The 60,948-nt window shown below is 53.2% G+C and overlaps 9 protein-coding genes across 9 annotated transcripts; 4 read left to right on the top strand and 5 right to left on the bottom strand.

The window, feature by feature from the left end:
- Positions 1-6,425: 6,425 nt before the first annotated feature.
- On the bottom strand, positions 6,426-7,822 carry HRG_06685 (polyprotein; the record flags this gene model as incomplete). Its single annotated transcript, XM_044865156.1, has 6 exons — positions 6,426-6,954; positions 7,010-7,055; positions 7,166-7,225; positions 7,289-7,372; positions 7,424-7,442; positions 7,598-7,822. 6 exons carry the CDS (start codon positions 7,820-7,822, stop codon positions 6,426-6,428), a joined length of 963 nt encoding a protein of 320 aa, XP_044720096.1.
- A 2,475-nt stretch (positions 7,823-10,297) lies between these two features.
- On the bottom strand, positions 10,298-10,768 carry HRG_06684 (reverse transcriptase (RNA-dependent DNA polymerase) domain-containing protein; the record flags this gene model as incomplete). Its single annotated transcript, XM_044865155.1, has 2 exons — positions 10,298-10,528; positions 10,703-10,768. The coding sequence occupies 2 exons, from the start codon at positions 10,766-10,768 to the stop codon at positions 10,298-10,300; spliced, it is 297 nt and encodes a 98-aa protein (XP_044720095.1).
- An 8,422-nt stretch (positions 10,769-19,190) lies between these two features.
- On the bottom strand, positions 19,191-20,054 carry HRG_06683 (tc5 transposase DNA-binding domain-containing protein; the record flags this gene model as incomplete). Its single annotated transcript, XM_044865154.1, has 4 exons — positions 19,191-19,201; positions 19,252-19,543; positions 19,636-19,660; positions 19,708-20,054. The coding sequence occupies 4 exons, from the start codon at positions 20,052-20,054 to the stop codon at positions 19,191-19,193; spliced, it is 675 nt and encodes a 224-aa protein (XP_044720094.1).
- A 63-nt stretch (positions 20,055-20,117) lies between these two features.
- On the top strand, positions 20,118-20,646 carry HRG_06682 (uncharacterized protein; the record flags this gene model as incomplete). The annotated part of the gene is made up of 2 exons (XM_044865153.1): positions 20,118-20,130; positions 20,192-20,646. The coding sequence occupies 2 exons, from the start codon at positions 20,118-20,120 to the stop codon at positions 20,644-20,646; spliced, it is 468 nt and encodes a 155-aa protein (XP_044720093.1).
- Positions 20,647-21,686: 1,040 nt separating this feature from the next.
- Positions 21,687-25,683, bottom strand: HRG_06681 (PIF1-like helicase domain-containing protein; the record flags this gene model as incomplete). Its single annotated transcript, XM_044865152.1, has 13 exons — positions 21,687-21,772; positions 21,826-22,186; positions 22,272-22,367; positions 22,422-22,877; positions 23,053-23,227; positions 23,281-23,568; positions 23,886-24,222; positions 24,406-24,504; positions 24,567-24,749; positions 24,804-24,826; positions 24,881-24,971; positions 25,053-25,449; positions 25,636-25,683. 13 exons carry the CDS (start codon positions 25,681-25,683, stop codon positions 21,687-21,689), a joined length of 2,640 nt encoding a protein of 879 aa, XP_044720092.1.
- Positions 25,684-31,820: 6,137 nt separating this feature from the next.
- HRG_06680 (uncharacterized protein) lies at positions 31,821-32,928 on the top strand (the record flags this gene model as incomplete). The annotated part of the gene is made up of 3 exons (XM_044865151.1): positions 31,821-32,200; positions 32,278-32,522; positions 32,591-32,928. The coding sequence occupies 3 exons, from the start codon at positions 31,821-31,823 to the stop codon at positions 32,926-32,928; spliced, it is 963 nt and encodes a 320-aa protein (XP_044720091.1).
- An 8,891-nt stretch (positions 32,929-41,819) lies between these two features.
- Positions 41,820-44,078, top strand: HRG_06679 (nitrate assimilation regulatory protein nirA; the record flags this gene model as incomplete). Its single annotated transcript, XM_044865150.1, has 8 exons — positions 41,820-41,867; positions 41,977-42,265; positions 42,412-42,721; positions 42,769-42,960; positions 43,058-43,197; positions 43,268-43,505; positions 43,610-43,790; positions 43,881-44,078. 8 exons carry the CDS (start codon positions 41,820-41,822, stop codon positions 44,076-44,078), a joined length of 1,596 nt encoding a protein of 531 aa, XP_044720090.1.
- A 2,778-nt stretch (positions 44,079-46,856) lies between these two features.
- Positions 46,857-50,378, bottom strand: HRG_06678 (reverse transcriptase (RNA-dependent DNA polymerase) domain-containing protein; the record flags this gene model as incomplete). The annotated part of the gene is made up of 9 exons (XM_044865149.1): positions 46,857-46,869; positions 46,929-47,031; positions 47,074-47,800; positions 48,059-48,151; positions 48,194-48,358; positions 48,448-49,185; positions 49,259-49,645; positions 49,712-49,759; positions 50,205-50,378. The coding sequence occupies 9 exons, from the start codon at positions 50,376-50,378 to the stop codon at positions 46,857-46,859; spliced, it is 2,448 nt and encodes an 815-aa protein (XP_044720089.1).
- Positions 50,379-55,501: 5,123 nt separating this feature from the next.
- HRG_06677 (reverse transcriptase (RNA-dependent DNA polymerase) domain-containing protein) lies at positions 55,502-60,201 on the top strand (the record flags this gene model as incomplete). The annotated part of the gene is made up of 9 exons (XM_044865148.1): positions 55,502-55,517; positions 55,616-56,938; positions 57,189-57,433; positions 57,500-57,745; positions 57,807-58,367; positions 58,417-59,013; positions 59,093-59,131; positions 59,186-59,796; positions 59,862-60,201. 9 exons carry the CDS (start codon positions 55,502-55,504, stop codon positions 60,199-60,201), a joined length of 3,978 nt encoding a protein of 1,325 aa, XP_044720088.1.
- Positions 60,202-60,948: the final 747 nt, after the last annotated feature.

The following is a 60,948-nucleotide window of genomic DNA, read 5'->3' as shown; positions in this document are numbered from 1 at the left end:
ATCGTCTTGCAGGGCAGGCTCTTGAGCACAAAATATGGTGATGCCTTGACGGACTTTTGTTCTAAGGGCCCACTCAACCATGCTATGCCACGAATTCCAACGAGTGTCATTGTCGCGCCGTAGCCGTAGACCGTCAGTGAGACCAGTGAATGTCTGAAGTCGCTGGGGAGTCCAGGTGATGTAGACCACGATATTATGCAATTTGCCTATCGCCCTCGCTTTCTCCATTGCTTAACTTCGTCGTCGGACGGTCCGTGGTAGGAATCTGCTGTGGGTGGTCGCTTTCCTATGAGGAACTCCATCACGGCCAGGTTAATGATGTGGCCGAAACAGCGAAGTCGGTGAGGAAGAGGATCGTAGAAAACTTCGAACTCGTGCTCCAAGTCGTCGGAGACTTTGTCGATCATGGTATTCATGTTGGTGGCATTATCCATCATAAAGTATCCAACTTTTGTCGCTATTCCATATTCTCGTATGAACTCCATGATGGCTTCTGCCATGTTCTCGCCGCTGTGCTGTCCTTCCAATTCTTTTATCCTCACCACCAGGGACTGCAGACCATGATCTTCGGTAACGAATTGAACTGTAAACCCTATTACGCCCAAACAATTCGGCGATGTCCAATTGTCTGGAACAATGTGGATTGACGAGAGAGCATTCTGCAGAGCTCGCTTTACAAACTCCTTTTTGTTGTCGTAGCCCCATTGTAAGTCATTTTTAACCGTGTCGCCGGACCTCGGTGTCACAAGTAACTGGAAAGATGCCATGCATGTGAGGGTTATTTTGAGTCAAATTGGCCTTGACCACTGCCCAAGTCAAGGGGACAAAGGTCCCAGTTATATACACAAGAATGGTGCCCTGTAGGTTGGGACGCCTCCTCGGCTGGGGCGGAATATCGCTTGACACTCGGGAGGAGATCATCGGCGGCCGGACGGATATACCGGATAAAGTCGCGAAAGGCCGGCTGCTCAACATGAGCAAATGAGAGGCTGCAGGCTACTGTATAACGGCAGTACAGTTCGCGGAGAGTCGCTTGGTCTAGGCATCTACCTCTGCGGTCGCCTTGCGTTTCTTGGTGGAGACCAAAGTTCCATTGGCCAGGAATGCGGTGATGTCTCCGAGGCGACTTTGCGTCACTTCCGCCTGGTCTCCTGCCGCCCAGAAATAATGATATTGTGCTCCTTTCGCAAATGATTGACGATGGCGGACGACCCACCACAGTAATTGTATTTCTTCGCTCTTTTCTTGTCGAAGCAGGGCTGGCAATGCCACCATTTCGTTCCATTGGAATCAACCCAAGCTGCCGGAATACTCCTACCTTCTTCTCTTCGACAATACTGCCAAATAGGAGACGTCTTTCGGCGGTAGACGCTAAGGACAGGCGAAGAGGATGGTGCCGGCGACGGGAAGCCGCTGTCCCACTAATAAGGTCAGAATCATCTATATAGGTGCCAGCCTCGGAGTGATCCACGATGGAGGACATGATCCTCTAGGGAATGCACTAGACCATAAGAGTGGCGATCATGGGAATCTGGCGGAGAGCAGGATTGGTGGGATAAACCGGATTGTTTGTGGCAGCTCCGGTCAGATCATTCTGTGGTGGACAACTTCCTTTTTGACCACCCTAGGAAGTCCTAGTGATTTGGTTTGGACCACAGAATCCAATTAATTTGAGTTTGCCGGCCAATGATCGGTCATATCCCTTTAGCGTCGGCGCACGACGAAACTTTACATCGTCGCGAATTGTTCCGTACGTGCTCGCTTCGCGCTCGTCTCGCGCTCATCTCGTGCCAGCCAAGCGACACGCCCCAGTGTTCCTAACGTCGGCATCCAATTTGCGTACGCAACGGCGGTGGAGATCCTCAGTTGAGCCTCGACGAGAAGAGCATCAGAAGGCTTGCGGTGCATCGACCTATGAAGCTAATGATTGGTGTAGCTGGGGCCGTAGAAGTGTGGCCGAGGCTCAATCTGCGCTTTGGACTGTAACCCGACTGACAAACTTGAACAAATTGGCAGGGCAACATCCGGTATAATGGGTTTTCTCGACCAGAAACGATAACTTAGCAACATGTTTTGATAGCATAATAAAGTCAATAACAGGCGGAAGCTCTTAGCAAAGCTTGTGTTTAGACGCTTACCAGTATGCTTAATTACAACGGAAAGAAGCGAATGTATTGGCATCTCAACTGCTTCGCATAAATATTGACGAGCCAGCCTGCCTCCTACCCTAGAGATGACAGATAGGTTAGAGGCTACCTGGCACCCCGCCTTTGTACGGTGACATAACGGGTATATCATAACTCCCCGACCGGGGTTCCGCCACTTGGATAATACGCACTTCGTCTTACAGGTTATACATGTTTTCGTTGGAAATCAATCCGAAACCCTATTTCAAGGTAGTAAAATCCGGGTTGCTGGTAATCATGGGGCGCACTAATAGTGCAACTATTAGTCTGGACCCTTGCACTGAACTACCCGTTCAGTTTGGGCAAGCTACACTGAACCACCAGTGTGGTGTGAGAAACGCACACTACACTAATAGTGCGGCACTAATAGTGTAAACCACAGTGTGCACTAATAGTCCTCTTAATGGTCCACACTATTAGGAGCGCTGACTACGAGCTCACAGAAGATTCACCTGTCTTTCGGCCGCGACAGTCTTCAATCCTTCTCTCAAGTGGACGTACATGGAAAAGACCTGGGAAGACAGGCAAGAGTGGATTGAAAGAGCGAAGGCTCGCGTTGAGCAGTTGTGGAGAGATGAATACAAACCGGCCTTGCAGTGCTGCATTACCAGACCAATTCCTGAACAAAGGCCAGATGCAAAACGGCCAAACGGATACAAAATATGGATGAAAGAGCAGAAGGCTACGATTTTCAGCATGGATGATGACGAGTATGATGTGTACTGTCGCGAACCTGTAATCATGGTATCGGATCCGCTCAAATGGTGGCTAGATCCAGCGCAGCGGCGACGATTTCCCGGCCTATCCTTGATGGCTATAGACATTCTGTCAATCGCGCCGATGTCGGCGGAAACGGAGCGACTCTTCTCTAAGGCTAAGTTATCAGTGACCGATCAGCGAGGTTCTATCAACGTCGAAACACTCAATCTTCTGGAATGCCTCAGGTCTTGGGATAATAGCGCACTGATACTTCCGACAGAGGGAAGTTCCCAACCAACGAAATGGAGACCAGCTTCTTACGAGTGCATTTCAAGTGTCGATACATGGACAGCAGTCACGACACCATCGAACGCGTCAGCTCTGAAGCCTAAGGTTCAGGTCTCGAGGACGAAGTCAGCATCGGCTTGGTAGAACGTGATGCATTGAAGCAATGAGGGATTCATGGGCACATGGACGGCCTAAGGCGGAAATAACGTCTTGACTTCAATCGTGTGCGCCAAGCCTGTATTTTATATATCGCACTGATAGTGTAAACTGCAGTTCGCAGTGCAGTGCAGTTTGTCGCTGACGAACGGACGGACAGTTTGGTTTGGCCATCTGGTCTGCACTGGCAGTTTGGTTTGACCATGTGGGCTGGCACTGCCAGTTCAGTGCGCCCAGGCCGAGTGCACTGGCAGTTTGGTCCAGTGGCGTCACACGCACTGAAGGGGCCGTTTGGGGTGTTCACACGCACTACTTGCACTATTAGGAGCCCTGATGGTAGGCACCTATGTGCCTACAGATACGCATGCGCACAAGCTGTAGGCTGAGTCACAGTCACGACAGGTAGGGTAACCGGTGATGACTTCAATTGTAACTAACTAGGGAAGAGGAAGCTATTCACAAGAAACGGAATGTGCACTGGTAATGGGGCATGCAGCCGGGGCTGCGTGCCCTGATCGCGGGTAGGGTGTCACGTGGGAGTCGTGCATGAACCGTGATGGTATCCCGATTGCACGGGTTACTCAGCAGGTTAGTATTCCAACACAGGCAGTCTTTTCTTTTCGTGATGGAATCCGAAGGCTGCCGTGCCTGCCCTTCATTCCGGTCTCAATGAAGGGAGGCTCGTCATCATGGAGTCGTTTGTCGTTAGGTGGTGTCTGCGGTCACGGGTCGTTGTACATATCCTTCCACTCGAATCGTCAGCCTGTTCGTCTCAATCAACCGTTCCAAAGCACGGTTGGGTGCTGCTGGTCATCGCATCAGCCGGGTTGTCATCCCCATTGATCCAACGGATCTCTGCCATCTCGCGCTGCTCGTAGGACTGCCTTAGCGCCATGATATCAATCATGAGTCGCTTCTCTTTCGTGGTCCCGAGCTTTACGAGGCATTCGTATACCATGCCCCACCCCCCTTTCGGTAACACCCACCTTTCGGTAGCGCATTAGAAAATATCCCCACCAAAAACCATCAATTTCACTTACACCGATTCCAGCCAGCTTTGAAGATATTCACAAGCCGTCACTTGGAGTAGATAGAGGATTGATTGAATTCTACTTTTCGATGGTTGAATGTTTGTACAGGGGTCTGTGGCCTGTGCGTACCTTGCACGCGAAATTACCATCCAACCCCCTAATCTCCTTCCGCCTCCTGACGATGATTCTTCTCGTTATTCCTCCACCACAAGACCAAAATGACCTTAAAGCGGCCTCGGAGTATTTATACGGAGGATATTATGGCTAATGCGATAATTGATGTCACAAAAAACGGCTTGTCGCAGTACCGCGCCGCCCAAAAGTATGACATACCTCAGCAGTCTATTTCCGACAGACTCAAAGGCCAGGTAGCCCTGGCTGATCAGATCCAGCCTCGTCAACTCTTGAGTAAGTCTCAGGAAGCTCGCTTGGTTTCTTGGATCCTCCGCCAAGAGTCTCTCGGCTATGCTCCTCCCACAGTCAGATCCGCGCATGTGTGGAGGCTCTTATGAAGCAACTGAACAACGAGCGGACAGTGGGGTGCAACTGGGTCTCTAAATTCATCAATCGCCATCCGGACATCAAGAACAAGCGTGGGAGACGTCAGGAAGCTAACCGATTTAATGCTTTTACGCCTCGGGCGGTTCACTGGTTCTTCGATATCAGGAAAAGGAGTATGGATGGATTAAACCAGAAAATACCGTGAATGTTGACGAAGGCGGTATTATGTCTGGCTTTGGTGAGTATTTGGCTTGTCTTTCATTACTTTTACTAACCAGACTCTTTTGCCAGGTTTGGATAGTCTTGTGGTTGGGAGTGCAGACCCAAAACGGAAGGCTCTTCTGAAAGGGCCACAGTCCCGCAACTGGACCTCATTTATTGAAGCTATCACCGCGGACGGCCGTGTCCTTACCCTGGCATTATCTTTAAGGGCAAAGAACTTCAGAAACAGTGGTTCTTGACGGAATTCGGCAAAATAGCCAACTGGCATTACATAACGTCGCCCAACGGATGGACGGACAACCATATCGCTATTGAGTGGCTTGAGAGGGTCTATTTGCCCCAGACGCGACCAGCCGATGCCTCAGATGCTAGACTGATCATATTAGATGGACATGGAAGTCATGCAACGGTGCGTTTCTTTATCCACCTCTGTAGGAATTACTGTTAACCGGGACCAGGATGCATGGATGGCCACATGCTTTTTGAACAACGTTTATTGCTGTTACCTTCCTGCCCACTGCTCTCATGGCCTCCAGCCGTTAGATAACGGGGTATTCAATGCCTCCAAGGCAGCTTACCGGAAAGAACTTCAGAAATTGACCTGTTTGACCGATTCTGCGCCTGTTCATAAGGTCAATTTTATACGGGCATATGCTAAAGCGCGCGAGGTTGGAATGACGGCAAAGAATATATTGTCCGGCTGGAGGGTCACTGGGAATTGGCCGATCTCACGATCCAAGGCATTGCGGCATCCAGAAATTCACGCGGACATTGTAGAGACGTCTCCAAAGTCCGCGCCATTTTGGTTCTGATGATACGCCAAGAAACAGCCGCCAGATTCGCGATTTCGGAAAGAACAAGACTCCTGGCACCCGGAGACGATACGCCGTGATAGCTAGAGGCTTTGAAGCCCAAGAACAGACGCTTGCCGAGCACAGCAACAGAATCGCGAAGCTAGAGGAAGAAGTGGCCCGGCTGCAGAGAGGCAAGAAGAGGAGAGCAATTCCGAACCCGAACAGACGGTTCATGACTCTCAGTGAAGCTTTGGTGGCTGAGGAAGCCATTCCCAAATTAAAAGCCAAGAGATAGCCGTTGTGCTGAATTCTGACACAGAGGAGGAGGCGGTCTCAGAGGTGGAGACAGCTTCAGTGATCGAAGTCAAGGTGGCACCGAAGCCCTTCCAGTCACCACCAGATCGGGGCGAATGGGAAAAAGCGCCGGTACATATAAGAGCGTCCATTTCTCTACGGAATGATATTTTTTTGTGTTTATAATGTTAAGTTCTGATCATATTTCATGTAGTTCAAATGGTAGACTTTTGGTGGAGAATTTTTCAATTGCGCTACCGAAAGGTGGGTGTTACCGAAAGGGGGGTGGGGCATGGTAGCGAGTATGAGTCGGTGCAGACAATGAGGGGAGTCGGGGGTAGGTCCAGCTGCTTGACAATAGCCTGCAGGGTGGTCGCGATGACAATGGCCATATCGAAACCTTGGACCATGCCGTAGATCTCCGAGGCTAGCACGCTCCGGGTCACTCGCTTGCTCTTCGTAGATGACCAGTGCAGGACATTGCCTCTGATCGTGAAATCAGCAGGGCTCTGTTCCTCGTTGGCGAGCACAATAACAAAGCCCAGTTGTGAGCTTAGGTCTTTGTTGTTCGCGAACGAACCGTCCGTGAATACCATTAGCTTCGCAGTCGAAAAGGCCAAGGGAACATAGCGGAGTCCTCGTTGCAGGTTGTCGGTCTGCCATTGTATCCGCTTGTTCAGGGTCTTGTAGTCCGGGGCTTCCGGCTGCTGCACTTGTGCTGCGACTGAGTAGTCGAACGTGGCCTCGGGCTGGCAGATTGATGCGATATATGCCGCGCGCGCGCTGTTGGGCGTATTGCTGGGCGCGATCCGTGGAGGAGAGAAAGATGGTGGCTAACTTCTGGCCTTGGCCCTTCTGCTGGATGATAAGGTCGTCTTTTTGGGCTAGAAGTGTGCAACCATTAAACTCGAGGGGAGTCGCGGCCGATAGCTGGCTCCTTGGTTTCGAGCGGAGCTTAGCCTTCTGGATCTCTTTTTCTTCTGCGGCCGCGAACTCAGGGGAGGCGAGGAGGAGGTGTCATCCGTCTGCATAGCGACCATGCCGAAGCCGGCGGCTTGATCATTGGAGATCAACAAGCAGGGGTCAAAGGTGGAATGTGTCATACCGAGGCGCTCACGATGATGCCTATAATATGTCACGAACCAATGGAGACCTGACTCTGCTATGCCATACAGGGGAAGGATGACGTGGATGATGGTGTCTGGGGGATAGCGGGGCACTAATTCCGCTGGGAGGCGTGCGAGTATCGTACGATTCAGGGGGGTTTTGGACTGAATATACGCTTGTGTGATATCACGCAGGAAGACGGAGGCTTCACCTGCGAGGGAGGGGGCAATTGAGAGGAGTAGCCGCTGTGCTGCCGTTGCACGGTCGGCGACTGGGTAAGGATATTCTCTTTATCACGATCGTTATAGCCTTGAATGACGAGACGGGATTTCTCGTAGGGCCTTGTGGTTGGTCCGAGTCCTTTAACTTCGCGGACCATGCGTGCTTTAAAGAGTCTTTGGCCTTTGTGGGCCACGGGGTCGAAACGAATGAACTCAAACACACCCTGTGCGATTAGGTTGTTAATCTCTTGGGTATCGGACTGTTCAAGGGGCACCTGGTGTGGTGATGTGGCCTTCGCGGCGCAATTGAACAGCGTGATCATAGTGATTAACTTCCTTCTTTGACAGGTTGGCTACGCCGGTCTTGGGCTTGTTCTTGGAGCCTTTGGGGCGTCCTCGTCGGCGTTGTTCAGGTAGGAGCACAGGGGCAGGGCATCATCTTGATCGGGGTTAGGGGTGCATTGGGGTCGACTCGTCGGGGATTTGGCTGCGAGTCGTCGTGGGGTTGTGATGAGGGGCCTGAGGATCACGGTGGTATTTCTTGACCGCTGTGATCCTGAAGTTGCGGGGCCATTGACATGATTGATTGTTATTTCGTGGCCGTTATTGCCGATAACGATCCACGGGCCGGTCCAGCCGTCAGCCTCTCCACACGAGGACCTCGCTCTGCAGGGGAAGCTCTGCAGCGCGCTCTACATTTGGTCCATTCCTCGTGTTGAGGGCATCTCTAACCTGACGGGCAGCGGCAGCACGGTGCAGGGCTGCCATGGCTTTCCGAATAGCCTCTGCGCGCTTGATCATAGGGGGAGAGGGCGGTGAATCGTGGTTGATTCGTGGGTATGCGCCGAAGACGAGGAGGGTAGGGACAAGGCCATCCGGGCCGGCTGTGTCATTGACTGCCTTTACAGCCATTTGGAGGAGGGCATCTGGGCTTCGACTCACCCAACTCTGCTTGGAGGATATCGTAGGCGCGGCGGAGGGGCCGTGTGCCTTTTCTACCTTTCCAATCGAGTTGTGGGCTTCGATAGGCACCTGCCTGCAAGTGATACCCATCAGCGATGCCTCTTTGGAACTCCTCTGCTGCAAAGTTAGTGCCGGCATCGTGGCGCATAAAGTCCGGGGGGCCTTGGTAGGTGTCTATCCACAGCATCCGTAGCGTTTCCCAGGTGTCTCGGGCGGTCATCGAGGGGAGGAACCTGGCGCCTTGGAACGCTGTGGCTTCGTCGATCACGTGTAGCACAGGCTTTCCGCCTATTTGGACTACATCCGCGGTTATCTCGAAATTGAACTCGCGGTCGTCTCTAAGGGTAAACCTGAAGCGTTGGGGGTGTCACGAATAGTAGGGCCAAATAGGCATAAAGTTAGTATTTCAGAATCGTCCGGTGCTGCTCCATTTTCCCTTCTGTTCTCTGTGTCTGTTCCTTCCTTCCTCGCCCTTTTATTCCTGGCCACAATCTCGATCTTCTCCGTCTGCCTCACACCTCCGTCAATCGTGGCTGCGCCCCCACTTTTTCCTAGGACACCGTCCTGACGGCCGGGCTGACTGTCTCAGCCGACGCATCAGAAAGCAGGCCTGACGTCCTGGCTGACTGTCTCAGCAGGAGCATCAGCAAGCAGGAACCTCTAGAGGTCCTACGAGCGGCTTCGCAACACACCCCTTAGTGACGGCCAACCAGGACGTTGCTAGAGATGCGGAATGTCGTGCACGACTCATCTCTCGCCCTGGGCCTCTTTATGGCTATCACGGGATGTATCACATCTCGTAATTCTTCAAGCTTGGCCTCTACTCAATCGTTCCTTTATCTCCTCAAGCCCAACCATTCGTTGGAACTCGAGGAGCTTCTGCCTCGGCAATGCCTTCGTCAAGCCATCTGCTCGCATATGTGTCGTAGGCACCCAATTGACCCGAATTCGAGCATCTTGAACCTCTTGTCGTAGCCAATGCTGATGAATGTCTACGTGCCTCAGTCTCGTCGAGAGCTTCGTACTCTCCTCTTTGAGAAGTCTGATCGTCTGGGCATTGTCGCATTCCACTACCAACGGAGAGGGAATTCGGATGTCCAGGGAATTCAACAGACGGCTCAGGAAGATCGCCTCCTTTGACGCCTCTGAGAGAGCAAGCAACTCAGCCTCCGTGCTTGACGTCGTGACTGTCGCTTGCTTTGACGCTCCACGCCACTGATCCTCCAAATAGGGTCATGACGTAGCCTTGTGAGCTCTTCCTGTCGACTGAATTGTCTGCGAACGATGCGTCACTCGAACAGAGGAACAGCTCCGCTTCCTTCGATCCTCCTCCGAGACGTAACGCGTACGATCTCGTTGCAAAGAGGAAGAGGATAACTCTGTCTGCTGCTTTCTGGTGCTTCTCATCGGGATTGTGGTTATGTCTTGCCAGTCGGGATACGGCAAACGCAATATCTGGTCGCGTTGAAATTGCTGAGAAGAGCACGGAACCAACCTTCTGGAGATACTGATGTTTTTCCCTTTCATTTGCTTGGCTTGTAGCTGGCAGGAGCTCTTCGTCAGAGATCATTGGCGTGTCTGGGAGCTTGAGAGACTCAGGGGCGTTGTCGTTGTTTAACAGGAACTTATACGCGATCTTGTCGATATAGGCGTCTTGCGTCAGCCAAAGCGTCTTCCTTTGACGATCGCGGAGGATACGAATCCCCAAGAACCAGCGAGGTTCTCCAAGCCGAGTTAGGTTGATCTTTTTCTGTAGTCCCCGAGTAGCTTCTTCGACGACCCTTCGTCCTCCTTCCGGAATGCCCAGATGATGTCATCAACGTAGAAGAAGACGGTCACCGCTCCTTCACCATGACACACGGCTCCTGGGGAACTTTTCTGAATCCCAGTTCCTCTAGAGACGACGTAAGCATCTGTTGCCAGAGGAGCGGCGAGCGGCGTAGTCCGTAGAGAGCTTTTCTCAGGCGTAGGACTTTCCCCCTCTTCTGGAACCCCGGTGGCATCCTCATGAAGATAACTTCTTCGTCGTCGAGGGGGGCATGAACAAAAGCATTGACTGCATCCATCTGTTCCAATTCGAGGTCGTGTTCCGCGGCAATGGCCATTAGCGTACGAAACGACATTCCTGCGAGGGTAGTCGCTCGAGTAGGCAGGTCCCCTTTCTTGCTGATTGCCACAGACAACGAGGCGAGCTTTGCACTTTGGAGATTGCCGTGCTTATCAGTCTTATAGATGAATACCCACTTGCAACCGAGGACCTGCTTTCCAGCAGCCTTCGTCCAGAAGACCTCGTCAAACGAGCCCATTTCCGCATGTGAGGCCAGGTGGTCTCTCTGAGCCTGGGTGAATTCCTCTCTATACGGGTGTTTTTCTAGTTGCTTCTGCGTCTGTGGAGGCTCGGGTAGGTCTCTCTTGTGGACTTTTGCGCTTTTCGGTCTGAACAACCTTCCTGCTGTGAAGGCTCCGTGCACCCCGTCCTCAATTGGCACCGGGACGAAGTCGGCAAAACGGTCGATGTATGACTGATCCAGCTCTGGTTGATCAAATGGTTCCAGAGCTTTCAAACGCGATTCTTTCATCAGGCCTTCAAGGTCGGCTTGAAATGCCGCTCCTCCAAGAGAGCAACCCACCCCTCAGGGTGAGCCTCCTCTTCAGGATCATCCTGAACCCGGACTCTCTTCTGAGCTTGCAACGGCTCCAGATCGACTTGGAAAGGGGCTTTTACCACCACCCCCTTAGGGTCAGCGTATGGAAAGTGAACCGAAAAGACTCCATGTGGTTCTTCTTCCTCCGGGTCAGAAGCTGGTGGCGTTAGGTATGCATCTTCCAGCTCCCGCGCTCTCCGTAGTCTTTTTCCTGCTCTTCGCTTTGTTGTTGTCCCTGCTCCTCGTCTTCGTTATCTTCAGCCATTCTGATGTCATCATCCTCGAAGTCCTCGATATCAGTGTCTTCATCGGTCTCTTCGTCAAGGATGGCCTGATTCGCCGTCTGGCCTTCCGGGATTTCAATCTGTTGGATCATCTCTCCGATGCTCGCAGGCAGCGGCATCCGCTCGCCTCCTCCTTCGAAGAACGTATACTCGTCAAAGACAACATCTCTCGTTGCAATGACCTTCTTCAAGAGAGGGACCCAAATTAGGAAGATATTTGTAGACTTATAACCGATGAGGTATCCGATGTGAGCTCGGGTCGAGCTTCCACCTCTTCCTCAATCCAAGCTGTGCATTTGCTGTCATTGCGTAGGCTCGGCAGCCGTACGCACGAAGATGTGAGAGCTGATTTTTCTTCCTGTGAACAAGTCAATGGGAGACTTCCAGTCGGCTTCTCCTTCGTTAGCGTTTTCAGCGGCGAATCGAGGCTCTCTTGGCGTTCGGTTTCGGAGGTAGCAGGCTGCTTCGATGATCTCTTTCCATAGTGAATGCGGTAGTCGAGAGGCAATCCTCATGACTCTCGCTCTCGGTAGAGATCCTCCTGACCTCTCGGCTCCACCATTCTGGTCCTGAGTGTTGGAAGCTGACATCGCCTTTGTCATCCCTTTCTTCCTCATCCAGGCTGAGATTTTCTTCGTGAAGAGCTCGCCGTCAGAGCGCACGACATTCGTCTTAAATCCAAAGCGAGCGAGCATAAAGGAGGAAAAGTCTTTCAAGACAGCTCCGTGTTCCTTTGCCTTGTAGGTCTTCATGAAGTAGGGAAAGACCATTCCAGAGAAGGCGTCTGTGATAAACATCACACGGACGTAGTTCTCGTGGTCTCTCGCAAGGTCGGTCCAGTCTATCCAGATCTCGTAGCACGGCTTGTCTCTTTCCTCGTCAGGTGGACGGCGGGAGACTTGCCTTCTGACCTTCCCCTGAGCACAGTACTCGCATTCGACGGTTTTCGGCCCCTTAATCCGGACCCCTTTGTAGGCCTAGCTTGTGCAAAGCCATTGGACCAGGGTGACCAAGACGGGCGTGCCAAAGCTTGCCGTCTCCTTGAGAGGCAGGTCGAGGATCTCTTGAGCCGGCTCTTCGAGCTTTCCTTGTCTCCTTCTTCGATGCCTGGAACGCACTGTTGAAATCCGGGAATTCGGTTTCCACGGGCTGGTATTCAACAACAAACTGCTGATATTTCCTCTCGGTGATCCTGATAGTCTGGCCCTTTCGGACTAGCCTCATAGGCTCAGACAGCGTATCCCAAAAGATCTGATCGTCGTCGATAAGAGTCTGCAAAGAAACCAGGCTCGATGAGAAACCGGGACAGTAGGCAACCTTCTTTAATCGGAGTGTTCGGTGGGAGCCGTCAGGCATCGTCGTTGCGACATTGACTCGCCCGAATCCTTCGATTCGAACGAGAGAGTCACCGGCGACGATAAAGTCATTCTTGGCCTTTTAAACGATCGGAACCGACTGAGCTTGTTGTTGATATGAAGAGATGCGCCGCAATCAAGGAGGGTTGAATTTAAGCGGATATTCCGATCCCCTTAGGCCAGGGACTCAGCTGAGAACACGAAAGCTGGGTTTGCTGAGCCCACAAGCCTTCCCTCATCCTTGGTTGCTATTTCTGCATTTTCTTTCGAATATCTTCAATTCTCCTTTTCAGGACAGGATCGTCAGCGACTCTCTCGTGTCATCTTGAGATACCTTTCAGGGGCGGATTATAGCCCTCTGGTCTGGCTTCTTCGATAACCTGCCAGCAAACCTCGAGCTCGTGTCCCTTGCGTCTGCAGGCAAGGCAGGGATCTCTTTGGAATATGGCTCCCTTCCAAGGGCTCTCTGTCCAGCTTCTTCTTCTTCGCTGGCGGTACTTCGTCCGCATCGTCTGCGTCTGCTGCTGCTTTGTCCGCATGAAATGCGCCTCTTTGATAGCACCTCGGGTTTTTCTGCTTCTCTGCTTTCGGCCAGATGCTTCACATCTCGCACGACTCTCTCAACAGTCCATTGACTCTCCGTCGGAGCTTGGGCTGCAAGAACGGCGGCGACTGCGGCCGTTGCTGCAGCGGCCATCGCGGCTACTGCAGCTGCTGCCGGATTGTGAACAACGGGGTTAACAGGAGCAGCAGCAGGAGGACCATATCGGTCGAAGTCGAACAGTTTCCTGGGTAGCCTCTGATTTTGCGTCGAGTATCCTGCTTCCTTGTTCGTACTGGTAGCCTAGGAGTTATCCAGAGGCCTAATCAATGTGGCAACGTCTCTAAGCCACTGGCCCGTTTGGGCCTCCATTAGCTTATACTTATCGGCGTCAGACATTATGTCTTCCCATTTGTCGATCCAGGAGTCTAGATCCTTTGCGTTAAATCTCTTTAGGTGGGTCGAATACTTGGTCCTTGTGAGATTCATCATATATCCCGCTTCAGGGGCCGTCGACGCTTCTAGACGTTTAAACCACTGACGAATTGGAAGGTCTTCGTCGAAGGCGTTCTGCTTCGAGGATACCACTGATTCCTGCATCGCTATGCGAGCGTTGGTAACCAGTTTAGTCTCATCTTTATACTCTTCCTCCTGATATCATAGTCCCGCATCGCGTCGTTATAATCTCTCTTCTGAACGGCAGAGAGGTCAGCGAGTCTAACAGCATCAGGGCGTAGTGGCGGAATTCAGGTCGCTCAGGAGGTTCGAGGGGGTCCTCGTTGGTAAAGATCAGGCTATGGATCGTCTTGTCAGTTCGATTCCTGAGCTCCCTTCTCCATTTGTCCCAGTTGCTTGGTCCTGAGAGGATCGCTCGTGCAGGGGCGGCAGAAGACTTCGACATCTCGTTGATTTGAGAGTGGTTTTCGGTCGGAATGGAAGTTACAGGAACGTAGTTCCTCCCGGCTCATGACTGTCACGAATAGTAGGGCCAAATAGGCATAAAGTTAGTATTTCAGAATCGTCCGGTGCTGCTCCATTTTCCTTCTGTTCTCTGTGTCTGTTCCTTCCTTCCTCGCCCTTTTATTCCTGGCCACAATCTCGATCTTCTCCGTCTGCCTCACACCTCCGTCAATCGTCGGGGTGGCTGCGCCCCACTTTTCCTAGGACACCGTCCTGACGGCCGGGCTGACTGTCTCAGCCGACGCATCAGAAAGCAGGCCTGACGTCCTGGCTGACTGTCTCAGCAGGAGCATCAGCAAGCAGGGAACCTCTAGAGGTCCTACGAGCGGCTTCGCAACAGGGGGGAGGTGCCGTTGATTTGACAGTGGTGGCACATCCTCGTGATCTCACGGATTGACTGCTCATCAATATCATCATGCCCGGCACATCTAAGCAGTCGGTGGAGTCTAGCTGTGGCCGGGTGACCGAATCGTCGGTGAAGTCGTCGCAATTCGCGTTCGGTCAGGAATACTCGCAGTCTCTTCTTTACCTAGATGGAACCATGCGTGGCCCCATTTACGTACTGCGGGAACGCGAATGTCATCGCGGACGACTTCGTTGGTCTGATTGTTGAAAACAAGCTCAGCCGGTCCATATCGGCTAGGAGAGGAGGAACGGGGTCTTAGTGGGAAGAACGTGGAAATCAACGGGCCCGAATGCCGTGCGAATCGCGGTCGCACCGACAGACACAATCCGGGGTCCATCTCCAAAGGAGATGCCTGTCTGGCCTGCGCGGGTGGTATCGAGGGTAGCGCAGTGGTCTTCGCGCTGCCAGGCATGGAATTGGTCTAGGCCAGCGGTTGACACGTCGGAAGCACCTGTGTCGAGCATGATGCCCTGATAACGCGTTGTGTAACGGTCATCGACAAGGAATTGTTGTGCCGGGGCCTTTTGAGGAGCGCTATAGGCATCTTCCTTAGTCAGACGGTGTAGAACAGCGTAATCTGCGAGGAATGATTGCGTGAAGAACAGCGAGCCAATCGCTGGGTCTTCATCGTCAATTTCATCGGCAGTATCATAGTCAGGGACAGGGTCTCGTCAAGTTCATGACCTTCGAATTCGGCGAGGAACATGGCGAAGTCCGGGTCGTTTCGGAGGCATTGTGGGCATTAAGGAAATACATCCGTGATTGTTTCCGTTCTTCTATGGTATGCTTGGTAGACCAACAGCCAGCTTTGCCGCAGATGAAGCACACCTTCTTTCTCTGCGGCTGTCGTTTGGGGTTCGCGCTGTTATTGTTGCGGAAGGGGGGTCTATTCTGTTGATACTTGCGGTCGGTATACCATTGGGTGCTACCGTTGTCCGTGATCGCAAGTTCAATAGAGGCGCGGAGGTCGGCAAAGAGTTGTTCGCAATGGGCGGGGCTTTGTACAAGGCTTGCTTGAGCTCAGGCGTTCCACGGCAAGCGCGGATGACTGCGTTGCGGAGGTTGCTTTCGCCAGCTATTTCCGGCCCAATCGCTCGTTGACACAATTGGAGCTTGTCAAGCATTATATCAAGCACAGCGTGGAGGTCCTTGTCACTGTGCTTGCTACGGACACTGTTGAAGGTGATAGTTGACCAGTCCGTATGGTAATGCTCCAGATTCACGTTGGTATCGAAATGTTGCTTGTTGTCGGTAAGCGGCGGCGAACGTGAGGTCTGGGTCAAGATAAAGGTCATAGTAGGTCTTTGCTCGACCTGTAAGGGCGCGGGGAGAAAGGCGTGTAGCTGACTCGGGGACTTCAACCGAACGGCAGGTGGTTAGGAAGTTCTGATCTTATCGTCAAGGAGATCGTAAGGTTGACCTGAGTAGGTATCTTCCTTATTCCAAATCTTGACGAAGAGGGCGAGAGTCTGGACATTGGTCAGGGTGTTCGGCACGTCTCGTGGTGGCAATGTGCGGTATGGGGTGTATTGTGGCGGATCTGACTTGGCTCTTGGGGGAATCGCCACTGAATTGGGGTAGGTAATAGGGGGAGCTGGTGTTACCTGGGGAGCTATCCTTGTGCGGTGAGGGAAGGTGTAGCTCGTCGGAGCGTTTGTAAAAGCGGTTGGGGTGACGGATTGAGTGGCCTGCTGGACAGGTTGTACAGGCGGTTGAATAGGTGGTGAGAGGGGCAAAGGGGTCGCTGCGGGGGCGGGGTGTGCTCCCTCGTCGATGGGGGGGGCCGGGGGATCCTGGGGTTCCCAATATTCTTCGGTGACGAGGAAGCGAGAAGATAGTCATGTCGGCATCTTCTCAAGGGGCCAGTGATCACTTCCTTCGTACGAAGATAGTTGACGAATGCAGCTCGAATCGTTGGCTCAATCCTTCCGAAGAGTGCACTATTCCATCCTTCGAAGTGCTCTTGGAACATAATAAGAGTGTCGATTCTTCCTACATTGGCTCTCTCATAGTCGGTCCACGCACGGGCGAGATGTGTAATTAAGTGGCGTGGTGAGGGGTCTTCCTCTAGGTTCACAGGGGTATGCCAGAGGGATAGGTCAATGTCTGACATGTCGATCGGTATGCCAGTGTATTTATCCAGCCATCCTTGCACTCTCTCCTGGCTTGGGGGATCGCGAGTAATAGAGATAGTAGGGACGGGGGTATTACTACTGCCTCCCGGGGCACTGCTGCTAGGTCCTGCAGACATAGTGTCGGAGGTGAATTGTAGTAATCAATTGTACTGATTAAAGCACAATCGCGAGGGAGTCGGAATACGTTGCTGACGCAGCTAAGCTATGTCTTTTCCTTTCCTTCGAACGGTCGGTGAGTTGCTCGGCGGAACGGCAGTTAGGAATAGCAATAGGTTAGCCGTAGGTTCTGCTTCTTTCTTCCGAACGGCACAGTGAGTTGAAGGCGGATCGGAATAAGGAGTGTCTCCTGCTCTTAGCACAAACTTGTCGTCTTCGAACGGTCGGTGAGTTGCTCGGCGGAACGATTCACGGAGTTTGTCTCTTCTACCCGTAGAGGAAAAGTATCACTTTCTCCGAACGGCACGGTGAATTGCAGGCGGATCAGATCGGCGACTCTTCGATTGCTGCTCTGTGGCTCCTTCGGGACCTGGAACCACTGATCAGTGATGGTAGGCACCTATGTGCCTACAGATACGCATGCGCACAAGCTGTAGGCTGAGTCACAGTCACGACAGGTAGGGTAACCGGTGATGACTTCAATTGTAACTAACTAGGAAGAGGAAGCTATTCACAAGAAACGGAATGTGCACCGGTAATGGGGCATGCAGCCGGGGCTGCGTGCCCTGATCGCGGGGTAGGGTGTCACGTGGGAGTCGTGCATGAACCGTGATGGTATCCCGATTGCACGGGTTACTCAGCAGGTTAGTATTCCAACAAGCCCTGCTGATGTATGCGATGCTCGGCACTAGGAGCGATATCTGCTTCTCCGTTGGCGCCTGCTGCAGACACCTTGCCAACCCAACGTCTCAGCACCAGACAGCTGTGAAACGCATCATGAGATATCTTAAGGGCACCATTGACTAACGTACCTCACTGAGTCATGCAACGCACCACGTCATGCAACAAATTGCCCGACCGGCAAGCCAGAGCGAAAATTAATCCTGCAACCGACACAACCATTTAAAATACTATTAAACATTACAATTATGTGAAACACTTCATACAGAGTCTATCTATATGATGGTTTTCTTAGGAAATATGAGCAGGCGGTCTTGTGGTCCGCCCAGACCTGAGAGACTGAGAAACCGGCCTCCATACTTCCCTGCGCTTCCGTCGAACGGGAGGTATGTCTTTACCCCTAAAGCTCCGGGACTGTGGTCTCGAGCCACTGAAGCTTCAGAACCAATCTTTACCCTTTCTTCCTCCGAGTTGTTGCGTGGTTGAATGCCCGTCGCGCAAACCCGCTTCCAACGCCCTCGTTTTCTCACCGCTACCATGTCTTTTGTGCCCTCTTACACCAGGCTTTGACGTAGCAGCTACCTCAAACTTGACTTCCCGAATAGCCTGGCGTTCAGCCTCGCGTGCAGACCTCTGCTTTTAATTTTGCTGCGGCCTCCCGTTTCTCAGCTCGCTTTGCCTCGCGCTCCGCAGCACGCTCTGTCTTCTCTCGAGAACGCTGCTCTCGCAAGGCCTGACGCATTGCAGCCCGCTGTTTTCTTCTCGGCAGATTCTCGAGCTTTTCTTCACGTGATATGGCTACCTGGAGTCGACGATCTTCAATGGCTTGCTTGCGCTGCTCGTCGGCCTGTGCCTTGTCCGTCTGACGTCGCCGCGCCAGTTCCACCTTGGCTGGACTGAAAAGACCGGCTGGCCACCACTTTCTTCTGATTGAAAAGGCCCAAGGCCTTTCTGCGTTTCCTTTATGTGCAAGTTTGAGCGCTTCCTGTAGATCTCGATTTTCGTGTTGTACGAGCTCATATTGTGTCGCCAGTTTCTCTGATGCTCGGGAGAGCGCTGTGACTCGGGAGTCCATCGGCCCTTCCTTGCGGAGACGGCGGGTAATGCGCCGAATAGCCCGAAGAGAGCCTGGAGTCTTCATCGCCCTTTCCTCAGATGCAGTTTGTGGGGGTGTCACATCACTGCTGTGGCTAATCTTGGACAATACTTTGCCGGGGTCGAGTGGATGGATTCCTGTGGCCCGCCAACCAGCCTCGATATTTTTGGCCGTAAATGCCTGGTTCCACGCATCACGAAAGAGTGGCCAAAAGTTCCGTTTGGTAAGGCGAATTAAACCCCATCCAATGGACATCAGCTGGTCGGAACCTTGAGCATAATAGGTGGAGAGTGCGGAAAACAGGCCAACATCGAGTGGTTGAAGCCGATGAGTTGAGTGCGATGGCAACACAGCAATGAGAATTCGATTCCGATCGGCATAGTCAATGAATTTCAGGTTAATGTGACTATTGTGACCGTCTAAAATTAAGAGACGGTAGGCACGACCAGCCTTTTGCTTCGTATGGCAGTCAAATATGCGCTGAAGCCAGTGTAAACCCAGTGCGTCACAGCTCCAGCCGTTTTCCGTACTGGCGAAGAAGGCTACTTCGCTGGAATGGTCAAACTCGCCAAGTATCTTGGAAGTCTTTTGACTCCCTTTGTAAATGAGGGCCGGTGGCAGGTACGAATAATCTGCACATATGGCAGCGATCAGCGTGATGAACTCCCGGTTCCCGTCTTGGCTTGCCCCGACCAGTTTTCCGCGCCTGAGGGCTTCGGGGACAACTCGCTTGGTGGAGCGAGAGACCAATTTGGAATCCTTCTCGTCAAAATTATAAACATTTGAGGGACTGATGTTGTACTTTTCGATCTTTTCGCGGAGCTAGTTGATTCGGTCAGAAATGGCGACTTTACGGCATTTGACCGAGTATTGTCGGCAGTATACCCTTGAAATGACGATAAAAGCAGTCTTACTAGATTGAAGAAGTTTTGGAAATGCCTGAATTATCAGCAGCCTTCCGCTGATGATCTATGGTGCGCAAATACAAGCTCGAAAGACGGTCATGGTGTCGCTTGCGGAAGCGGCTCACCCAGTTGACACCAAGCTCTGTCCCTGCGATTTCCTCGGCGATATTCTTCAACATCTGAGGGGTAGGCGGGATACCACGGTCGGTCAGCTTATTGACGTGCCCAATAAGAATCTCCTCCTGCGCGCTGGTGAGTTTCTGTCGCGAGTAAGAGTTCGCGTCGTGATTTGAGGCTGTTTTGCCTTTGAAGCGGCGCCACAGCGTGGATTTGTCGATATTGTATTTCCTCGCGGTCTCTGCATATTTAGGGCGATCTTGGGATTGCAGTTCTATAATTGCCTCTGCAATACGAGTGTTGTGGTCCATATCGCGTCAATCTGAAGAAGACGCGTCAGGTGTTGAAAATTGTTGCATGACCTAGTGCGTTGCATGACGCAGTGGGGTACGTTATGTGCTAGTCTTAGAGGGACCACTGCAGCCGATCCAAGGCTACACTGACGCAGACTTCGCGGCGGACCTGCACACCCGACGATCGACGTCAGGCTTCTTCTACAGCCTCGGCTCAGCAGCCATCAGCTGGACCTCCAAGAGGCAGCCCTGTGTCACGCTCTCATCCACAGAGGCCGAATACGTGGCTCTGACCCAGTCAGCCCAGGAGGCCATCTGGCTGCGTTCCCTAATGAAGGACCTAAGCCACCCACAGGCTGTGCCAACAGCCATACACGAGGACAACAAGGGCGCTATAGATCTGGCCAACAACCCTCAGCACCACTCTCGCACTAAGCATATCTCTCTTAAGTGGCACTTCATCCGAGAGAAGGTTGCAGAAGGGACCGTCAGCCTTATCAAGATCGAAGGCACCAAGCAGCCTGCTGATGGGCTCACCAAGGCCCTGCGGCCCCTGCCACGAGATGCCTTCCTCCGTTTCCGGGACTCTCTAGGCGTCAAGTCCGATTAGAAGCACCACACTGCTCAGCCTCTAATCGAGTGGGAGTGTCACAGGCATCTTCGGCCCTCCTTAGGCACTCAAGCCTCTACACACTGACGGAGCTCTGAGGCCACTCCGCGAGATCAATCTGGCCTCCTTGGCGAAGACCCTTCTGCAAGAAGGCAGCCACACTGACGGAGCTCTGAGGCCACTCCGCGAGATCAATCTGGCCCTCCATTGGCGAAGACCCTTCTGCAAGAAGGCAGCCACACTGACGGAGCTCTGATGGCCACTCCGCGAGATCAATCTGGTCATCCTCCGCAGTCCACGCGTTGCAAGCAACGAACCCGTAGGCGCGCTATTTCCCTGTGTTTTTTACCCACGAAGGTGATTTTGGGTTTTAGCGAGGGCCTAGACGGGACTATCGTTGCCGCTGCACGGCACCTTGACTGTCTGACAGAGCCGCCCTTCAAGCGAGTTTGAGGTGGGTCATCCGGACCCCTGAAAGGCGCTCCCAGGGGGTTCTGTCAGCCGCTTGGAAGTGGCATATTAAGGAGGTCACACCTAAAGTGGCGCACTCTTTCCCAATATTTTTCACCCATAAAGAGGTGTTTTTTGGGTTTTAGCGAGGGCCCTAGGAAACAGCACACTGCTGCACAGCACCTTCGCCTGTCTGTCAGAGCCGTCCTCAGAGCGAGTGGGAGTGTTGAAGTGGGTCATCAGAAACCCTGAACCCCTGAAAGGCTCTCTGAGGAGCCTCTGACACTAGCTTGGAAGTGATATAAAATACTTCGAACACCCGTTAAGTTGCCAAGGCAAGGGGCTCAACGGCTGAATATCCAGCCCGAAGGGTAAATATCGTATACCTGCAATTCACTTTCCTAGGGGGAGACCCCCTAGAACCCCCATTGCCTGCCGCGGGCAACCAGCTGTTTAAATCGCCCCAAACCTGCACTAAGGGAATTGATAGTTAGGAGTCTCTGCTGCTTCCTAACAGGCCCAACCTAACTGTAAACTATATACTATATATCGAACCTCCCTTTTCCCTGCAGCCGAGAGGAACATGTCGTTTAGTCAAGGTAGCGTGGTGTATATGGTGCGTCGGTCAGCTGTTGACCCTGACGCCGTTGTTGGTCAGCGAGGCGCATCTTCATCCCTGCCTTATAGTTAGTCGTGAACGCGGTACGTAGGAAACGCAGACGTGTAAACCTTCCGTCGGCGTGTGGTTATAGAGGCTCTGACGATCGAAAGGCGCCTCGAGGAGTAAGCCTTGCAGCGACGTAACCCGTGAGACAGCAACATAGCTAATCCCGGCCTGGAAGTCGCGTGTAGCGAGATCAGTAACTATTTGATCCTTCGTTAGGCTCTGGCATTTATGAACAGTGATGGCAAACGCCACAATCAGGGGAAACTGCGTGCGAGCGCAGGTCTCGTTGCCCACAAGGAAGTCTCGCCTGACTGGGAGGATGGGTGAGATTTTCCTGCCCTCGTTAGTTGTTAGATATGGCGGTCCGTCGTAGCTATCAAAGTCCACCATAATAACGGCCGGGGATCTTCCATGGTTCGGCGCCTGCGTTCCAGGCGATATCGTATACAGTACCCTGGGCACCGTTAACTAGGCCAGCTGGCTGCCATAGGTTAGTAGTGAGCATTACCCTGGCGCCCTTAGCAATGGGGAACTTGTTAGATAGATTGCCAGCATTGTCGCTTGGTGCCTGCCCCGCGCCCTTGCCCTGATTCTTTGCCTCCACCTGTATTGCCGGAGAGTTTAGATGAACCATATGCTCGTAATTGTATTCGTTGACCCGCGCCCTTGTAGAATACACCCGCAAAGCGGCCTTGAAGCTGTCAACCTCGCTCTGCGTTAGCCTGGCCTGTACCCGACTGCTAAGGAGGTTCCAGGACGGTATGGATAACTTGACTTCACGCAGTTCCTGCAACGCCTGACGGAACTGGGCCTGATCATCACCAGCCTGGCGCTGTACCGTGGTCAGGAAGACGGTGCGATCAAATAACCGGTAGGCCACATGCCCTCTCCTTTCCAACGCAGACAGGCTGGTGCTAGTCGAATACAGGGGCTTTTGCCGGACTGGTGGTAACTGGAAGAAATCGCCCACAAGCAAGACGCTCATACCACCAAAGAACTCGAGGCTACGCTGTGGAAAGGCCTGTCGCAGACGGGAATCGATCCGCGCGAGCTGCTCAATCCCCAGCATGCTCTTTTCATCGATCACGAGGTATTTGACGTGCCGTAGGCGGGACTGAAGGGCGGCTGCGTCGGCTGGGGGAAGGTCGGTAAAACACCACCTACTGGGAGGCGTAGCAATGAATGAATGGTGCTGCCCTGTATCTGGTTACTCGCAACGCCTGTTGAGCTACGCGGCAAATAGGGCTAGGATTCGGTAGAGCGGCCGCCTGAAGATGGGAGGAAAGCACCTTGATAAGGAACGACTTGCCGGTGCCACCACCACCATCAACGTGGACAAGGATTTGAGTAGGATTTTTCGCCTGGAAGTGACCCATGAATGTGTCGTACACGAGCCGTTGTTGCGGATTCAGCGTATTACGCCAGTGAGGGCCAAGGACCTCCACATCGTTGGCCATGGGGTGGCTAGCGATAAGGTCTTTCCAGTAGCCGTCTCGAAGTTCCGGATATGTACCCACATGCCGTGTCCAGTCGTAATTGACGTCGATATCACGGCGGCCAAGAAGGTCAAGATCTTCCTGGGTAAGGGGGTTCCCAGGTAAAAGGGCGGCGAGGCGAATCCAGTCTTCATCATCAAATTCTTCCTCCACAGGCAGAGCCTCGTATTGATCATCTTGAGGCTGTGATCGAGCCTCTTTTGGCCGACCATAATGGTCATCACCATGACTGTGGTGCTGCCAACAATAGGAGAAGGCCTCAGCGTGAGAACCAAAAAGCTGGCCGTCAAATGTGAGGAGATCATCAACCTGCCGATGTGGGTGATTTAATGTTAGCTTTGCACGACAGTAATCAAGCCACTGTTGGCCTTCTGGATCAGCCTGATAGCGAGGAAAGTAAACCAGCACACGAGGCCTGCCGTTAACGTTGCCTGGCTGCCATTGCTTCCACTTGGAAGGGTCCCTAGGGCGGAAATTCCAGCACTTCAGGAAGGAGACGTAGTTTAGGTCCGCTAGGGCTTCCGGGCGTTGACAGTACTTTTCGAAAACGTTGGGGCCTCGTCAACCTCATCGCCGTCAATACGGAGGAGCGGGAATGCCTGTCAGGATTACGACAGTCAACGTACAGGCAGGTTCGTGAGCCTTCCTGTAACGGCAGGCCGAGGAGCAAGTGGCTGACCTCCTGCTTAGAGTAATCCCGCTCAGCAACCAGCTGATTGAGGAGCTTTGACGTGAAGGAAATCAGGGGGTTGTGGTCCTTGACCCGGGACATCAAAGCCTTCCCAATCTGGGCAAAAGACTCGCTCTTCTTTTCCGACTTGGAGCAGTATTTGGCCGCGTAATCGATTACCTGCTGGAGGCTCGTGCAGGGCGAAACGTCTGTATTGGCTAGCCACGCAACGGTAAGCAAGCGGTTGTAGTGGTTAATCTGGCCATCGTTCCTCTCGCCCTGAAGTTCCAGTGCTTAGAATGAGGAACCTTGTCAGGAGGCTAGCAGGCGCTGTCCGTGAGGAAATCCAAAGCGGCACTCAACCTGCTTGGTATGCTTATTGAGCTGCATACAGTAGTTGTTGCAGCGGTGGCGTTGCACGCGGTTGACCACCATTGATAGGAACTGAACCGTAAGGGGCTGCTCCAATAGATTGCCGATCAGGGGATTCCCTTCCCCAGGCGCCTGTATTCGCTGAGGCTCTGGGTTGACAGCAGATACGTGATATCCCCAGATGCGGGCGAATTGCTCCCGGACTGATCGTTGTCAGGATCTAAGTCTGGGTGGCCACTTAGCCAATATAGGCCGTGGTGGTGACTGGAACCCCTGCCCTGCCACTCGTAACGGCCCCAAAAGTCCGTTAGGTTGAACTTCTGCTTCAGGACAATAGTCCTAAACAGCGTATAACGCTTATGGAAGTGGTAAGCGGCGATGTGGGCGTTGTCTCGCAGTAGTTGCCGGGACAGGACCATGCGCGCCGCCTCAGGAGCTGCTTTCCACTCTTGGAATCGAGGCATGTGACGATATAGGGACTCCCAGTGGTAATCGGCCGCACTTGCAGTAACGAAAAGGCCAGGTCTGCCCAGATTGTAGGCATATGCTTCCAATTCCTTTCTTTGCTTATACCAATACGGCCGGGTGCCCCTGATTACCGCGGCTTGGCGCGTGATCGACTGGATCAGGTCCTGAGCCTCTGGCTCGTCAGGCTCAGCCATCGCTTCCTCTAGGTCAGCGCGTGTAAGGGGTTGACGGCGGCTGTCGCGTTGCTTGACGAAGTAGTCACTTCGCTTTCGGACCTGCGCACGTAACAGCGTGTTGAGGGCGACGAAAGGCCACGTCTTATGGCGGGCAAAACGTCCGTCATGCCATCTCATCGCATGGCCAAGGTAGTCCTGGTACGTGATGCTCCGTAGGCGAGGCTCCACGAAGTCGGCCTTGCCGTCAGGGTAGAGGGTAGGGAACGCGAGCGTTAGCAGCGGCTGGGAACGGTTGAATTCGTCGATAGGGGTCCTGCGAATGGAAGGCAGTGGCATCTGGTGGTGAGTCTGCGCGCTACGCGGCATATACTCCAGATCAGTCATGCCCTCAGGGTTAGGGGTCCCATCAAGAAATCGGGACTGCAGAGCGTTCAATTCGGTATCAGTGACCTGCAAATTCGGGATCGCTGATGCATCGGCATCGCTAGGGTCCTCTTCCACAACCTCCTCAACGGGGCCTTGGGGGACCTCGCCATCAGGTATGTCAGCCACTTGGCTGGCAATGGAAGCAACTATGCTGCCATCAAGAGGAATCCGTTGCAGGCGATTCTGGCTCACAACGATATCGCGATAGCCCGGGTGGTGGCGGTGTAGGTAATGCAGCCAGGCCGACAGGAATGAGCGACGTACCCGGAAATCGCGAGCAAACTGTTGCCGGAAGCGAGGGTCGCCCTCCATATTAGGAGGCCGCAGGAGGACGATATCTAGCTCTTCAGGTAGGACTGGGAGCTCTTCAAAGAGCCTGCCAACATTGCGAAGGAAGTGGACAACGTGACCGCGATATTTGTATTGAGCGCCACGCACCTGCAAGACTTTCACATGTACGTGAACCCTAGCGATGAGCATCTCCTCGACCATCGTTAGATCAGGTAGATTGGCGGGACTTCCCAAAGTCAAGGTTATTCGCAGCGCTAAAGAAGTAGGGCTCGTCGAGGGCTTTCTTCCTGTCTCGACCAATGCAGCGACTGCAGATTTTCGAGCTATTTCGCTTCATATCGAACCAACGCTCCCGGCAGCGAATGCAACTATGCATCTTGTCGTCATTCAGGGCAGTATAGAACCCCCACACAAGCGCCTGATCCTCCTCACCAAGGGCGGGCAAGTCAAGGTCCCCTGTAAAAGGTGGATCGACCATCTGATCAAACTGTCGCTCTTGGGGCTGTGTGCCTTGGCGTGTATAATGGCCGCGGCGATGACCCTGTGGCAATAATGAAGGAGTGGTCGGAAGCGATTCCTGTGGTATAGGAGTGCCTTGCACAACGGGAGCTGTAGGAGGAGTGTCTTGTATCGGCGTGCCCAGAACTACTGTTGGCAGGCCAGGGGTAGGAGGAATAGGGGAAGGTCCCTCTACAACGCTTGGGGTAGATGGCCTCAGCGGAGGTCTAGGCAGTCCCAGCGCAGGCGCCAGGCCACGAAATAAAGCAGGCGTGGCAGGAGGTTGTAGGCCGTTCACAGACGCAGGCGTTGGCGCAGTTCGCCTTGGAGGCGTCAGGTTAGCTAGCGAATCCGTCCTCTTCGTGGCTTTGCGTGGCGATGGCCTCGAGGCAATATTCCGCATCGAGGCAACGGCGGCTCGGGATTCGGTTTCCCGTTCCTTTCGGCGTGCCCTACAGCTAGCACACTCTCCTGTAAACTTCGTAGGGTCCTTGACGCTTCGAAACTCGACTTCGGGCAGGTCCTGCTTGCAGGTACGGCAGTTGCGGACTGCCTGGGGTGTATCGTTCTCCATCTGACCGTATATATATCCACCTCTTACCCACATAGACTGCTAGATATGGCTCGGGCAGGGAGGCTTTGCGAGGGCTTGGTGGTGCTTTGGGGAATCTGGAGAGGTAGGTCGGCTGCCGTGATATGGGTGTCAAACGACATTCCGCCCCAGTCGAGGAGGTGTCCCGACCCACATGGGCACCGTTCTTGTGTATATAACTGGGACCTTCGTCCCCTTGACTTGGGCAGTGGTCAAGGCCAATAGACTCTCTATAACCGTTATATGCATGGCATCTCTCATTTCCTTTTGACAATGGGAACCTAGATACCGTTAGCAACCCGATGGGTTTGATAGATTCGACGGAAAGGGAAAGTAGAAGCGTGCGTAGAAACTAACAAATTGGCTGCATTGAAGAAAAGAAGAACTGAAAGCTCTCGGCGAGCTCTCCGAGAGCTCGCTAGTTACCTAGACAACGCTCAGGGGTTTGTAGTGGGCCTTCATTTGGTGGCGTTATCAGCCGACCAATTCGTGCACGAGTTGAGGACAGGGGAGGCCAAGTAGCCAATCAGAAGAGGTTTTATGCTCTTCTTTCTGACTGAGTAGAACGCCCTTCGGGCTGAATTAAGGTGGCATTTCTCTGTATTTACTCACAGATTTCTTCAACCTTCAATGAACACTTCATCCGCTACACAGCCTTCAACACTAAGCTATGCCTTTTGACCAATCGAAGTTGTTGGTCTGCAAGGTAGCAAATCGAATGTATCGCTTGGTATCTCCACGGTCAACCTGCATCGCGCGAAATCTATGTGTGTGGCTAAAGCAGTCACCTTGTTCTCAACCAGACTTCCTAATCAGGAGAATATCCTTTCTTTTAGTATGAGACAAGGAGAACTTACGTTCCTCGAGCTTCAGCCTTCTAGTTGACGCCCATTTTCGCGCGGTGGTGATAGAGGAACTTTTGCGGTGGAAGTGTTCCAATCGTTCTTACGAGGAATGTCGGAGTGTTAGGCTATTAGGTGTTATCAAGGACCACCTGAAAGATCATTATAAGGCCATGTATCAGGACCTATAGTGACCTCACGTGTATGGCTAATTTGGTGCCCATGGAAGTTACCCAACGGCATAAATAGGACCGTTGGGCCGCACCTTCTAGATCTTCATAACAACTTGTGTACTTGGCTCCTACCTCTTCCAATGTGTATTGGCGTAATCGTCGTTAAACATTAATTCTGTCTTTCGCTTGAACGGCCGTCGGGCCACCTAAAAATCCACACCTAGATAAAAGGCGTGCATGATCGAGCGTCCAGCGTCCTTTGCAACAAACCAATTGTCAAGGACAACCACGTGGGCGGCATCGTATCGGCTCTCAGTCGCGGGAAGTGCATCGATCGTCAATGTGACTAGAACACAACGTAACTAAAGAACGAGCATTCTTGAAAAACGTCAATTTGCTCCTCGAATGTTTGCCTGCTCATTACTTCTTACGGCATGATGGAGGTCAATTGGGCTATCGTGGTGCCTTTAACAGTTACCTAGGGGAGGCACGCAGCTATCTTACTTTTTCCCAGCAAGCTAGCGAGCAACCAGTCTGCCATGAAGGGCTGGCCGCGAGAATCCTCCCGAAGCTTCAGGATACACGCTCCTCAGATCTATTCCAGCCGCGCGACAAAGCAATCATGGTCTACCCTTGAAAGTTCACACTCTATTGTATTTCCATTAGCACCACCTGATCCACCTTGAGTAAGTACGTGCCGAACCTGAGCAGGGACTGAGCTACCCTGAGCAGGGGCTGAGCTACCCTGATCTGCCCTGAGCTGCCTGAGCCGCCTGAGCCTGTCCTGAGCTGCCCTGAGCTGCCCTGGGTTGCCCGCTCCGGCGTGTGGAGCATCGAATAAGCCACTGCCAAGCGGTTGAACGAACATTGTACAGCCGCTGCATTTTTCGCTGCCGCAATACTTGTGATATCCTGGCTTACACGCGTCGCCAAGTTGTAGCGTATTTAGGAATCTGGTGTACCAGTCTACGCTTCACAGTCTTCGATGCTGCGCGAAATACATATCGTGTAATTTTTCCGGCCCTTCCATAATCTGCAGATACTCCTCTCATGCTCTTTGAACTCTTAAAATAACAAAAATTCGAGATGCGAAATTACAGTATCACGCATCGAGGAGAAAATTAACTTACCAGTTGGCAGTTGCTTGCCGTAGGTACATCTCAAGGCTTTGACCGTACCGTAATTGCGTTCTGGCGAAAGGTTTCTACCGCCCTGTCAAGATCAAGACGCTCATTCACGGTGCTGCCTAAAGGCAGCAAGCAGTTCGTAATGCCATATTAGTGATGGATTCGAACCTTCTAGGTGACATCGTCATCTATGCTGTGTGATGGGTTCTAATAGTGTAAATTACAGCTATGTAGTCCTCGTGCGTTTTACATTCGAGCTGAGGAAAGAAGAAGGAAAGGAAAATAGAAGGACAGAAATCCTCCAACAAAATAGACTAAGCCGTTACTGGAGCAACAGTGCTTAGACCGACAAGGCACTGCCTTGTCCAGCAGGGCCTAGCCCGTTACATGCTGCCTAGGTGGCGACATCGCCACTCAGCCCAAAATTCCAAGTATAAGAAGCCAACTTTTCACCATCACTTAGATAGAGAATCAAGAGTCTTTCGTTGCCCGATACAGGGGATCTTCTTCCCGATCGTTGTTCAGTCATCCACACCAACCGTGCCCCTTGTTGTGTGACCCCTGTCTCTTACGATCTGTGACTGACTGACTCACTCTGTTCCGTCCCGCAGGTCCTAACGGCCATCAGGTGCACAGCCTCCGATGCAGCTTGGCGTCACTTGACCAATCATACGCGCAGCCCAGAGTTATTGATGTTCTAAGCTCCAGTTCTCATTGGTCAAAATCGCTTCTACTAAGAGGACAAGATGACGCCATCCAGACGTGCGCCGTCTCTCGAAACATGCATGAAGTTTGTGCAAAAGCCCCTCCCTGCCCGGCTGAATTCTGCCTCCTCCTGGTAAAAGACCAGCTCAAACGGAAATAATACCGTAGTGTACACTATGTAAGCCAGTCAGGACAATAAAGGATAGGGCTGATATTTGAAGATTTTGAAGTCGAATCGGCCTCGGGACCCTTGAATTGAATGAAGCCGAATCGGGTAAGGTCTTCAAATTCGATGAATCAAAAATCAGGAGTCTTTATTCAATTCATTCATCAAAATCTTGAATGAATGGCGATATGGTCGAAATATACGGTGAAAAAAAGGATCACCCCGCTTCGCAGCTGCCAGCCAAGGGGCATACAGGGGAGGAATGGGCTAATGCCCAAAGCCACCCACCAAGGGCCTCCTTTTCTTTCTGAGCAGTGTCAGAAACAGCGGTTCTGCGGCTCGTCCGAATGAGGAAGGTGGCAACGATAGTGGGCACACAGAAGAGGTCAATTGGAGCTATATGCACGGCTGTGTGTGTGTAAAGGCGATGTGTGTGTTGCCCCTTCCGGCTAGGAATGTGCCCCTTTGGGCCCGCAGAAATCTCGGCTGAATGCCCCACGTGACCTGGCAGGTGACCCATGCCGCCCTTCCTGCTGCGCCGTTCCAACAAGCAGACACACACGTACACATCAAGAAACAAGCTGCTTTGACCCCATCATACCTGTTGGCAGGGCTCGAGCATGAGACAAACTGGGAACGTCGTTCAACCGGTGTGTCGTATTATGCTATGAGGATTGTCTTCTATCTAGGAGGAGAGGCCAGCGTGGAAGATATAGCCACGCAAGCCTCAGCCGCACACGTGACCCTAAGGCCACATGCTGACCGTGTGATCTAGATACAATTGACGAGCATGATTCCCACAATACCAATAGATTCCACAATGCACTTTCCCCATTAGGCACGCCACAGAACCACCGTTCTGACAGGAGCAAGGGTTCGCCCGCGCGGACATGGTAACTTCGAAATCGGCCGCCCATGCGATGACGCACTGCGTATTTAAAAGTCTGTTGTGCGTGTTTCAGTTGGATTCCGCCCACACTCCACTGGGAAAATCCCAGTGGGTTGGAAGTGGGGTAGTTAGGGCGTCCATATATGTTGGTATAACGACCCTAACAGTGCCTGATACGCCCACCGTTTCAGCAGTCTTGCCACCCTATACGGAGTATCAAAAAAACCATGAAGCTTATGAACAGTGCCATTTTATAATGCACACCATTTAAATGTAGTATCACTCGAATGTTCTGGATTTTCTGGTTCGGGTGATATAACTCTCGATATCTGTGCTTAACATTTGCTCAAGAAATGCCACATCATCCTGAAGGCAATAAATAGATCGGTCATTTGCTACTTGCAAAACTACATCTCAAGCACAGATTAAGCTCGGCAGCCCAAATTTTTGAAATATAATACAAGACTTATACCGTTAAACAGCCTCCGGCAAACTGATTAGAAAAACGCGTTCAGATCCCTCAACGTCTCAATACTGCGCGAACAATTGGACGTGACACGAATTGCGTCATCTCGCGATTTGGAGACTGTTAGGGACTTATCTACTCATCGAGCCCAATATGACTGCTACTTGCTTGTCCACACAAACTAGCCCGATCAGAAAGTACCGAAACATCTGCATGATAAGGATATGTTGTGCCAACTAGCCGCGTTTAGACGCGTTATTCGCGCTCAATTGACCACCTGTTAATTCTACTGTCGGAAAGACACGGTCGTCAGCCCATCCACCTTTTGCCTGCATTGGGCAACGGTCTTCGCGACAACTGCCACGACATTATTTTACGACGATCTCGCCTAATTCCTGCTTCGATGTTTCCGACAGCGGCTTCGGGTCGGCCCCCGAATCAACGTCCTGCCCGACGACCTATCCCACCCGTTCAACCTCGACTCCGTTATACTTTATTGTGGGTTATTTGGTGTCGTCCCGACTACCTGTCTCACGTCCATTCTCGAGCCTTTTAGCCTAGACCAGGTAAAACTTCATTACTGTCCAACCGATAGCTAATTATAACATGATACATAGTATGGCCCCTGCTGAATCGAAAACAGCTGCCGCAGCGAATTTCTTTGCTCCTAGGACCCGGCGTAAATTGCCAACGCAGAGTTATGCCCGCATTGAACGCCCTCAATTCAACCTCAGAATCCCGCGCGCGCGCCCTGATCCTAGCACAACTCCGGCTCCTTCGTCCTCCTCCGACTGGCAAAGATACGATTGTCTGCGCGCCCCCGGGCCATCCTGACTGTGAGTCAGATGATGACATGCCTGACGCGGATACATCAGAGCCGCCATTGAACAGTACCGGTAGTCACATGACGCTCGCAGAGAAAGCCAGACTTATCAAGAAGTGGGCCGACAACAAACAGAAGCATGTTCGCAAGAAGAGAGACAAGAATAGCCACGTTTATTGGTACATGCAGAGGGAAGCCATAGACAGAAGCTTTTACTCGGAGTACAAGGATGGACCGAAAATATTCCAAGAGTTCCGGTGGACTTGTATAGAGTGCCTTCAAAATCCTTCTACTCTTCGGAAGATATTCCAGGTCCTTGAATCGAACCGCCGAGGGTTACCTCTGGCATGGGAGACCATTTAAAATCCCACAGTATTACGAAGGAGTCTCACCACGGTCGAATCAATGGATACGGCCGCGCCATTGGTGGAGGAGATTATACAGAGGTAGATGCATGGAGCGGTCGACCCAGGCAAAGAGCAAGGCTCACGGCAAAGGAGTCTATCCGCCAGTGGTTTGTAAAACACCGACAACCCTTCTCTGTTGTTGAGAACTTGAGACTCCTGCTTTCCAAGAGATGTTCTTGGCTCACAATACAACCTGTGTGTACAGGAGCCGTATAACCTTACGCAATCACATCTACACAGACTTTGTGGAACGCAGAGAGAAGCTGAAGATCGAGCTTCAGTACAATTGTGCTACCATCTCGCTCACCCTTGATATCTGGACAGCACCGAATCGGGTGCCTATTTTCGCCATTATTACGCACTGGATTACGCCGGAGTTTGAGGAGAGAGAGGAGGTTATTGAGTTTATCGAGCTCAAAAAATCTCACACTGGCAAACACGAGATAGTTGAGAAGACACTTGAGGAGCTCAGGCTCAAGCCAAAGCTTCTCGCCATTACGGGAGACAACGCCGCCAACAACGGCACGCTCTATTATTTGAAGACCAGACCACATTCCAATTTCCGGGCAAGCTGGTAGATGGTGTGAATATACCCTCATTGTTTGTGTATATGCTAATCTGCGTTCAGGCGAGAATCCTCCTCCTCAACCCCCTGCTCCGGCGGAAGTTCCCACCGAGGCTACTACCGAGGCTCCCGCCGAACCTCCTACCCCCCAAACCTCCTGCCTCCCAAGCCGATAAGTCTGCGATATCAACCCCCTGTCCAGATACAATGGAGGCTTCGGAGGATTGAGGCTCTACAAGTGTGTAACTGTGTACAATCGCGGATTCGAACGCGTTGGACCGATATATTTTGAGGATTCGGCAGAGCTTTTGAAAGTGCTTATTTTCGGTCCATTTGCCTAGGACGGGCGGATCAGTATTTATGTAAGTTAATTTTTGTAATATTCGAGATTATCGAGAGACTTCCCAGAAGGCTATAAAACCATATACTACTTACCCGTTGATCTTGGTGTGGGGCCACAGCAGCCCAACTAAGTGTCTTCGCCACTTAGTTGGCCCAAAAAATCCGGCACAGCCCAAAAAATCCGGCACAGCAGCCCACCTCCAAAACGTCAACCCTATGCATCTCAACCGCGTTTTCTCGCGCAACTTGACTTTATTTACGTATCTTTTTGCCGGAATACATTATGACAGATAACATGGCTACCCTGGAGGCAGCAAAAGCCGTTCTGGCGTCTCGTCGCGACCCCAGAGCCGATGTTCGTCGCTCAACAACACCAAAAAGAACGCCTCTTTCCGTGCGAGATGCGGCCATCCGTTACAATGTGAAGAGCTCATCCGTACAGAGAGCCATTAATTTCATAAGAAACCCTTTCCCGTGCTCCAGGGCGTCCATTGGCGCTGACGGAGGACGAAGACGACGCCCTGGTTGCGTATGTACAGTGGATGGAACGCACCGGCATGCCCGCCACGAGAGAGCAACTTGAAGCTGTTGCAAATGCAATAAGAATGCGTCGAGATCCCAATGCCCGCCCGGTCTCGTCAAGTTGGCTTGACAATTGGCGTGGAAGTCATCCTGCGATCGCGAAGACGTATCTCAAAGCAGTTGAACGAGCCCGGAAGTCCTTTGAAGCCCACGGGTAGAAGAAGTCGAATTTTTCTACTCAAAGCTTCGAGAAATCATCACCAGCTACCGTATTGGCAGTTCAGAGATCTGGAATGAAGACGAGGCCGGAATACGCATTGGGTGCCTGCGAGAACGCATCCAAGTTCTCATCACGCGCACCACTAGAGTCAAGAGCACCCGGCCCCGAGTTTTAGACCCAGCAAACCGAGAATCCTGCACGGTAATTGCCTCAGTTAACGCAGTGGGGGACTCTCTTCCACCCTGGCTTGTTTTCCAACATTACCCTACCACCAACTGGGCCGGCATCGACATCATGACAGGCGTACGGTTTGCCCAGTCGCCAACTGGCTTTTCCAACGCAGAGATACACCTTGAGTGGGCAAGGCATTTCAACTGCTGGTCTTGGGCATCGTCAGCGCAAGCAAAACAGTCAGGAAATTCGCTGGAAGAGTGGTTCGGCTGTGACGAGCATCTTCGGCGCCCCAACATGGGGATGAGTCGCGTGGAGGCGCCGCCAAACCAACGGCCTGACGACGAGAAGATCTACCGATTGCTTGTTGTGGATGGCTTTACAGGGCATACCACCCTTGACTTTGCTGAGTATTGTATCAAGTTTGATATCATCATTGCTATTTTCCTCCACATTCCACCCACCTCATGCAGCCGCTTGATGTTGGGGTATTCCAGCCACTAAAGTCAGCACATCAGAAAGCGCTTCGGAAGTCGCTCGCAGAAGGCAACATATCATTTTCGCGGGTCAACTTCCTCACAGCTTTCAGGACGTATATGAGGCTGGCTTCACGCGGCATAACATTATGGCGGCATTTGAAAAAACAGGCCTCTTTCCTGTCGACCCAGCGCCGGTGATCACCAAGATCCTCCACGAGCAGCTACGACAACAGCAGCCGATCAATCCTGCATACGCCTCGCTCCTACCCTCGGAGACGCGTTTCCAAGTCGCCGCGGATGCCCTCAATGATATCCGGCAACGGTATGGGCCCTCATGAGCTCGCCATCACGAGAAAACTTGCGGGTTCTTGCGAAAGTGAACACCGAGTCTATCGCGATGGCGTCACATTCCCAGGGCATAGTCAGCGATAAGAATAGCCGAACCCAGGCGTATGCGAATCGAATGAAGAGAGGCAAGATTGTCAGGCCGCGCGGAGAGTTTATCACGAGCTCCAGCATGGCCGACATCACCCGGGAGTATGAGGAGCTCCAGGCAAAGCAAACCCGGCTTCAAACGCGCCAGGAGATAAGGATGCATCTTAAACGAGTTCGTGGAGAGATGCAGAAGATCCGAGAAGACTATAAAGTCGGGAAGAAGCAGTTAGTCAATGGCAGAGTCAAGACATTGAACTTTAAGCCCTGGCTAGAGTTTACGGACGAGACGGTGAGTTCTACACTCTGGAGCAAAGTTGGGATACCCTCATGCGGGAGCTCAAAGAGCCATCCAAGGAATCCTTTTCTATGATACCACGAAGAGAAATAACTCCGCCAGAGATGTCAGGGCGCGCGCAGCGACCCGACCTCGCCCACTTACAGATATGTCGTCGTTGCCCGGCAGTGACGATACCGTCTATTTCACAGGCCTCGATCTTGACAAACATAGTGAGGATGGCGCCGACGATGAAGACGAGGACAATTTACTCGACACGCAAGAGAATATACCCTCATCGCCGCCGTTAGCAGCGGTTGAAGCGGTAGTCGATACACCATGCCCTCGACCGCGCACCCGATCGTCCAACAAGATACAGCAGACGCTCCAGGAACACAGGTATGGATAAAATAGCTCTCAGAGACGCACAACAGGCGAAATTACTACATAATACGTCTATTTGGACTCACAAACGCGGTCTTCCTATCTCTTCGACTGGAAGGCGGCAGCTCCTAAATAGGCCCAAAGACGTGATTTTTTCACTTTTCGTTGTTACTTGCGTCTTTAGGTGATCCGCAGCTATTGATCACATGTATATTTTAGCTATTTGAAGTCGCATTGACGGCACCATGAAGCGAAGCGTAGAATTTCCCTTGATTTTGCACCCCAAATTGAGGACCCTGCTGTGCCGGATTTTTTGGGCTGTGCCGGATTTTTTGGGCCAACTAAGTGGCGAAGACACTTAGTTGGGCTGCTGTGGCCCCACACCAAGATCAACGGGTATTGGCGTTTTCGAGGTATCTTTGCAATCGCTTAGGTACACACCAAATTCACTTCGTTTAGGGGATTCCTTCAAACTATTCATGAATGGCCTGAATTGGCCCAAACCCAACTTGAATCGCGAAAATTGGAGCTTGAAGATTTTGAATCAAGATCCAAAAAATTCAATTCATTTGATTCATCCTTCATTCAAAATCTTCAAAAAATTCACCTTCGTCTATCACCCCTAATAAAGGAGCACTTCGGCGCTCATTAGCTCCACAGGAGTATGAACTACTCGCGCATGTCCACGACCGTTGCCCACCAGACTTACCTGAGCCTGCTTTTGCCCAATCTAGACGCTATATTCTTGGCTCGGCGGCCGGAGGGGCCACCCTAGTCGCACGGCCTCTCGGCGATTGTCGCACGGCCTCTTTGGCCGGATTAGGCAGTTGCGACACGAGAGACTTAGGGCCTAGGCAATTTTATTAGCAAATTGATGTACCTCTTGTACCGATGGTTGCCGCACCGTTAAACGCGTAAGACTCGTGGTAGTAACGCGTAAAACGCAGTCTGTCAACGCAGTCTATCAACGCCGTCAACGCCGTCAACGCCGATATCACCAAAGCCGCATTCACCGCCTTATTTGAAGCCTTTACAATGGACTCAATGACACTGCCTACCGAGATGGCTGCGCCCTTCGATTTAGGGCCATTCGAGACCGCTGATGCCGCAATTGAAGCTATTGAGGCCCTCGCGAGAGACGAAGGCTACGCTGTAGTCAAAGTCAGATCCTCCAATAAGCGTATGGGTATTCCTCACCGCTGGGACCTCGCTTGCGCCCGTGGACCTATCCATCATGTGTCTATTGCAGCAAGGCTCCGCGAGTCAGGCACGAGGAAAGCCGGCTGCCCGTTCAAGGTCAAGATAGTGCAAATGACTACACTTGACGACCTGTGGCATATAACGGTGATGTGCCCAGAGCACAACCACGGTCCCGAGGATCCAATCGCCTTCCCAGAACACCGCAAACTCACGCAGGCCCAGATTGACGAAGTTGAGCTCTTATCTCGCGATGCTGCCCAAACGGCTCGAACGATCCATATATCCTCTCCGTTCGTAACGAGGGTATTTTGACAACGGAGAAGGATGTAACCAATCTTCAGACCCGGCGTCAAATGCGTGAACTTGGGGCTCGAACGTCAACGCAGGCGTTGGTAGCAAAACTAGACGATATACGTATACCGCACGCCGAGACCTATAATGACGAACACCTCGAGAAGATCGTCTTCCTGCTAGACGAAGGCTTCGAGTTCTGGACCCGGCATTCGCATTTAATGATGCTCGATGTGACCTATAATACTAATAGGTTCGGGCTGAAGTTACTCGAGGTAAACGGCATTACTCTCTCGGGCTCGATTTTCCCACTTGTGGCCTGTCTCTCGCCAGACGAGAACGGTGGTATCTTCGAATGGGCGCTGGGCCAGTGGAAGATCTGGATAACGGAATATGCTCTCAGCCTCGACCTCAACGACGATGCCTTCTATCCGCACGTTGTGATTACCGACTTCGATGCAGCGGAGCGTTGGGGTATCGATCGTGTGTTTCCGTTGGTCCAAAAGCAGCTCTGTACGTGGCATATCGAAAAAAACATCAAGAAGGCGGCTCGTGAGCGTTGGGTAGGAAATGGCCGCTCGTGAGGCTGATCCGATGAATATCGGTATTCTTGTTGATGGGGATCGCGGCGTACGAGCACAACGAACCCCGGATGACTTCGTGAAGGCGTGGAAGGCCTTCGTGATGCAGATACAGAGGCAGAGTTTTTGGTATTGTGGCAAGCATTGCAGAACGACTTTTCAACGCAGCCTGGTAAGTCTATTATTCCGTACCGGCAGGCAGCTGCCGGGCCTACCTCTCAACACCATAGCTAAGATCACCACTTTCAACAGCCTTAGTCTCATACCTCTCTACGACGTACATTCGACTACGGCCACAGTGGGTGAAGGCGTATACCAAGACCTACCGTAACTACGGTCATACGACGACTTCGCCTTGTGAATCTCTTCACAATAGCTCGCAGAGCTTTATTAAGAACGGAACTGCACATCTTTTGCAACTATATAACGCCTTACGACTCCAACGGCAAACGGTACAGCGGCGGCATCGGGCTCTCGTTGCTAAAGAAGCAACGAGAAATAGGAATCCATACAATCAACTTCTATATCAAGAAGTCGTCTCATCAGTCTCCTACCTAAGTCTTCAAAAGGTACAGCAAGAATACCGTTTTGCTAAAGGTTACCGCCTCAATCCACGCCGGACGCCACTACAGCCTTGCGCACACAATTTTACAGCACAATTCGGGCTCCCTTGTCGTCATATTATTCTCACGAAGAGAGCATGCAAGTGGGCATTGATTGTGTAACGATGGGTATGATGTGTTGTATTCCGTCGTGTCTGTCCCTCTTGCAATGCCCTCTTCTAGGCTCCCTATTTATATCCCTTGGTTCCCTATTGATATCCCCTTTTCAGTTGTATAGGTACAATATCTAGGAGGCTGGGCTCCTTTCCCCAGCCCCCCCTTTGCATACTGACTTTCCCTAGTCGCCGAGGGCTCTTTCAGCTTCCCCCGTATATGCAGTCTCTCTACAGCCTGTGTGGCTGCCTAATGCGGTCTCCTAATAGTCTTCTGCAGCCTCAGAACTCTCTGCAGGCTGCCTTTCTGTCTAGCCCGTCGGGGCCCTTAGCTGTATACCCCTTATGGTCACCCCGAGCTCAAGATCTCAGACGTGCTTCGCGACAATTATATTGGATTATCTCGGGCTTCAAACTACCAACTCTGAGCGGATCGTGATACCGCTACGGCCGCTACCGCTATCCCTTTTTGATCGACATTGGCATCTCAAAAACCCGTTACCAGAGTCTGATCCGTATCAACGCATCCGTGACCCTCGAATTATCCTCGCCGGCGCGTTGGGCAAGATATAACAACGAGTATTCCTCAGCAAGCAGGATCGTCACGAGCCTCACAGTCACAAGCACGCCCTCGAGCACCCCGTCAGACCCAAGCCCAACGAAACGCCGCTATTGCACGCATGGCTGCCCTTGAAGCTCTACAAATGCAGCAAACAGCAGCCTCAACACCACAGGGTCAGTTCACGATATCTAACGACGTTACGATACAGCAGCCAGCCCAACCGCTACAGCCGGTACGTCAACCTCACAGCTTTCGATCGCACACAGCACAGTCACGTATACCGTCAAGCTGGGGGCAATTCGAGCCACAGGCCTCACAGATTGGGCCCGGGCCCCAACGAGGGTATCGCGAAATGCCTCGTTTTTTCACGTCACAGCTAGCTACACAAGGTGTATCTATCCAGCAAGCAATCCAGGATTTACAACAATCCTCACAGCCGCTGCCGCCGCCGCCGCTGCCGCAGATAATAACGCCGCTGATGACGCCGCTGATGACGCCGCTGCTCCCACAGGATGATGTATCGCGAGCCTCACAGGATATGGCACAAGGTTACGTTGGATTTCCAGGCAGCTACCGCAGGTCCCTTCTGAACAGCAAAATGAAGTGGGAACGTAGGGCAGATACAGAGGCAGGCGAAGCCGCGGGTCACACGGCGCCAGGCATCGCGCAAGCGGCCGTACGAGCAGATAATCCAGTTCTGAATAGCCTCGCGGGAATCATTGAATTGCAATGCATTACTTGCGCCGGTCGGGTTGTCGCGCGATACTTCTTTTCGTATGCAAATCGCAGGCAAATTGGAGGGATCCAAATTACGTGTCGCAACTGCCTAATCCGGCCAAAGAGGCCGTGCGACAATCGCCGAGAGGCCGTGCGACTAGGGTGGCCCGGGCGGAGAGCCGGAAAAGCCTATGTCGCAGAAGAATCGAAAAATGTCTTAACCTTCTTCTGGGCGTAGTTCACAAGCACGTTTCAGATCAACAGACAGTGTTGGAGCCGCCAAAAGCGGCAATTCTGGAGGTTGGGGTAGGTAAATAGCCCCTTGCCGCACCTCGAACGTCATCATCGCGGTTCGTGCCCATGTACCTGGAAGTAGTGTCGCTGAAATGCGCCCAAAAAGGACGCGGTTTGGTGACGCAAGTTGTGGCCCCTGACCATTCTCTCGCATACGTCTCCGAGACCCCACATCTCCCACCCTCGCCTTCACCTCTTCTCTCTAGCTCTACTTTAAAGTACTTCTGCACTATCCCGCTTCATCGCGCTCCAACCGAGCTGCTGCCACGAGACCCTCCACTACGCCCACCTTCCCCCTCCATATGCCTCTAAACGCAGCCATCTCAAGAAGAGGGCGTAGTGCCTGGTACAACGCAAAAATCTGGCAGAAAAAGTGCTAAGAGAGGTGGAAGCACACTGTGGCTGCGGCATAGCAGCTCGTAGAACGAAGACGTCAGGTCATTGCTGTGTACATATTGCAACCATCTCGAGAATGTCGGGTGAAGCAGAAGCGCGATTCGGCCGGCAGTGCAATTTCATGGTTAACTAATCCTTTCTGGGCTGTGGCGGCAGCCATCCGAGAACAGGTGGTAGGATTGATGACCTGCAGCAAAAGATGCAGGACGCTGCTGACCAACGATCTCCATGTGCAGGGCACCCTTCTTGAACGAATCATCACCTATGCATGGCCTAAACCAGGACCCCTTAATCGTTCTATGCGCGATATTTATCTTCCATGTGTCTAGCCGTATTAGGCAAGGGCGCCTCACACCTAGCGGTAACTTAGCTATGCGCGTTTCCCCTCTGGAAATGGCGCTGTCGTAAGTCACGATTGGTGAGGCGCACTTACACTATCGACAAACATGTCTGACATAACATAGAGGTGTCGCGAAGCCAGATACTTAGTGTCATCTGAATCATTAGACAGTAGCTCCAACTTTTCGTAACATAAGGCAAAGGCAATTGGCATCCAGAAAGTGAGGTTATCGCGAGATTTAATTACTATAACTAGTAACTTAGTAGTATTGATTACCGTCTGGGACATCCCTATAAGGGCAAAAGACGTGCTAGGCTAGAGAAGACTAGATACATAAAGTATCCTGAGTATCCGTACCTGGGGTTGCCTCGAGCTAGTGGCGGTGTGTCACACACAATACGAGTCAGGGGTAAGCTTACAAATGGGGTCTAAAGACCCCCGCCCTTGGGCTAATGATCGGCTGCAGTGAGATCGTGCTCGAACTACCCCTGCCAATTAGTTTGGGCCGCCACGACATGACGGGGGGACAAAGACGAGACAAGGCAAGACAAAATGTGGCGCGACGTGACAGAAAGCGACCCACCTGCGCGCCATCGAGGTCGGCATGACGTCTGCGATGTTGTGTTGCAGCACGTCGGTGCTGTAGTGACCCAAACACCAAACCTTGTTCCTCTACTCCGAGCTCATGCAGACCAGGGCAACCATATGTACATACATATATACATACATAAATACAAGATATATATGCATGTACGTATGCACAAACATGCCTCGGGCCGGCACGTTAAACCTTGCCATGGACAGCACGTGGCGATCGCGGCCCTGACCACCATCTCGCCGTGACGCCTAAGCCATGTTGTCTTGATACCTCAGGGTCTGACCTCGACTGGCCCCGGGCACGATAGGCGTACCTTACATAAGGAGGCGGTTCCTTTCCACGGGCCCCTACTGCACTTGGCAGCAAAGACAATGCCCCGTCGAATGCTGATACGAATGGCTTGTCAGAGGTGCCGCAAGAAACGAGCAAAGGTCAGTCGATAGCCCACCCGAAGCCAAAGCCCAAAGAGCCCCAGTCGTCTGTCTCATCCCATATCCTGCCTAGCTGGATACTTTCACTGATTGGTTTCTCGCTCTCTAGTGTGATGATGGCCAGGCACCGTGCAAAAGATGCGACGAGGCCGGAGAAGGACGCGTATACGACCACCCGCGACGCAAGTCCAAAGACGATCTACGGGCCGAGATCGATAGTCTACGGCGGTACAACGAGGAGCATGACCGACTACTCCGCGCAATATGTTCAATCAACGACGTCGAAGTCAGCAATGCCTTTATACAAGACTTGGTCGAGGGGACCAAGTCTCACCAAGCCATTCTGCAGGAGCTGGCGCACCTGAACGGTGAAAACGGGCGTGGCTCGTCAGATGGAGGTGAACAGGAATCATCGGCGGGCTCTTCCAGCTCCATTCTCGACGAAGCCGTCTGCCCGCACTGCCTGAGCCGACTGCCGTCGCCCACCATGCACCGTTCTGCCTCGGGCTCGAGCGACCTCAGCACACTGACCGAGGCTCCCAAGGCGACTTCGACACCGGCCCTGGCGGCTCCTGTTCCCCGTCATTGCCCTTTGACGATGCATCACACGCGCAAACCGACAGGTGGACGTGCGCCAGGTGTACGGTGGCTTCGGTTCGGCAGATCCTCGACGCCCTCCTCACCTGGGACTACCTCCCCTTCTGCCTCATGTGCAAGGACCCCTTCTTCCGAGACTATTGCAGCGGCTCGAGCCGGTACTGCTCCTCTGCCCTGGTAAACGCGCTCATCGCGCTGGCAACCCGGGTGGTCCACGAGATCAGCGACGAAGCGGAGAGCCCGGGGCCTGGCTTCAAGTGCGGAAGCAAACCACTTTCGACCAGGCCGAGGCCATTATCCGCAGAACCGGCCGCTCGGCCAACCTCCCAGATATACAGGCCATCGGGATTCTCTCGCTCTACCAGATTACCTGCGGGCGCGAGGCCGAAGCTCAAGCGCTTGCCGACTCCTTTGCCGCTAGGATAGTCAATCTTTGTCCTCAAGAGCCCCTGATGGGCTCCGAGGCCGAGAAATATGCCAAAGTTTGGGCTACTTCGTACCGCGGCGCCGTGTCCCTGATTCGGTCTGTAAACCGCTTGCAGCCCCTGTTCCCGACTCCTCCGAAGCATAAACTGATGGGATTCCGCACACAGCATACTTCGTCTCACGACGGGCCAAGTCTTCACCATGTCTACGAGTTGCAAGCTACAAGACGACTCAATATTTCTAGACCAATCCGCCTGCAGTGCCGAGTACCTGTTTGGCGGCCAGTGCGGCAGCGGAACTACACCAGGTGAATGCATCAAGTTAGGTATACCCAGGAATTGTATCCAATCAGGAGTCGCACCGTAACACGGCTGCAGACCCTGCCCTGAAAGCACGCGGCTCGCAACTGCGCAATCTACAGCTCATTCCAGCAAGAGTCTTCCAGCTCACGGAATGGGTGTACAAGCTCCTCTCATCAGCAACCCATACCCCAAACGGACGATTCGACACAGCCGAGGTCATGGCAGTGTATACCGAGTGTCTCGATTGGTACGAAGGATTCTTCTCCCTACCCAAAACCGGCGGCAGTGACACCCCCTTTGTACTCTTTATCCAGTATGTACACAGACACAAGAACCCGGCTCACAGGACTCGGGAGGGGGCCGAGAGACACAGAGGGGAGAAGAGACAGCATCATCCGGCTGACTGCCCGCATGTAGCATGTACTATCAGTTCTGCCTACTATGCCTGTTCCGCCCTCTCGCCAACCTTGTCCTGGCTGATTCCGACGTCCGACCCCGCGAAATCTGTCTCCAGGCTGCGGACTCTATCCTCACCCTGTCGCAGCCCTACAGCAGGCTCTTCACCCTTAGACGCGTCTCCCCATTCGTCCCCTATTTTGTTTGTGCCTCTGCCCTTGCATGGCTTACAATTGAGTCAACATGCAACTCTGTGGCCTTGGCTGGCTCGCAACCTTTCCAACCAAGAAAGTTGTCCTTGGCGACCATCTCGGATGTTTCAAGCGTGGACGGGTTTAGCACCTATCAAGACGTGTCCCCCTCCCCGACTGCCGCCAAAGTGCCCATAATGGCCCACGCGAGCCAATTGCTGGCAGAGATGAGCTCCAACCGTCGAATGGCCTCATCCATAGAGAAGATGCTTCGAGGATATCTTACCGAGTTATGGTGATGCAGAGTAGACTCGACAGAGTCTTGTTGTAACTTAACGGGTTCTCGCATCGGCCGGGTCTTTTGCGGGCGCGCTTCAGTACAAGTAGCAAGGCAATCGCCTCACCGGGTTCGAACGCCGTTGGACAAGGCAGTCACAGTGCTTTTGCTCTCTTGCCAAACGCCGAATCTTGATAATTACCCACCCATTGCGTAAGTCTTCAATATGCATACACATATTTTCTAGTCCTGTTTTACGCGTTTGACTGTACTATGCCATGCACTGTCCGAATCCACCCTTCTCTTCGATGAATCGACGGAAATATTATCAGGGCTCGGAGCTCAACCGCTTCCCTCGTTTTCCTGTTGCCTCTGATCTGGGCTGGTGGCTTGAATGTCCAAAGAAACTGAATCGACGCTAGGAGATCGCCTTGATGTCCCAAGGCTTGATGACCCAAGCCAGTGCCTGTGACCTCGCAACCTCCTTAGCCAAGAATTTTCTTCCCCTTCGCAATTGTCAGGTATCTCTGAGCATTTTTGAGCCATTCCCTGCAGTTCGTCGAAGCTAGTGGTAGCAGTGAACGAGCGATCGCCATGTATCTTCAACACTCGTGGAAACCGTAGAGTATAGTACCGTGCATTTGCGGGCTTGTCGAAGCCAGATCCCACGAGTTCTACTATAAATGGATGCTGAAATAACGCCTTTGGGCGTAGTCCACGGTCGGGGTCCAAGACCACGTCAAAATTTGGCGTGGACTCAATGAAGGGTATTTGTGTGAAATATCCATGTCGGTTGAGATATTGCATATGGTCTTTCGGGATGCCATGTTTGTCGATGATGTCGATGATGCGAAGTCTTGGCTTAGAATTATAACGGCAGACCTCATCTTTATTTTCCATGCATCCGATAAAAAACGACGTCCACCAGAGCTTGCCAATTCCAATCTCTTGTTCGTCCTCCGCGCTATGGTTGCCACCGACAATAGTGAAGTCGGCAGAGTCACCGAGGCCTGGAATGTAGTCTTTCTTGAGTTTGATGGATGACTTGTCGCAATCGGAGGTGAAGTAAGGGTCGTTGCAACCTTTCAGCACCAGTCCCTCCCACCGTTGTGTAATGGCTCGTGCGAATAGTTCAGTGAGCCGCTCAGCAGCATTGGCTGAGGAGAATGCAACCACTTCGCGGAACCCGACCTCGGCAAGACCAGGGATCCGGCGAACCAGAGACCGAAGTAGTCGTCGCCGCTTAGCATGGCTTTTTCTAGCGCAGACCGTGTCGTCCAGCAACAGAAGATCGTAGAACATAATCATGAGATGTTCATTCATATTGAATGGGGGGTCTTGGGCCGCTCCAAGGAGCCGTCCTGATCGTCTGACGTGTTTACGAATTTTGTGGAAGGGCTCGATTACCCTACTGTCGTCGTTCCATACCAGCAGCTCGCCCTCCAGTATGCATTGTTTCTTGATCCTGCAGCCTGCCGTGCCAAGGTCGAGGCTTTCTCGTAACGCGCGATGAAGGCCAATGCGGTCGATGGTAGAGTCCCTCCCACTCTTGGAGAATATTTTGATGCAGGCCGGGTTTGCTTAAGTCAACATGAAGTTGACAGTATTCTCCATCGTATTTCAGCTCCACGCTCATTAGTCTTGAGCCAGCCAAGTGGCAGCAATGCTTGATGCTCCTTGCTTTCGCATAAGCTGGCCGTTCAATCATGACTCCAACCTGCGGCTGTAGGACTTTCCTCAACTCTTCCCAGGGATTTACCACGGCCTGTAGGGGTGTATTCCGTATCTCAAGTCCCCCTAGGATACTTACGGCAACTTGGATTGAATTCTGAAAACGGAGGAGATTCCACAAAAACGGATGAAATCTGCCCATCGCCAGTCTTTCTGGGACAGAGGCCGGATTGTAGTTTTTGGATAGCATGCGAACCAGCCATTTGGCCTCAAAGCTGTTCAATCTTCGGAACAACCTGATGAGCAGATCGTCCGAGCTGCTGCAGGGTTGACGGTATTTCCGCTCAGTTTCTTCTCGCAGATCAGCGGACGAGAAAGGTGAGAAGGCTGCAATCCGATCGAGCACATCGTCAAGTTCTTGCAGAGTCACTTTCGGACCCATCCTTGGTTCGCAGTCCGTTATAGCCATAACGCGCTCAACACAAGTTGCGAAGTCCGGGCCGTTCCTGGTTTGCCATATCTGTAGCTCCTTCATTCGGGACGATCCAAGACATTGTGCTTGTTGGACAATCCTTTCGAGCTGAATTTTGACAAGCCGAAAACTCGGTCCGGCCTGCGTTCGGGAAAGAGGCATGACAAGAATGCCACGGCTTCTGACCCTAGACGTGGGATGGCTGTATCATGTTTGTCGAACCAGCCAACAAGACTGCGCACATCGAAGTCCTGGGTCTTCTGAATACTGAAAGACCTCGTGTGATTTCTTTCGAGTTCACTGAGGAGTTCACATAAGAGATGCAACGGAAATGGCATATTGGCTGAATATTTGTAGTCCAGGGTGTTACGATCAAGGCCGATATGGATAACCAGAAGGGACTTGGAAGAATAGTTAATTATCGACTTCTTAAGGAAGAAGGGAAGAGGAAGAGGAACTGAAGAAAAGGAGGAAGCGGTCTATATACGTAACGGTATGTGGAAGTGGATACCGTAAGGTATGTGGAGGTGGATACCGTAACATCACCCCCTTCCTCCGGGGAAGAAAGAAAAGGCCCTAAGCGACTTGAAAGCGCACCCACTGAAGCTCATGATATACGACAAAGCCACCACTTTTGGTGTTTTTGTCTTGCGGCGCTTACTCGTAGACCCTGTACGAGAGCCTTCGTCTTCACCCACGTCGTCGCCCTCTCCGTATGTTGCCACGAACCTCTTGAAGGCGTCCGTAAGCTTGATGTTGTCACGTGGTTCCCACGTGGGTTCGATATATCCGTCCCATTTGACGAGAAGTTCTCGGCCCTTGGGGTGGCGTTCTGCCCGCAAAACCTTCTCCACGGAATACACTGGAACGGTACCGTCTAGTAGCGGTGGTGGTTGTGTGTCGTCTTGTACTTGTGATGGAAGAGGGTCGTTAGGGTCTTTGCGAAGGAGGTCAGCAAAGAAGCGCGGGTGTATGTTGGAAGGGACATCGAGTTCGTAGACGTCAGGGGCGATGACTCTGGTGACCTTGTACTGGGCTTGTGTCCACGAGAGTTTCTTTTGAGTTGGGGTGGTAACGTTCTTCAAATTCAGCCAGACACGCTCCCCGACAACGAACTTTTGACTTGGCCGCCGCCCTTTATTCGCCTGGTGTTCCATGATTTGTTGTGCCGTCGCTTTCGCTGCTTGGGCTAATTCTTGACCCTCTCGTAGGCGGGCAATGAAGTGGTCGGCACGGGCCTTGGGGTCGGTTTTGGAGCGAGATGAGATTTGGTTTTGTTGGATAGGCTCGGCGTGGTACCCGTGAGTGAGGAAAAAGGGGCTGTAACCCGTGACAGAGGAATCGCGGTTGTTGATCGCGAGCATGGCCATTGGCAGAAGACCTGCCCAGTCGGTCTGGGCGTAGGCGACGAAGATTCGTAAGTAAACAAGGACCTCTTGATTCATCCGTTCGGTAGCGCCATCGGTCTGAGGGTGGTATGCCGTGGATAGACGTTGCTCAATGCGCACGAGTTCACAAAGCCGTTGCCAGAATTTGCTAACCCAGTTGCTGCCTCTGTCAGATGTCATCGTCTTTGGAAAGCCGTGGAATCTGTAGTGGCACTGAACAAAGCGCTCGGCACAAGCCTCAGCTTCCATCGAATCCATAGCTTCCAGTGTACAAGAGCCGAGCAGCCGATCACAAATTACCATCAGAAATCGGGGGCCTTTGCCGTTAGCTGGCAGGTCAACCATGAAGTCGACAGACAATTCGCTGTGAAATCTGTCCGGAATAGGCAAAGGTCGTAGGAGACCCTGTGGGCTGTGGCGCCACGACTTTGACCGTGAGCAAACATTGCAGTTCCGTACGAATTGGCGAACCATAAGGTATTGCTGGGGCCAAAAGTAGCTCCGTTGAAGAATGTTGAGCGTAACGTCGCGCCCAGGGTGACCCGTAATGTGAGAGTCGTGTGTCTGTTGTATCAGTGCCGTCCGAAGTGGTTCCCAATTGGGCACCCATAAAGCGCCGCGCCGGAGCAATGCTCCGCGGTCGTCGATTTCGCAGTCAGGTACCTGGACAGAAAGGTTGTATTCCGAAGGGAAGGTGGCGTTGCCTTGGACAACAGAGGCGTGTATGTTGCGGTACTCGCCGTCTTCGATCAGGCCGCGGTCCCAGAGCAACTGAAGCGCGGAGTCGAAGAAGAGTTTGGCGCCTCTGGGCGGGGCTTGAGAATCGTCGATGGGTGTGGTTTTGAGCGGCGCGTCTGTACCGCGCTGACGAGTTGGTTAAGAATGTAGTCGCCTTGGTGATGCTTGACGGTGCGTGGAGGTAGCCAATGATCTTTAAGCAGCTGGAATTCGCGGTTTTTAAGGCGCTCGTCGTCGCCGTTAGCGGGCAGGTCTTGGGCGCGGCGAGAGAGGAAGTCCGGCTGTGTATTGTCCTTCCCAGCGCGAAAAACGATCTTGAACGTGTACCGAGAGAGTGTTTCCGCTAGGCGGACCTGGCGTTCGGAGAGGCGGCGGTTGGTCATGAAGTATTGCAGGTTCTTGTGGTCTGAGACGACTATGAATTTGTCAACGCTGCGTAACTCGCCTGAGAAGTGCTCCATTGCCGCGACGATGGCGAGAAGTTCTTTGTCGTGAATGTCGTAGTTCACCTCCGCAGCGGAGAATTTGCGTGAAAAATAGCCGACTGGTCGCAGTCTACCCTTTCGTCTCGCTGAGAGGACGGCGCCAACGGCCCATCCGGAGGCATCGCATTCGAGTACAGTCTCGCGGTCGGAGTGAAACATCGCGAGGACGGGTGAGGTGATGAGGAGTTCCTTGAGCTTGTTGAAGGCGTTCTGCGCTGAAGCGTCCCAATTCCATTTGGTCAACTTCTTGGTAAGGTTATTGAGGGGTTCAGAGACAGCTGCGAAAGTCTCGATAAACTCCCGATAGAAATTAGCAAATCCAAGAAAAGAGCGGACACCTGTCACTGTTGTGGGCGCCTCCCAGTCACGAATAGCCTGAATTTTCCGGGTCGACCGTCACGCCCTCGCCGGCTTTGATGATGAATCCTAGGTATTTGACTTCTTTCACGGCGAAAGCGCACTTTTCGAGGTCGAGTTTAAGACCGGCATTGCGGAGGCGTTCCATCACTGTACGGACCTTGGTCATGTGGTCAAGGTAGTCGCCGTCGCTGTAGATGATGACGTCGTCCATGTAGGCTGAGCAGAATTCGTCGAGGAGGTCGTGGAGGTGCGAGTTGATATAGCGCTGGAAGGTCGCGGGCGCGCCTGTGAGACCAAACGGTGTTACCAGCCATTCGAATTGGCCATACCGTGTGCGAAAGGCGGTTTTCCATTCGTCGCCGTGTCGGACTCGAAGTCTGTGAAAAGCGGCGCGGACGTCAAGCTTGGTGAACCATCGGGCAGTGGCGAGGTTGCGGAGGGTCTCTCGGATCAGCGGCAAAGGGTAACGGTCGTTCTTCGTAATGGCGTTGAGGCCGCGGTAATCGACGCAGAAGCGAAGACCGCCACTTGGTTTTCGTGCGAAGAGGACAGGCGCGCTGGCGGGTGAACTGCTGGCGCGGATCCAGCCCTTGTCAAGATGGTCAGTCAGAGTTTTCGTAGCACGAGGAGCTCGTCACGGGACATCTCGTAGAGTGGTCCGAACGGTGGGCGTTTATCACGACCATCGTCGTCTTTCTCGAGGTTGATGGCATGATCCCAGATATCTCTGTGCGGTGGTGTGATATCGACGTCGTCGTCGTCTAGGAAATCGCCAGCTACATCTTTGATCTCTTGTGGATTCGGCCGTCTTGCTGGAGTTGTTCAAGGGTCGGTTTCGCTTTCTTCTCGCTGAGCTTGGCGAGAGCTTTGTTGATGTCGGCGATGGTAACTGAGAAAAGGTGGGCGTCTTTCTTGAGGCGGCGCATGCGCTTCGTTGTCGCCATGAAGACGCTGGCGGAAACGAGTCTCGCGTCACGCAGGTCTTTGGTACGATCGATGACCTGTTGCTTGTCCATCCAGCCACTCTCACGAACCTTCACGCGACTGTTGCCGCGGCCGATTTGCAAGAAGCGCTTTCCAGCTTTGTATACGACGTCATTTCGTTCCGCCCAACCCTTTCCAAGGATTAGATCGAATTCAAGGCCTGGGATCACATAGCCGTAGAGACGCTCTGCGCGGCCGTCGATATCCATGGTGATAAAAGCCATGTCGGTGATGGCGTGTTGTATTTCGTCTTGCTTGGCGAGTTTGAGAAGGCGCTTCTCGACTGGGATACGTGGGATGTGGTGTTTTCTGACAAATTCCTCACTGAAAGCTGCATATGGGAGACATCCGGAGTCGAAGAAAGCTTTGATATACGAGGTGTTGTTGATAAGCACATCGAACAAGAACGGCGTGTTGTCTAGCCGTCCTTTGCTAACTTTATATCCTTCTCCGTAGGCCCTTTGTGAGGTCTTCACCGAAAACATCCTTTTCATCACGCCCCTGAGCACGATTTTTCTCAGGGGCTACTCGTTTTCCGCCTTCGTGTTGACGCCGTTGACACCGGCAGGGGCGTTGGGTGGAAAGCTCTTGTATTCACATTCTCTGAAGCGATGAGAGGGAGTCTTGCCACAGCGAACACACTGGCGGTTCTCGGAACGGCGGTCACGCGTGGTTTGGTCGACCCACGGAGCCCGAGGGCGAGAGTCCTCGGTATACTTGCTGCGGCCCGAACCGTTGTTGTTGGACGAGGACCTGTTAGACCCATTTTGTTGTTGTCCAGCCAGTGCGGCCACTATAGTTTGAACAATAGAGACAAGGTCGGCGGAGGAGTTGGTCTTGATTTGGTTGACCTCGCTGATCATGGTGTCACCGTCTTGGTCAACTTGGGTCTGGGTGGCCGGGGTGCGGATAGGTGCTTGGGACGTGGGGCCGTTGGTGCGGTTGGCAGGAGATCCACGGTGATGGAAGAGTCATACCATTCGACCTGGTTCTGAACGTTGGCGTTGGCTTGAAATCGGGGCAGTGCTTCTAACTGGGTGGCGAGAGCCTGGGCAATGGTGACAAAGCTGTTGTAATCGGTAGATGACACGCCCAACTGGAGGGCGAGGGCATCCCGGAGGTACGAAGAAAGTCCGCGGAGCAAAGTGTTGACTTTGGCGGCGCCGGTAGGGGCAAGGATGTCGGCGTCGGCGCAGTATGTCTCGAAGACATGGCGATACTGGGCAAACGGCTGGGCCACTCCTGGCGGACCGCATACAGACGTCGGGCTGCGCGTTGGGTGGAGTCTTTGTCTTCGAACGACTCGTTAAGGTGCTTGAGGAGGTTGTCAGAATCCCAGGCGCCGTCCGTGTGGCGCAATTTCATCCAAGCCTTGGTCCGGTTGGCGCCATTCGGGGGTAACTCGGTGAAGATAGTGATGCAGATGGTACGCTCATCTCCGAGCTGATTCTTTTGTGGAGGGTTGGCAGGATGTTCATCAAGCCGAGGAATAGATGTCGAATTCGGCGAGATTTCCGTTCCATTTCGGAAGCCGAACCTTGGGACGACTGGGGTCATAAGAGGTAGGTAGTACGGGCGGTGGGGCGGAGAAGGCTGTGCCGTCAGGGGTATTACTGGTTTGGGACATGATGTTGAGAAAGTTGCCGATAGTGGTGATAACGTCGGGGAGTGCGTGTCGGTCCGTGGAAGGCAGCGCAACTGTGGCGACTGGTGAAGACTGGCGGTGCAGGTGCGCCTGATAAGGGCGTCACGGGTGGCGAGGAAGAAAAGCGAGGCAGCCGAGCGGCAGAGAACTCGTGATCAGAGTCGTCCAGAAAAGTATCAAGGTTTCAGTAAAGTCAATGCCAGAAGTAACTGAAATTCAGGGCAATATGCGAGACGTCGCGGGTGCCGCTGGAAGGGAAAAGGTGTTCAAAAGGAGGATAGATATCGCTCCATCGGAAGTGAAGAAGTCGATAATATGTTACGATCAAGGCCGATATGGATAACCAGAAGGGACTTGGAAGAATAGTTAATTATCGACTTCTTAAGGAAGAAGGGAAGAGGAAGAGGAACTGAAGAAAAGGAGGAAGCGGTCTATATACGTAACGGTATGTGGAAGTGGATACCGTAAGGTATGTGGAGGTGGATACCGTAACACAGGGCTGTTCAACCAGAGGATGGCGAATGTATGACGGAATGAGTCTTAGCACAAGCTCTGGGATGAGCGGAGGGAGTCGTAATCCAACTTATAAACGATGTCCTCCCTGCTCCATTTCCACTGAATCTATGGCCCTCGAGGCGAACTCAGACTTGTAGCATGCGGGTGGGTTGCTCCGTCTAATGACGACGTCGTGAATCTCGTCGCTGCGGCTGACAGCCCTTGCGACATAAGTACCCATTCTGCCTTGCCAAGTTATTTGTCGTGACTGGATTCGGCACCTCTAGTTCGAAGGTTAGGGTGGGACTACTGACCTCGCAACGCAATAGCCATGAACGGCAAAACATGTTCACGGCTGGACGCTCGAATGCGACCTCCTTGGCATCCTGTGCCAACCCAAAACGGCTTCACGGCAACCGGCGCATGTATATTGTCACTTGATCTCTGCCCCAGCGCTATTTCCAGAAAGTAGTATCCCACTCGTATCTGCAACAAATGCTGCGTCTCGTTGCAAACCGTGCAGTACGACTAGGCTCTAGCAGACTATTGTGATCCGTTGTACTCATACTTGACAAACCCGCCAATCCCTACACGCCTGATAGGGGTTGCAGAGCATCTCAAACATCTCGTCGTAACCGATGAGGAGATTCATTTCCCTCAGCATATCCTGCCCCTCGAAGGCTTCGGTCTCGTCATTCCATTGCAGCGTTATGGGAAAGTGGCTGCCGCCGTTAATCTCGACTTCAAGAAAAAGAACGTCCGTCATCAGCGCAAAATGTACTCCTTCCAGCGTGGTATCGGCCCCGATTGTTTCAGACCTCCAGAGCCCTCCGGCCCCTCCACCATGCTCTCTTGGGCCTTTCAACGTATACTCATGGCGGGCACTCCCTTGGTTATTTCCGAGCCAGACCCGTGAGAGCTTGACTTTGTTCACTGTTTTCGCGGCTCCGCTCGCCCCTCTGGGCAAGTCTTCCGATGCCTTCCACCGCTTCGGCGACGCGCGCGTGGTTCGTCATCCAGCGCCTGCTCTGCGGGCCCATGAGGTGGCTGGTCTCGCTGCTGCTGCGGGTCCTGTTTGGCATGCCGTTTGCGATCCTTGGTGCTGTGGCACTCCTGACAGACGGGTTTGGTATTGGCAAGTTGAGCTTCTAAGGCGCCGAGACGAGAGCTGATGTCGGCCAGCTGATTTCGAATTTCGCAGTGCTCGTTGTAGCAAAGGTCTCTGATCTTGCGGTCCGTCACAGCAAAGAGGCTGCCACATGTACAAGTAGTGCTCGCAGCGGCAGTTTCATTACAGCCGACATGATCGATTCCACTGTCTGCTGGCATGTTGCAGGATTTAAGTGCCTCGTTCACATAGGTAAGTTCTTCCAATTCGATGTGACCTTCGAAAACGGGATCACAACTGGAGTCGTCGACATTGTATTCGCGAATATATTTCGGCCCGGATTGACCCTCTCCGCCCCAGGCTGACCAGCCGGTGAGTTGGTCGCTATTTGCTTCTTTACTTGCCATGGCGCTGTGGACGGGGAGAGTGTGGAGAAGGATGGAAATACGTGACGAGGATAGTGTAGAGGTAGGATGAGGAGACGAAGACACATGGAGTCGGAATGTATGGTCTTTATAGGCAAACCCTCGCGTAAGGACATCTCGTGATCTTCTCCTACACGGATGTCGTTCCTGTGATGTCGGCGCAATGGAACTTCGCCATGTATGTGGTTAGGGGGCACCTCCGCCTATTTTCGTTCTCCTGCGGGTATGCGAGTCGCTGTGGGCAGCCCGGAAACGGTGTGATACGAGACGCAAATCCAGAAGCCCAAGCCATTCTCCGTCCGGCGTATCTGGCTACCATCTAGAGGCTAGCTCTAGACCGCGCCGTCACGTCGCAATTCATCGCCGAGCAGACCTTTGAGCTGGCAGCCCTCCACCCGCCGCACTGACTGCTGTCCACGACTGGCTCGCCGCCATACCGCCGTAGGCTCCGCCTAGCAAGCCTCCGGGCCGAGATGTACGATGAGGTGACAATGTGCTCCAATCAGAAGCGTCTGCGGCTTTGTGAAGCGGTATCAATCTGACTGATGATGGATCAGTGGATGAAGTCGTTTCCCAGACGTGGCGGCCGGTCTATGGTCCAATGGCCTGCGTGCTCCTCTGCACCCATGCCAGTATCGAGAGATACTTGCCCCGTTAGGGCCAACAGGCGTAATGAAGAGGCGATCATTCAGTGCGAGATAGCACGTATAATGGAACTTGTAAAGGCAAATATTGCTCCCGCTGATCGGTTGAAAGCTCTATAGCCCCGCCAGGCAGTCATTGTAACGCCTCCCATGTCTCCGCTTGTAGTGGAAACGCAGCTGGGCTCGCGCGAGGTGTCATCGTCGTTCGCCGGTGAATACAACTGCCTGACGCTTGCTGGCTTGTGCGAGGCTGTCGTCCTGTGAGAACTTTCAAGCTTAGATGGGGTCGTGCCCTCGGGTTGTCAGCCTGAGTATCGACACCGCTTTCGAAGTCGTCGTTATTGTCGTTGTCATTGCCTCATTTTCTGGGAAGCGATACTTCTGGCAGGGGTCGGCCAGGCAGGGGGACTCTGCTCGCAGGGACTTGGCTGGCCGCGGTTGTGATTGTGCCGCCGGTATGAGCCTTTGAACATGTGCCTTTGGACATCTAGTAGCGGCTCTATCCTATGGCGGAATAATGGTGAACTCAAGTGAGTGGTTGGCGGATGATTCAGTAGGGCTGATATTTGAAGATTTTGAAGTCGAATCGGCCTCAGGACCCTTGAATTGAATGAAGCCGAATCGGGCAAGGTCTTCAAATTCGACGAATAAAAAATCAGGAGTCTTCATTCAATTCATTCATGCAAATTATGAATGAATGGCGATATAGTCGAAATATAAGGCGAAAAAAAAATCTTCCGTCCACACTCCAGTTCGCAAAGTCTGAATGTATTGGAAGTGGGGTAGTTAGGGCGGCCATGTATTTTGGTATAACTGCCCTAACAGTGCCTGATACGCCCCACCGTTTCGCCAATCTTGCCACCCTATAGGGAGCATCAAAAACACCGGGAAGCTTATGAACATCCTTCCTTGTATTTTTACTTTCTTGGCACGCAAGTGTTAAGAAAGTAGCCTATTCTCACATACTTTCGCTTAACAAGTGCTCTTGACAAAACTCCAATTGAGCCGCGCGCAAGCGCCGGCAGCGACCATGGCACCAGCCTCAGGTTCGCATGTCGACTCCAATGCCTCGAGACAGGCATACGATCGCCGCCAAATCCGGCGGCTCACATATCGCATCTCCGACCTCGCTACCCGACGGAAGCTCGCCGAAACGACTCGTTTTCCGCGGCCCAGCAGCTGGCCCAGTCAATCTCGTCCACCGAAACGCCTGAAGCTGCCGTCACGGAAGGAGCGCAGCTGGAAGAAGGCCCGAATCTCTTCGACTCGGCCCAGCCCACTGAGCACGCGCCAGTCTCAATCCTCGAAGCGGCCACGAAAATTGCTCGCGACAAAACGGCAGCCCATAACGCCAAGCTGGCAGTCTTACGGGTCTTTAGCGAATCATTCGAACAAGCAGCAAAGCAGTTCACGTCTGGCACCGAAAACAGCATCGCCAAGCAAGTCGCCACCAAATTTCTCAAATTCTGGACTCAATCGCTTGCCGAACTCGAAGAACCACCGAAGCCCACGTACAGCAGCGTTCTCGCATCCGGCAAGCCGAAGCAAGGACAGCTGGCCTTTACAGCCTCCGCCCCACCACAGCGAAAACCACAGACCACCACTCGTCTGCCAGGACGACCGCCCGTAGCCCCACCGAAGGAAGACCTCCGTGTCTTCGTCCGACTTGACGCTGACGCTCCGGCCCGAAACCACGAAAGATACGCAATCCGGACCCACATCGCCGCTAGAGTCGGTATTGACCTGCGCCGCATTCCGGCAGCCTTCCCGGTAAACACGGGCTGGGCCATCCAGGCATCGGATGTGGCCACGCGTGACTTACTTGTGCAACGGCAGGCGGAGTGGGCTGCAGACCTGGAAGCCGCGGCCGTAGAGATAAGCCAGAAATGGCATTCGTACGTGGTAGCCGATTGTCCTCGTAGGCTCACAGACCTACGAGGTGTCGTGATCAACTACGAGGAGGCGGTCAAAGAAGAGATTGCCTGCCAAACCGGACTGAAGCCCATCAGCATACGTCTATCGCGACACGACTCGGGTGATATGCCCACCCAGACCCTGATTGTGTCCTTCCTGGAACCCACACGAAGACCCTGGAGACTTTTCGGCGCCAGCCGTCTCGCCCGTTACATTGACAAACCCAGCATCCCTAGCCAATGCGACAAATGCTGGGATTTCCACGCTCGCCACAGCTGCGACCGGATGGCGCGCTGCAGACGTTGCGGCAAGACCAACCATCGTAGCCAAGAGTGCGCAGCCCTAGAGCAGTGCGCAAACTGCCTCGGGCCACATTGCGCTGACGATCCTAAATGCCCTGCCCGCCCCAAGCGCGTTCATGGCATTGTACGGCGCCTGACGAAAGAGGAGAAGGGTCTGGTGAGGCAGGCGGGAGCTCAGCTCTTCGCGCAGCAGAAAAGACAGACACCAAACCACAACGTGCCCGAGCAGTCTTGTCAGAGCCCTGATTCGAGTCAGTTACGTTCTTCGGAGTCGCAGGCAGCTGGAGAGGATGGAAGCTCCGGCAGAAGCGCCACCCAGAGCGAGCCGCTTCTCACCCCTTGCATTGTCGTGGCCACGACGCCCCGCACGCTAGCGATGACAACCAGTTCACCCCTGTCGTCCCGTCGAAGAAACGACGCACTAGCCCTGTGACGCTGCCCTAATGCATCGCCGTCATCCCAACAATCGAAGCGACAGGAGGGCCTTGCGAGTCTTCCAAGCCAACGTGGGCAAGATCCCTCCGGCGCATGACACTGCGCTCGCGCTGGCTGATTCGGAGCGATACGACATTATCCTGCTGCAGGAACCATGGACAGGACTTAAAGACGGCCGATGCCTCACCAAGACGCATCCGGCCTACGACACATTCTCACCCGTCACCGACTGGGACGGCCGCGACACTCGTCCGAGAGTCATGACATACGTCCGGCGCTCCGCAGGCCTCGTCGCTGATCAAAAGAGACCTGTGGCGACTCGTGACATCCTTTGGCTCACCGTGAACGGGACGACGGTAGTTAACTTCTATCGGCAGCCGGACTACGACGCGGCTTTGGAAATACTGCTTGGCTGGTGCGCGACGGATAAATGCCTTGTATCTGGCGACTTCAACGCCAAGCATCCCAGCTGGCAGGCCGGTCGACAAGAGCACCGCGGTGAAGACATCGCGTTCTGGGCCATGGATAACCGACTCAGCTTATTGAATGCTGTCGATGTCCCGACTAACGCGCGCGGCAGCACGATCGATCTCGCCTTCTCCAATATACCTTTGGCGGACGCGGTTGTTGAGGATCATTTAGCAACCGGGTCCGACCACTTTACCTTAGTATCACGCTGCCTAGTCAAGCCCTAGCACCCTTCCATTATGCAAGATCCGCCTCAACTCCGATGAGGAATTGAAGCGATTTGTCGAGCTGGTAGAAGCCGGTGCAGCTTTCATCCCGACTACAACCTCAACTCCCTCCGAGCTGGACAACTTTGCGTCGGCGCTGGTGGACCTTCTTGGTTGTGCAGCGAGAGCTGCGGGCCGACCCGTCCGTAAGATGACGCATGGGGCGCGGTGGTGGAACGAAGAGTGCGCAAAGGCGGCGGCCAATTATCGCGCGTGGAGGAGGGTGTATCCTCTCGGCTTCGACCGAGAAGTGCAGCTAGCCAAGCGGGAGCTTCACAATGCAGTGCGCCGAGCAAAACGCCTTTACTGGCGTGACTTGATCGACAGCTTTGCCGACGGCGACTCCGTCTTTCGGGCGGTCCGCTGGCTAAAATCCTCAGGGCCGTGCCAGGCACCTCCTGCAAGTAGACGGCCGAGTGTACGAGACGCAGCTGGAGAAAGCCACCGCCTTGCGGCGAGCAACCTGGAGCGGCGCACAGCGAGCGACGACATCCCAGACCCGTGGATTCCCGTGAACACGGATAAGATGATTCCTTCCCAATCAGGTCTCCTTCGAGGAGGCTCGCGACGCCACTCTACGCACCGGGAACACGTCTCCAGGCTCGGACAACATCACGGTGCGGATGCTTCGCGCTGTCTGGCATGCAATCGGCAGTCTCGTCCATCAGCTGTATCAAGGCTGCCTCACCATTGGTCACCATCCGAAACCTTTTCGGGAGGCAGAAGTGGTTATGATCGCCAAGCTAGGACGCAGAGATCTGTCTACACCCCGCGCCTGGCGCCCCATCTCCCTTTTGTCTTGTCTCGGCAAGGGCCTCGAGCGGCTCATTGCACGGCGTCTAGCGTGGGGCTCAATCCACTTCGGCGTACTACACCCACAACAAGCCGGCGCGCTCCCGAAGAGGTCGGCCGTGGATCTCGTAGCTGCCTTGGTTCACGACATCGAGGAGGCATTCGCCCGGAAGCAAGTCGCAACCCTGGTGACCTTGGATATACAAGGCGCCTTCGATACAGTTATCTGCAATAGATTGGTCCTCCGCTTACGAGAACAAGGATGGCCATCGAACCTCGCGCGCTGGGCCGGCTCGTTCATGCAGGACAGATCGGCACGCATCCGCTATCAAGACATCGTGACGGATTCATCGCCCTCCAGTGCGGTCTGCCGCAGGGTCGCCCGTCTCGCCCATCCTCTTCCTGTTGTACACGGAGCCGATATATCGCCTAGGTCACTCTCAGGGACGCTTCGGCTACGCGGACGACACTGCCATTCTATGCGTCGGTAATAGCCTTGATGAAACGACCGCCGAAGCATCTCACCATGTACGTGAGCTTCTTTCGTGGGGCGCCGCTAACGGGATCTCTTTCGACCCCGACAAGACAGAAGTGATGCACTTCTCTCGAACGAAGCCCAAGACGGCGCCGCCGGTGCTCCACGGCGAGTTTGAGAAACGGCCGGATCGAGCGATGCGTTGGCTCGGCGTTTGGCTCGACAGCTCTCTCTCTTTCAAGACACACGTCGAGAAATGGACGGCCAAGGCGCAAGCTGTTGCCTTTCATCTTAGGAGACTGACGAACACGAAACATGGCCCTCTGCCGAGTGCTATGCGACGAGCCGTCTGCGCTTGCGTCATCCCCGTGCTACTGTACGCGGCGGAGGCCTGGTACCCTGGTCCGAAAAGCCCGCGCTGGACGAAGCCTTCCAAGGAGGGGCCGTCGGGGATTGGCAACCTCGTCAAGAAGATGAGCAAGGCACTCTACACGTCTCTTCGGGCTATTCTGCCAGTGTGGAGGACGACACCGACGAACGTGCTGCACACGAGGCGGGAATACCGCCCGTTCCTCTACTCCTCGAAGGGCGTCGGACGGCCTTTGCTGCGCGCCTTAAAGCTCTCGACGAAGCTCACCCGCTCGTCCAGCGCACGTCGCGACCAAAAGCTCCCGTCGTGACCGTGAACAAACTTATCAAGTTGAAGTACCAGAAACAGCCACAGCCCTTCCGTACCAGACTGCGGCGAGCCGACGAAATGCTATCGAGCTGCCCGAGACCTGCTTTACTGCAGCGCGGATTTGCCGAAGAGCAGACTGCGCCTCTGCAGAGTGCATCGAAACACGAGACGGCGAAAAAATTTCGCGACTGGCTTCAGGCACTATCGCCCCGAACTCTTGTCGTCTACTCCGACGGGTCTCGTTCTGAGGAAGGCCACATCGGATACGGCTATGCTGTTCACCGGGACGGATCCACCGTCTTGAGCGGCAAGGGCCGTCTTGGAACAGCTGAGGTTTTCGACGCTGAGGCGAAAGGTGCATTGGAGGTTGAAGGCAGCGGTGAGCCTTCCAGAAACTGACCGCATCTTTGTCTGCCTCGACAACCTCGCGACCGCAACATGCTTACGGGGCACGCCGAACGACTCCTCGCAAGAGGTCTTCCTTGAGTTCCAATCTTTGGCGCGAAATACGGAGCTGTGGAGGTCCATTGGATCCCCGGCCATGCTGACATCCCAGGCAACGAGGAGGCTGATGCTCTGGCAAAGGCGGGAGCATCACTGCCAGAACCCGCTGATGGCGAACCGACGCTAGCGCATCTGCGAAAAATTGCCCGACTGCAGCGGAAAGAGGCTTTCAGTGCCTGGTGGAAACCTCTGCGCCGGAGCGATACAGAGACCTGAGGCTTAAAGCAACAACCAGCTGTCCGTCAGAATTGGCGCTCTCTCGGCCCCTGCTTCATAACTGCTTGCAGCAAGAACCCACCATGGGGATTTTGCTGACTACCACGAAAGGTTTGGTCACGACGATGCGCGACTGACGTGCTCGTGCGGACGACGAAGAGCCAGCACACATCTTTTACTGCAGAAAGGTTGCGCCACGGCATCGTATGCGGCTTGCACCTTGGCCGGCTGCAGCCATCAACCGCGCAATCGGCAAGGACTTTGACAAATTCGTCAGGCTGGCGACAGCGAGCTCCTTCTTCGGAGGGATCTGCCCACGCCACTAGACGGTCATCATTCTCCTCTCTCACCCTACCTTTTCCTCTCAATTCTTTCTGTTACCTGCTCCGATCTCGGGCGGCGTCAAGGTCTCACGACCATGCGATC

The sequence above is a fragment of the Hirsutella rhossiliensis genome, assembly GCF_020360975.1.
Source record: "Hirsutella rhossiliensis strain HR02 chromosome Unknown scaffold00006, whole genome shotgun sequence".
Lineage (NCBI taxonomy): Eukaryota > Fungi > Ascomycota > Sordariomycetes > Hypocreales > Ophiocordycipitaceae > Hirsutella > Hirsutella rhossiliensis.
Note: the sequence above shows the minus strand (reverse complement) of the source record. Positions and strands in the feature narration are given on the sequence as shown.